A 72,089-nucleotide genomic window follows, 5' to 3' on the forward strand; every position below is an offset into this window, starting at 1 on the left:
ATATCATTTGTGCTCGGATTTATGTCCAGACCAAGATATCTCATGTTGGGGACCTGGGTTAGTCTTTCATTTCAAATCCACCATTGAAATCATTGTCGCCTCATCTTCCCATTTAGTGTCTGGAAAACCAGGACAGCTGATTTGGGAACACTGATCTTGAGCACGTTGGTTTCGATGTAAGTGTATGGTTTGTCTAATTTTCTCTGTAAGCCAATGGGGGTTTGGTCTAAGATGATGAGGTCGTCAGCGTATAACATGCACCCTAACGGTGACCCTTCACATTTCAGTGCAAATGAACCATCAGATGACATTGGATCTTTTATGTCAGAGATGAAAAGATTGAATAATTCTTCTGCGGGAGGGCAACCATGTATTACCCCTCGAAAAGTTGATATTTGTTTTGGCCTGATTCAACCTTATTCAAGTTGAAGTTGTCATTTAAAGAGCTGTTTTTGGTTCTAAGATGTCAAGAGGGCAGCCCAGATCTTCAGTTCTTCCCACAGCAGCTCTCTATTGATGTTGTCAAATGCTTGTGACAGATAGACTGCTGCTACATACAATTTCGTTCCTTCTCCTAGTACTCTTAATTTGAAGATGTTTAAAATTAATACATTTATAGTGCAGCCCACACCTTTGAAAAAATCTGTTTGTCTCTGATCAAAATGGGTCAATTTCCTGACCCATTCTTTTAGCTTCCACAAGATCAGGCTGGCAAGCACATCTAATAAGGCATTTGGCTGATTATTCTTCGGATCCGCCCTGTTGCCTTTTTTGTATTTGTATTTGTATTTTATTATGTTTATATAGCGCTTTCATCCAAAGCACTTTACATTATAACAACAGAATACATAGAACATTGAACATTATAACAGAAGAAACTATTTACAATGAATCAAACCAATAAAAACAGTAAGCAGAGCAATTCATCAGTGAGGGGGAAGGGGAGGGCAGAGAAGGGGAAGGGGTAGGGGGAGGATAAGGGGAAGGGGGAGGGAGGAGAGGATCATAGGGAGGATTCGAGGAGAAGGGCAGAGGATGAGAGGTGGGGAAGGTTTCAAGGCAGGGAATGGAGAAGGAGAGATTTCGAGGAAGTGCGAAAGCAGGAAAAGGTAGGTGTGGTGCGGATCGAGAGAGGTAAGGAGTTCCAGTGGAGGAGGGCTGGGAGCTGAAAGGAGCGGAAACGGGAGGAGGCACATGGGGAAGGGGGAACGGTGAGAAGGAATTGGTCGGCTGAATGGAGGGAGCGGGAGGGATTATAGAAAGAGAGGAGAGAGGAGATATAAGGGGGAGCCAGGTCATGGAGAGATTTAAAGACTAGACAGAGGAAATTAAATTTAAGTTGGGAGTGAAAGGGAAGCCAGCCAAGAGAGGAGAGAGAAGAGGAAATGGAGTCATGTGGGGCAAGGAGACAGAGGGTACGGATAGCTGAGTGGTAGATAGATTTGAAGGGAGCAAGATGAGAGGCAGGTAGTCCAAAGAGTAGGGAGGAGCAGTAGAAGAGGGGAGAGAAGATAAGGGAGGAGATTAGAAGTTTTGTTGTGTGGAAGGTGAGGGAGGAGCGGACCTTATGAATATTGAAGAGGTGGTTGCGACAGGCGCGAGAGGTAAGAGAAATATGGTGGGCAAAGAAGAGGGAAGAGTCAAAGTGAATGCCTAGATTGCGAGCGTGGGCAGAGATAGGAAGATTAGAGGGGGGAAAGTGAATGAAAGGCAGAAGAGAGGGAGGGGGAAGAGTATTGGAGGGAAAGAACAGGACTTCAGTCTTATCAGTATTAAGAGAAAGAAAAAACGATGGGTATGACGATGGCTTGAGCATTGCGTTGGAGAGGCCATCTGGACACTGGGCACGAGAGTTACTGATTTTGCGAATCAGGACTTCAATATCTTCATTCTCAAAATTGAAGGACCAAGGGGGAGTGGAAGTTTGCCTACTTAGTATCGCATTACCTTCTGGGTGTCCATATAATGCACCAAAAAAGTGCACCCAATTGCCCTCTTGGACTTGATTACTTTGGAGAGATGTTTGTTTTTCATCTAGTTCGTTCAACAGAAGCCAGAAGCTTCTTGAATTGTTTGATGCTAAGATCTTCAACATTTGTTCTGCATCTCTCTGAAGCATTATACTTTTGTAGTTGAGTACCCAGTTCTTATACTGTTTCTTTTTTATGGTGCTTCTTGTGTTCTTTCCGTCGACCAGTCTTAAATGCCTCAGTTCCTGGTTTAGGTGACGTTTCATTCGAACTACTTCAACGTCGTACATATGTTTTGATTTAAATCGTGCTTTTCCACTGAAGGGTTTGTATATGTCAAAGTCGCAAAACAGTGGCACATAGTTGGCATCAATGCTTCACTCGACTAGTGCACACTTGTAGTCAGTGTTTATTTGCTGGATATCTTTAGCTAAGAGGTAGAGACTTTTCTGCCTGGTCCTGACATTACCTTGTGTTCCCATGTAGCAGAACGTTTACCAGTTGGTAAGCAGAGGACCACTTCTACCAGGTCATCATCACTCTGAGCTATTTTATTCATGACTAAAGATTTAACAAGCACCAGACCAGCATATTGGATGATACAAAAAAAGTAATCCAGCATTGAGGCTTGATTGCCTCGCTTCCATGTTGGTGCAGCAGGAGTGTTGTCTCTAACCTGGCCATTCAGTAGGTGGAAATTGTGCTCATCCATTTCTATTTTCCACTTTTTGGCCTTGGAGCTCTCCATGTTGTTTTTTTACTCCAGCATGCATTTGCAAGTTGTATAGGGTTTCTCTGATACAGTTTAGGTTGAGGTCTCCACATAGGATTATCATGGGAACATCGTGTTTGATAATACTATCGTCACTAGCTGCCATAACTCTTTCAACGAAGCATTCCTTTTTCCATGCAACTGGATTCCAGTAGAAATTCAAAAGAACTAGGCAGTCAGGCTTCGTATACGTGTCTTTAGCTATCTCCAATGTCATAATCTGCATATGATGGTTAAGGTTCTTCTTAAATGAAACCTGTATGCCTTTTCTGATTTGTATTAATGTCATTAAACCCAAGGTCGGTCTGCCATTCAAGCATTTGCTTTCTGGAATTAGGAACACAGAACAGCTATCCATCACAGGTGGGGTAGATAGCCATATCTCCTGCAGGCAGAGAATGTAAAATATAAATAGCTAAGATTTTTCATCATAGAAAAGATGCTTAAATCCGCTGGTGTTCCAACTGCCGATGGTGGTAAGCTCTTCTAGCAGGTGAGTTGGCTGTTATTGCACTTTATTTGCATTTAAAGGCCCTGCAAGCCAGCCCCAATTTAGCTTCTCTCACGGGATCTGGTGCTTGTACTATGGAATTGTGAATTCCATTTTGGCGTCTTGCTGTCTAGTAATCATAATTTTAACATGACTTTTTCAGCTTGCGAGTCCGACTCAAGCTCTTTAAGGGGATCGATGCACATTTGTAGGTCAGTTATTCTGGAGACTCTGGGTTTTTGATTTATTGCAAGCTCCTTGAGAACACGTAAAACTCTAGGGCTTTCTGTTGCATTGTCTCTGGGTAAGTCTGAGTCTTCAGGCCTAAGTTCTTTTAGGTCAAAACCCATAGGCCAGAAAAGCTCTACTGCTTCTAGAAGTAGTGAGCGAACAATTTTAGAGTTAATGTGGAGAAATACGCTGTCAAATCTATTTGGTACTAGAAAGTCGATAGCTGAGATTCTAGATCTTGTAATTTCATTGTGTGCTGGAATAGTCTAAATACATTGTAGCGGTTCATCATGAGGCCATCATCAACTGACAGTATTCTTTCCAACATTGTTCGCAGCTTACCAGTAGTGCACTTTGTTGAGGGTTTCGTTCCTTGATATACTCGTGGGTACTGGCTTGTGGGTTTGGGGCTTCATCAATCCCTATTTTCTCAGTTTCAGCTGTTATCATTGTGTTGCAAGCATCAACTAGAACAATATTAGAGTCTGGGTCTGTTACGTTCATAGTGTGCAGCCCAGCCTTTATGATAGTAGAGGTCCTCGGGTATGTTAAAGATTATGAGTTCGACACAGATGGTTTTTCACACCCATTTGACATTGCTGCATTATCTGCAGAAACATTATTCTGAACCGACAGAAGGGTTTTTTGTCGTCTTTCTTCGAAGGTAAAAAATTGTTATTTGGCAGGTCAGCTGGGGCCGGGAAATTCAAACTTGGCACCAGCATATAATTCTTTTCCTGTGTAGCCGGAACTGCCATAATTGTGTTTGAAGATGTTAATGGGACTATTACACAGATTATTTCTCCAGCTTCCTCTTCATAAACAGAAATTTCTTCTAAATCACTGAAGATCTGTCTTTCATCACTGGTGGGGGGCCTAAAGTGCTGCTCTGTCATTTCGACTGAGGGGGATCCATTAGATCTAACTAAGCTTGAGCTGAGCTTTCTGCGCTCTTTATTCTTCAACACAGATTTAGGGAGATGAGCCTCTAGATTTCATATGAATCCTCCAGAACCATTTACCTTTGGTGTGTTTTTTGAGGGTATATTTTCTGTCTTTTTAGTATGTTGTTGTTGCTGTTGGTGGGTTAGTTTATAATTTCTTAGAAGTTGCTTTCGTTTTTTCCTTGAATAAAAGATTTCGTTATTATCATTGGAAGTTTCTTCCTGCATAGATACATCTTTGGTCAAATCAGTTGTTGAGTCCTCTGGATGTTCTGTCAAGATTGATGAGCATAGGATTGTGGAGACGGGATTTTCGCCAGTTTGGCTGTTAAAGCATTCAGCCCCAGATGTATCAGGGCTTACGACCTCGCTCATCAAATCCAGTGTCCCCCTTTCAGGATGGCTTTTTGGAACAATCTCCACAGGTTCCTTTACTGCTGGCACTGGCGATTGTATGTCACCATAATGAGCGTTCTCGTTTATATCCATCTCTGAGTTTTTTTATATATCCTCAACTTCGCCTTGATAAATATTTGGATTTGATTGAGTGATTGGCTGAGTTGTGTAGAGACAGGCATCTTTAATGGCTACAATGGGGTTTAGGTGTGTTCTTTTAGCAGCATCTTTCCCCCATTTAAAAATGTCTTCAGCTGCTTCCAATTGTACTTGAGCTCCGATTTCAGTCATGTGGTCTGACAGTAGTTTTTGGAGCAAGCTATGAGAGTTTGAGTCCTGATCCAGTTTCCTTTGGATTGTTGATATAAAGGCTTCTATATGAATGAGTTTAGTATGTCTTATTGCCAGTAATGTGGCTTGGTCCTTGTAGCTCTCGCTAATGGACTCATACAGTTTGAGGAACGGGGCTAAAGAAATTGTTAGCGCTGACATAAGTCTACAGTTGGTTTCATAGCAAGGTGATGTTCTTTGTTGACTGTCATTCCACTTTGCCCTTTTTCTACCATCACTCCTGTGCCTAACCCCCTCAGATGGGGCAATACATGTGTCATCAGGCGAATCACTGCCAGAGTCCAGATTGAAACACTCACATATTCGATTTTGTTGGTATAGAGTGCTGCGGTGACATGTGTTGGTTACTATGTTCTTTCTGATGTTACTTTGACCCATGCAGTTTATTTTCGTGTACTGCATTTTTTTGTGACAAGCAAGACGAAGAGGAACGTGAATTCTCTTGATTTAAGGTGTCTTGCTGCTGCAGGACTTCAGCCGAGGTGGTGCTTTGAAAGCATTTTTCATTCTGTCTCCAGTGTCTCCACCACGTAAGATTGCTCCGAGTCTTGTTGCTGCATGACTTTGGCTGCAGAGGTGTTTCGAGAACACTGTCGCTTTTGACTTCATCACATAAGATTGCTCAGAGTCAGGCGACGAACCCAGGCAAGGGGTAAAGGGGTGCATCTTAGCAAAGTTGTGGTCAAATGACTTTGGTTGTCATGTTCTTCTTCTCTCAGACTGAGTAAATCACTGGGGGTGTCTCTGGGAGCTTGGTTTCATGTGGAGCTACTCTAGACCTACGCATGTGCTCCATTCCAATGGAGCTCACAAACTCAGACACCAAATCTGAGTATCCCTCTGACATTACTGCAGGGGTTTGCAATGTATTCTCAGTGTTCAGGCATGAGTGGGACACTGGAGAAGAGGGATCATTGTGTCCTCGATCATCCCAGGATTTGTTACGGGCCATGCGCCTTTTGCTTTCTTGATTGTTCCTGAATGATCTCTGTGCGCTAGTTGATGCACAGTGCTCTTTAAGGGGCAGGGCCGTCTCTCCAACTTCAATCGCTGCGGTTGATCCGCGATCCAACACAGAATCAACAGGCCTCCTCGCAAAGTTGGAAGGGGGTTGTGGGTGATGTAGTTCTTGAGCCCAATGCAGAAGGAGGGGTTTAACAGGGGGATAGTCATGGCCACACTCGCCAGACTCCCTAGACACATGCGCATCTCTGGGTATTGCTCTATCATGTTCTTCAGTGAGTACATTGGGGGAATCTGGAGGCTGCAACCTGCTAGTGAGAATTCTCAATATGTGATAATTTCTCTTACCTTTTGAGACCCCCCAGCAACTTTGCTGGATTTCTGGGATTTGATGTTTCTACCTGGGAAAAGTGTGAGCCTTTTTCCCCACTCTTCCATGTATTTTGTGTGTGTTTTTTTGTGTTCTTTGGTTATGGAGTTTTTAAACAACTCCAGCGGCATCATCGTTTTCTGTGTGTCACACAGCACCTTCAGTGCAGTGGCACAGGAATGTCTTTTAGACTTCTCAAGGTTTAAATACCTTCTCTGGGACTGACTACCGTCTCCCAGAGCCTGTAATGTTAAATTGACTATACTAGTATTTTTAAATTTACTGACCCAGCACACCCTATCTTCCTATAGAGTGCTGGAGGGATTGCTTTGCTTCCCCTGAGTCAAAACACTCATGTAACAGTCAAATGTTACCCTTTCCCACTATAAATGGCTGGTGGCAGTGGTTTAGATCAAACTACCATGATTTTCCCCGACCGCTAACAACGGTAGCTAAAAATCGGGACAGCCACGTTTTTCAATATGGCGCCCAAGACCTATCTGTAAAAACAGACTCTGGTCATCTTTTTACGCCATTTCTTTTAGGAAAGGTCCTTCTTGTGTTTGTCTCTGCGCGCCAAACCAGGTTTGGCCCCTTTGTTCGTTGGCCTTTGGCGGGCTTCAGTGCTGAAGCCCTCCTCTGGCGCCAGGGTGTCTGGGGTGGACAGGATGTGAGGGAGGTGCCCGAAACTCCCTGTGCTTAGTCTCCTAGGAGACCTGAATGCACTCTGGCGTGATTGGCTAGCTAGCTGTCCGGCAAGGACAGCCACCCTGCTGTGTGAGTGACAGCCAGGCTGGAATTAATGGGGAAAACTGTTTAAAAGCAGGTCTCTGGGACTTGGGAATCAGAGTCGACCACACGAAAGAACTGAAGACAAGCTGAAGGAAGAGGACTGCTGCAACTCCTGGACGACCGGTGCAGCCCTGCTGCAGGTCTGAATTGCCTGAAACTCCATCGACAGGGAAGCCCTTCAAGGTTAACTTCTTCCCTTGAGTTTGGTGGGAACAACCAACTCGCAAGCCACCTGGACACCGTCCCCATCTGCTCGAATTTTCATCAGAGTGCTGTTGAAAACCGGATAGCCAGAGGGAAGGAAACCAGCTTGAGGACTTTAAGGCACTCACACCTTAAAGTGACGTCTTGCTACAGCTTTTGGCCTCATCCCTGGGCAGTGCAGGAACCTCCCGACGTCCTCCTTCTTGTCCCCACGACTGAAGCTCAGGAACAGCGATATCTGCTCGAACTGCCAGGAACTACTGCCTCAGCTACAGCTTTCTTCATTGACAAGGTACTGTGCAAACGCGGTCCGGAAATCTTTTTGGCCATCGAGAAAGTGTGTGAAACTTTCCTCAACTACGAAGGCTCGTCCTTCTCTTAACATTCGTCAAACATTTCGCCTAGTCAAATTCTTCTAATTTCCGTGGCAAAGACTTAACCGTTACTTACCAGAACTGTGCTATCCTATAAAAGAGACTCTGAACCATTGACTTTGGCCCAGGCCTATTGAGAAGAATTGCTGGTTGTATTTAACTGAAACCCTTTGCCCTGCCTATGAATGTATTTAGGCTGTCTATTCTCATAACCGTGTCTTTTTACCCCATTATTAAGTATCTGAAGTGCCATTTTGCTCCCACTTCATTTAGAGCTAAACTTGTTCATTTACTTACTGGTTGGATTTTTGTGGTTTATTATTGTGTGATATTGAGCTGCTTATGCTAGTGTAATGTTTTCTAACTGACTGAGTAAATGTAAGTGTTTTCTTGAATCACTGTATTGGTTGGTCCTTTGTGTAACTTGTTCTACTGCTCACTTAAACTCTTGAGATAGGTCTGGCTGCTCAGCCATCACTACCACTTTACTGTGTAGTACAGGCGTGTTCCAAAGGTGAAATTTTGCTTGCACTTGTAGTCCTAATTGGCTGTCGTGTTCCCAAAGGGTAGTGCAGGTGATTCTGCCTAACACACCCGTGGCTCGTTCACTGCACCAGATACGTTTATCGATGGTAGAGGTATCTTCAAAGGGGCCAAAATCTTGCATGTGGAGTCACTTGACCTTCTTGAGAACTGTTTGTCTCTATTATACGCCACAATGTTAGCGTTTGTGATTGTAGTTAGTGAGGAGCTATTCCGATTTAGGTAGATAATATCGGTGAACGAAAGAGTGACAGAGGAGCCGACTAGAAATGGCTCGTTTGCTGGACCAGACAGCAAACAGTCATTTAAATGTTCTGAGACTGAACATAATCTTACTTGTGATGTAGATGTTGTAGTTGGTTGGACTTCTCTGTGTCTTGAGTATAAGCGGACCTGGCGTCTAGTGCTTTGGAGAGCAGGTGGATTGGAATCCATGCTTGAAGGACGGCCAATAGCTGCTACCTCCACACTCCACGTGCTGCATGGACAGCACAAACAGCCACTCTTCACCACTCCGCGCTGCTCTCAGGGTGGGTGCTGGTTTCGAGGACAAGCTCTGCCTCTTCAGGCAAGCAACAGAGAAAATACTCAGATTGCTACTGTCCCAGCACAGACAGCCACTCTTCGCCACTCCGTGCCTCTCCGCGGGTGGATGCTGGTTTTGAGGAAAAGCTCTGCCTCTGTCTCTTCAGATAAGCAATAGAGAAAATACTCTGTCCCAGCACAGACAGTCGCTCTTTGCCACTCCGCCTCTTAACCTACCTCTCATCTGCCTGAAAACTAAAATGTTTCCCTCACCTCTAACCTGCCTCTGTCTTTCATTTCGTCTGCCTCCATTCTTGTACTTCACTCATCATGATCACGTCCCGAGCACAACTGGCCATACCACCCAACTGCACTTAAAAATGTCCAATGTCGGTTGTCCTTTATCTATGTTGTCCAATTATGTATTCTACCCAGTGACTGTTCCATTTACTCCCCTCCACAACCTGGTCAGAATGTCCCTCAAACTCACCCCATTGTAAAAAGCTTACTGCTTCCCATCAAACCTGATTTCTTATTTATTGTACGCTCTTTTGTGATTAAAAGAGCTTTGTTCTGTTCCTGTAAATAAATAAATTCGATTTCGTGAAAGGAAACAGCAAGAATTCTCCCACCCAAAAAAAAAAAAATGTATTTTCTCCTTGCTATTTGGGTGGCAGTATATGGAGAGGATCCTGCTCAAAATGGAAGAACAAGAGCATTTTGGAGTAATGCAGAGTACTGATAAATAATCAGACCATTTATGACCAGAGCATATTGAAACATATTGAAAGGGTGAGGTCACAGGACACATTAAACTAATCCGAATCCTGCCCAGCAAAAGGCATTGGTGACCACAAATAGCAAAGAAATTTGGATTATCAAAAAATATATCCTTACACCATGAATTCAACATGTGATCTGCAAAAGAACACAAACTACTATGCTACTATATTTCGCAGATCATATTCTGATATAAATTTCGACCAGAATTTGAACACGAAGACAAAATATGCCATTTCGAAAGTATGTAAAATTGTCCAGATTCGGTCATGAGCGCATCGCATCATATAGGCCAATTATAGAATTGCCCCCACGAATTGCCAAAGCTATGGTGAAAAATATGGAAACATGTTGTAATAATGAGATTATCAATAGGCTTTGCAAGCCATTTGCATTCTTCCTGGTAGGTGCATACAACAAGACTTTCCTTTTTAGGGGCCTGTACCATCTGCTTCGAAGGAGCCCTTGCCCTTTTAGTTCATAACACTCACTTATTGTAAAACCTATGAAAAAAGTCACACTTTTGATGTATTGATACTCTTCCACGTATCAACATTTCCATCTGGTATTCGATTTTAAACACGTATCCTCTATACTTATTGAGAATTGGTTTGCACCAGGCTCAGACCGGCCTATAGGGCAAAGGCCATGGGCTGAACCAAAAGCACAACATGCTGGTGTGGGCCATTTTGTTGGTCAAAGTGGGCCCGTTTTTTTGACCAATTTGGGTCAGTTTGATGAGTCAATTCACTCTGTGGCTAATAGTTTTAACCAGTGTTGCTGAACAAATATTCTTTAAAATGCACAATTTGCCTTACACTTTATCAAAAAACTCCTCCTTGGGTACTAATAAAAGAGTGTCACAAAAGGAATGAGTAGCCATTTGCAGCTGTGGGGCACTTTTACATTGGGGCCCGAGACAATTTTATGGCCCAGTCCGACCCTGGTTTCCACAAGCCACCTTTCTGGCTTTGCAAATAATATTCCTGCTTTATGCAAATCTCCAGGAAGATGTCTCCACAAATATGTGCCTTGACAACTGCCAGAGTATTTCTCCTTAGTGACTAGAGAATTCTCGATTTGTGTAACAAAACTATTGTCATTTTGACAGTGCTCTGCAAATGAAATTCACATTTCCCTCATAGACAACTCTTCTGTAATAGACACCTTTAGCAATCACGTTTTAGTTTTGGCTGTTGGGTCTTGTTTGGTCATGTGGCTGCCCTTGGCCATGCTGCTTCGTATGGTCCTTTCGACCCACTACCTGCACCACCACGCCAAATACACTTTGGGGCTCATTCCGAGTTTGGCGGTAGTTCGGCAGAATTACCGCCAAATGGAATTACCGTCACCAACACCTGGTCCCGTGGGGGATTACAAGTGGTGGTAGGCAGTTTAAATCCCCATTTTTATGAGTTCATACGACTCTATAGGGTTTCAGCTGATTTATCGCTGGCAGTAATTTCACCGGCAGTAAATGTGCCGATTTTGGAAATTGTTCTGTGGAAAACCTCCTGGAATTACTGCGACTTTTTTGCTTCACTGCCAAACTTGGAATGAGCCCCCCAAAATCTCTTATCCAAGTTTGCCTTCCCCACTTGATTTATAAGCAGTATGCATGTGCTTGCACTGAAGTCCTGTTAAAACAAGCATTCGCAAAGCCAACCGTTTTGGCGTGTATGTAGGTATTGGATAGACATTTTCCAGGTACTACATTTATAAGCCCTGTACTCACAGCATTTTGCATTTGTTACCATGTTATGCCAAGGTAGTACCATTATGGCAGTGCCTGGAAAATGCATATTGTATACACACACACACAAACCAAAACTGTTGGCTTTGTCAGTGCTTGTTTAGTTTGGTGCTGTCAAAATCCTTTTGCTGTTGCATCCAGAAAATGGGTAGCTAGAGCACACTAATAGTTGATTTCCAGACACAGGCATTGGAGGGCTCGGGGATGCAGTGTCACTCTTCCCAAAGAAATTCTCTGCTTTAGGGCCTGATTCTAAGAAGCGTTTTATAACGGGGAAATCCCATTGGAAAACGCTCGGTGAGTCAGGCCCTTAGTCTCAGACGTTTCTCACGAGTGCAAGGAGAGCCTTGATTTCGAATGTATGGATGTGCTTTGTTGTTGCTTTTCTATCACTGTTCATCTCAGCAGCCAATGAGTCATGGTGTGTATTTATAAACTCCTGCTCTCTGCCATGCTACTCTCTACATTGCCTCAGTTTCACCCTGGCCATGTTGCTGTACTGGCAATGTGTCCATTTTAGGGAATATTCAGCTCTGTTATAGTCCATGTGATATAGCTGTGGCTTCATCTGTGACAATGTTCTAAAGTACACCAGATGAGGCTGCAGCAGCCCTTTTTGGCCAGGAGGCACTGGTAGCATGCTCATGATAGCCATTGCTTTGTATTTGCAACTTTGCAGCCCAAACCCCTCAAAGCTCTGTATGCAGCACTGCGGTTAATGGTCTCGTCTCCGCAGCACAGAGATACAGGGATGCTCCAGGGATGCTTCATCTTAAGAAGCAGCTGTTCTGTCCACCCTCCTGGAATGTTGATACGCTATTCGCGCCCCGGGGAAGGGCGCTCATGTAATCAGGTGGCTGGAACAGCAGGCGCGAAAATATAGGGCCTCATTACACGGTTGGCAGTAAGGGTACCGGTACCGGTAATCCCTTACCGCCTTACTACGAGGTCCCTTTGTGGGTCCCTACCTTAATGGCTGGTTTTACCAGCCGTTAAGTACGGGACCTGCAAAGGGACTCTGAAAGTAATTACGGTAGTGCAATTTGCGGTACCGTAATTACCGCCTTCCCCATTCCCATTGACCCATATGGGGGCAAAAATGGGAATGGGGAAGTGTCATGGTGAATGGGGAATTACTGCCCAAGCAAACCTTGGAATGGGGCGGTAATTCCGCCATTCACCATGGCGGACTCGGTAAAATACCAGCGGCAACCATGGCGCTAATAGTGCCATGGTTACCGCCTTCCGTGTAATGAGGCCCATAGTCTTCACCTGCTGTTTCCAGCCACCCAAGGCCCTTACCCGGGTGGCGGCATCTTTTTTTTTTGACTGCCCAACTCCCCACCCCCCAAAACAAACCAAGCCTCTTCCCCTCCTCCTGCCCCCTCCCACTTACCTGCTGGACTGGAGCTTTGTTCTCCGGTCCGGTGCGCCTCCTGCTCCTGACAGGAGCCATAGATATGGAAAAGGAACTTAGTGCTTTTCCGATGGTGGTGGCCATCTTGTTTTTTTGGTGGGAGATTGGCATCACTCAAAATCTCGAGAGAAAAAAACAAAACTATTTGTACCCCGGGCAAATGCTGGGGTGTGAATAGCAATCACGCCATTGCAGGGGGCTTCACTCGGGCCTGCCTAGGCTTGGGCTGGTGGGCTGTTACCAGCCATGTACTCCCCCCCCTGCTGCGGCGTGACTGCTACATTAAACATCTGGGGCAGATACATAGAAAGAAAAGTATCAGTTTTAGACCAAAAGAGAAAACTGACAACACTGCAACAACAGACCCATGGTAACAAAGGCACTTACTCATCTCACCTCTAAAATACCCACCACTGATTCAGAAAACATAGAACAATACCCTGGCACTTGAAACCTGGTGAAGCAGTAGGGAGGAGGACTGTGATAAAGAAACATTGCTAAGAGTGGCCAAATTGTGAGCCTTAAATCACAAATGACATCACTGAGGTAAATTCAGAGAAAAGCTAACTGCACGTAAACTCCTTAAATCTCAGAACCTCAGCTCACTTGACTGTGGCTACTCCACCCAAAAAATCCCGGGTTGGTCGGGGAGAGCACTAATATTTCCTCATCATGTTTCCAGGGAAGTATGTACAGTCCCTGGTGTAGAGGCAGAGGGTGATGCTCCGGCAGTACAGGGGTTGATGGCATCTCCACTTGAGCTCAACTGGGCTGGCAGCAGTAGTGTGGTTCACTGGTGCATATCTGCCTCTGCATATCCTCTGTTGTGAGTCATCCCTGGCAGAGCTGCTGGACCGTGGAATGCAACTGGCTTGGACTCAGCAAGCAAGGCAGCCAAGGACAGTCTTGGCACTTTATGGAACATCTCTTTGAAGACCAGGACTTGTCAACAAGGCGTGGACTGACAAAAACAAAATGCATTGTGCTGTTGGATGAAAGGCCAGGACTGGCTGATGGATTCAAAGGTGCCCCTTGGCATCTAGGTATGTAAACAGATGTATACAAAGTTGGCCTCCAGTCCTTCTCCATCCTGGCCTCATCACTGGAAGTGCTGTCCATAATTAGGGGATCGTCATTTATGGTATCAGAGGAGGCAGCTTCCTGCTGCTTCTTCTGGCGTCGTGTCAGCAATAGAACCATGTCTGGTACCCAATGTATTCTTCTGCTGAATCTGGGTCTCCTTTCTTATGTCCCATGCACTACCACTTGGGCAGTCCATTATGGAAGCTCTCATGCATGTGTATCCGACCGCTCCATCCCTTCTGATCGCTGCATTGAGCTGCACCTACTAGACTCCTCAAGACCTGCTCATTACAGTAAACAGCTTTATGCATTTACATTCTAAAAAGGCAAACCTATGGGCGTTGCCATTGCTTGTTTCAAGAAACACACTGCGTGGCTACTACTGATCTCAAGCCTTACATTGTATTGTTTGTTGTATTCATTATTTGGAAATCACAAACTGTGCCAGTGGGCATTTGCTTCAAGGCGCACAGTATAAGTATATCTGTCTTTTTGCCCTATTGGACGTGGGATGGTCAGCAGCCATTAGAAATTCAACTTCAAACAATCAAACTGTTGTTTTTTCCCCTCTAATTTACTGTTTAATCCACTTAGCCCTGTTCTCTGATGCCGTTGCTTTTTTTGGGGTAGATTCCACAGGATCAGCAAAAGCCATGGTGAAGCTCACCCTGTTGTCACCCTTACCTGTGGTGACAATGTATGTTATATACATGGATTAAGTGGAGGAGTATTTGGACTAAGGATGGAGAGTCCCCCTATCAGCTAATTATACATTTGATGACTTCATAACCTCAGGTTTGAACCAGGTGGATGAGCTATAACTTATCTTAGTGCATTGTGTTGCTGTGCTTGAGAGCAACATTTAGACAATTCGAAATGTTTTCTTACTGAAAGAGCTCATTTCAGTGACAAATTCCAGTAAGCACAATGCCTCATCACAAGGTTGGAGGTATCCCAGCAGTAATTGTGCTGGGAAACCGCCAACACAAACAGTGATACCGCTACTAGGTCCGGCACTATAAGCGTCGGATCACAAGTAGCAGTAAGGCAGTAATTCCACATTGGGTCCAATGGACCCAATGGGGCTAGGGGTGCTATTAGCGCATATTGCGCCAGCGCTAATAGCACCGAAAATGCCCTCTCCAACAATGCATCAACCAGCTTAGAGCTGGAGGTGAATGCGTTCTGGCAGGGCCAACCTTGTGATTGGGCCAACCCTTAAATGCACCTGTAATAGCGTTATCGCAGCAATTAAGGGCTACAGCCCAACGCGTGATGAGGCCCATATCTTTAAAAAAATTGCAGCCTTTTCTGGGCAATTACCAGCAGATATGCTGTGCCACACATTAAGATGGCAGCCTTCCCAATGCAGAGCACAGAGCAATCAGAAATAAATCGACAACTTACTCCATTTCTGAATCCTAGTTCGGCATTCTTGAGGTTATTCACAAGTGTAAAGAAACATCTTGTGAACGAGAACAAAGTGCACTCACATAAAAAGATGTAATCCAACACCAATTAAACATTATATAAAAATAGTTACAAACGCACACAGAGTTCAGGAATTAATGAATGCATATACAGAATAATTTGACATACAATGTACTAAAAAGTGGATAAATTCCCCATTTCAAAATGCCCACTACTGCCCTGCAATTGTTCTTCTGTTTTGGCACCTCAGGGTGGGAGGCAAACAAGAAAGTGAGCATGTCTTCAGTTATATAAAGCCAATTACATTGCGGAAAACAGCGCATTGTGACACAGCCCAGGTTACACTTGTTGATGACAAGTACTCTATAAATGTGATTCCAGCTCCAATGTGTGCATCTTTATTTCATTGCAACACTGTTCTATAGAGATGAACTAAATTATCAAAGCGATGCTAGTTAACCTACCTCTCTTAAATATAGTCCATCGATTGAATGGTTTGCAATGATCATATCCCCTATTATTTTAATCATTTGAACACAGTAATGTGTTATGCATCAGTTTTATGATTTGCTAATTCAAATAAATTATGCACATATTCAAGGAGCCATAGTAAACTCCAGGACAGATTTACACTTATTTACTCGCTAATGAAAGATTTTCATATGACTAATTCAAATTGATTTGAATGATGAAAAGCTCAATGTCATGATATCAAATGTTTTGTAAGTCCTCTTCTTCCCAAGTGGGCCAATGTAAAATGTCTCTCTACATAAGATGAGTTTGTTGTGACTGTCAGAAACAATTACAATGTTTGGACATTACATTAATTGCAATAGTGAATCTTTTGTAGTCCAGGCCCCCCAAGTCTGGAATAATCTTCTAATAATCCTTAGTTTGGAAACAAACTACACCAGCTATTAAGGGAGCATTAAAAGGACCCTCCTCATATTAATCTTCCCTGACCTATAGTATGACCTTTGAAGCCTTCAATTGGGTTCTGAGCACTTCCCCGGCATTCTAGGTATGTCGACTTGCCTAAACGGTTACACCACCCGGCTACACAAACAGCCTAATGCAGCAGATTGACCTCTCTGATATTTCCTCTACTAGGCTGACTTGTGCACCAGTTTATTGCCTTCATTTTCCAGGCTTGGGCTGTACCCTTTAAATAGGTGTGCAATCTAGGTGTATGGCTTGACTTAGCTTTGCTTATGGGTATCCAAATTAACAAGTTGACAAGTAGTTTTGATTCCAACCCAGGACACTAAAAAGGTATTTGGACTGTTGTTCTACAAGTCCCCCAGATTACTCCAATCACATGAATCTTGCTCTCCCTAAGAAGGATTTAATTAAGCTTCATTACATTAAAAATGCCACTACTAGACGGTTATTTCATCTGAAATGCCAAGGTTATATCTCTTCTGCCCTTCAAGAATTACATTGGCTGGCCCAGTTCAAAACTTTGTGCATGGTACACAAGGTATCCAGTCATTTTACTGAAGTAAAAAATACAGAAAAAAATACTTACTATTTTAAATAAATATATATATGGTAGTGCGGTAAGGGGTATTAATGAGTGGGGATGGGGTAGAAAGGGTAGGAAAAGGGGGATTTGGTGGGGGGGCTGCAATTTCTTTCTTAAACAGTTTTTATTGGCTATTTTCTACCTTTGTAAAACTTACCACTCTGAATTTTGACTTCGGTAAAATCACATATAACCGGTAATAAATACTCTTGCTAATAAAGGACCATCTTGAGTCGTCTTTCTCACTTTATTCTAGGCAGGCACCTCAGATCAGTTTCTGCTGAGTTACTGGTTATACATTAGTGCCACAGGATGGGGCGGTTGTTCCTTTGCCATTTAGGCATCGAAACTGTGGAAGGTGCTCCTCCCCGTCAGTGTTCTTTTGATGGTCATCTTGAATTCAGATGTAATCTGAACAGCTTTTTACTCCCTAGTTAACTGCATCTGTAGCCCTCTCTGTGTTGTATATTATGAAGATACTAGCACCAGGTTGCCTCTTAAGAGGCCCTTTGCTGTTCTTTATAAATATACACCTAACTACCTACACACAGAGGCCCTTCACCCCAACAGTGTCCCAGTCACCCAATACCGGTGCACTTACTATCCTTCACAGTTAATGACTGCTAAGGCTGTCCTAACAGAAAGGTACGACCTGCTGTGCACTTTAGATTGTTGGACTCTGCACTCCCTTGTACTCACCTGTGCTTTGAAACAAGTGACATTGAGATTTGGTGCAGAATGGAGCCTCACTATAATGCATCAAAGCAAATGGTCTTCCTCAAAGCAAGTGTCAAAAACGGTCGGGCAGCCAATTTTGCAGCACAGGCATAACATCACAGGGAGGTAGCCCTGTGATTTTGGTAGATGATTGAACGTATGCTTCTGTACTTGAGAGTGACATTTCATGTTTTATCTCTCAGTGGAACTGACTATCTCAGTCAGCAATTTTAACTATCCCGCGCACACCTTGTGGCCCATCCCGCTATCATTCATTTTCTCTCTTTGCTCCTCTTTATTGGATCACGCACCCGCTTTCTCTTCTCTTCCTATACTCTTTTCTGTTACTTTCACCCTCATTTTGGTCCTTGATGTCAAATTCCTTTACATTTGTACTATGCTGTTAAAATGGTATAATATTTTGACATAAAGCGCTTTATAAATATAAATAAAATACAAATCCAGTGAGAACATTTCCTGAGAAAAATGGCAGCCATGATCAGGCATGGAACTTATATATATATATATGTGTAGTATTCCACATCAAAATAAACACTCGAAAAACATAGAGCAGCTTGCAATTAGAAAAGAAAACATTGGCTTCCTCCATTTTTGAATAACAAGACTGCATTGTTCTATTTAGAGACATTGCTATGGGGGTGGGGGGATTTATAGCCTCAGATCTTTTGGTTGTAGGCCAGGATAAAAGCTCAGGGGCTACAACCATAAGGCTAACTAGCCAGAGTCCTGACAGTCCCGACATTTGCGTTGGCCCGGATCTTTTCTAGACCTAGCAACAACCCTGGCTCTATTCATTCCAATTCATTTCCTTCTGGTTCTGGTGGCTGAGACATGCCTCCTACTGGGTTCCCCCATGTGGGACACTCACACATGAAAAGCCCGTTCTTCTTATTACGAGAAGTGCCACGGGCTCCACCAGAGCCATACGTCTGATGACGTGGCATGCATGCCCCAAGCTTGTGCATGCATGGCTTTGTTTGAGCTCTGCGTGAGCCCTCTTGCCGCGAGATGTGTGCCTGTGTTTTCTTTTGTTTTTGTGTGCTCCCTATCAAGGATGTGGAGAAGAAGGATGTTTCTACCTCTCATGCCGAGCTCATAAATGTGACACAGTGAGTGGTGTGGTGGCCATGGTACAACATGGTAGCTAGACACATGCTACCTCCCATGTCCGTGTCCTTTGAGCAGGTGGGGGATGCGGCTTTTGCGCTCATGCTGTGAAGAGATCCCTACCTACCATATCAGTGCTCATTGTTACATGCCTGGGGAATGCACAATGGTGTTTGTTGGGTCATGGCATACCTCCCTGCCCGGTCCCGAGAACCTTGGCCACACTGGAGCAGGGAACAGCACTTCAGCGTGGGGGAGAGGATCTGTCTGACCCTTCTCTAGCAGGCGGACACCCAAAAGGGTGTCTCCTATGTGAGGTATTCCTGTCAATAAAGACTGATTTACCCGTACCGCAATGATGTCCTAGATGTCCTGTGTCAGAGGCTCATGGAGTGCTTCCGCCCAGAGAGAAATTCTGTGAAAGAGAGCGAGTCCCCATAAGGAACGTGTGACTGCCTCAAACAGGTCAGGTGGAGGAAAACTCCTTGGACAACCCGAATAGTGCATGAACCCGTTGGGCATGGGGCGTGGAGGCGTGTAGTTAAATATAAGCGCAATGAGGCGCAGCTGAAGTGTTTGTCTGCGTCCTGTTCAATGCAGAGAAGAGGGCTGACGGTTGGCGCAGCCTCTGGGTGAGTTGCCTTGAAAAGTCGTGTCCAGGCCGCACCCACGGCGGCTCTTACCATGAAGTTCTAAGATATGCTGCTTTGCAACAGGAGGAAAAGTCAGTGGACATAAGAGTAAATACTGCAGCATTAGCAGTACTGTGCATTTTGGGCGTTTTGGGAAACTTTAGTGTGAATGCAATAATACTATGCTCTTGCCACTTAGCACTGCTTCTACACTTCTTTTAAGGAGTAGAGTGAGGGGGTTTCGCTTTGAGGAGTGGGGGAGACTTACATCTAACCTTGTACCTTCAGTTGCCGTTTTTGAATGTCAAGCATGTGGAAATAACACATTGAAATAATGCATGACCTTTTCCTATAGGGCTCTGGCAGCGATACAAGTAAGCTTTTAACTTCAATGTCATTTTACTTAGTGGCCTTAATAGAAGGAGTGTTATGTATGGCAAGCCGGTGGTATACTTCTGGGATATGCATGCAGAAGCAGTTCCACGCAATCTGTCCTCTTCTGGCAAATGTGACAGCAGCAGATGCTCCTGGCATGTACGAGAAGTGTACTGTTGCTGTGACAGTTGATGGCAGACTTGTGTGCAGAAAACTGTTGAGATGACATCTCCCAAAAACATTTTCATTACAAACGACAGTGCAACATCCAGGGACATCATTTCACGGAAATGCCAGGGGTAGCGGAAGCGACATTACATGACCCTTGAACCCTGATAACATTACAGGAAGTGATGTAATTTGACCGCACCCCAAAGTGACATCACAGGGAACGATATAACATGCCCTTTCACTCCTTGACAAAACAGTAAGCAGCATCACATAGCATTGTTTCTAAGTACACTGTGAACAATATGGTCACGATAGCACTGTAAAGTGACAAACATTTGATACAAGAATGGATCAACATATGTATTGTTAAAATCTGCCCGTATAGGCCCATGTTACTAAATTACTGTGAATGCAAGCAGACGTCTGAGGTTGATAAATGAGTACCAACACAGGTTGGTTGATATTGTAGGACACATATACATACAATATCAACCAACCTGTGTTGGTACTCATTTATCAACCTCAGCAGGATGAAATGCTGAGTTGACCTTGCTGGGAGTCGAACCTGCAGATCACACACACATTGAAGCAGCGAGAGCTCAACCCACTGAGCTATCTGGCCGGTTATAGCTATAGGAAACCAGCCACTCCAGAAACAAAGAGCCACATGCTGCTGGCCACAACCCAAGAGCCCCAATATTAAACAATAAATTAAAAAAAAACGTTTAATTTCTTTTTTAGGGGTGGCAAGGGAGACCTTAGGGGTTGCAGGTGCAACCCTAAATAACATCCATGGCGACATCACATGGTAGTGCTGTGTGTGACTCTAATCACTGTTGGTAGTTAAACGGATGAAATAGGTTGTTGGACAAATTCAGGTTAACAACACACCAATCGCTATATAAAAATGTGAATTCTTTGTATTCTTTTAGACCACTTTTCATGTAGGGGCTAGGTTTTAACAAAGCAAACGAGGTGATGTCTGGAAGGTTTAGAATTAATCTTTCTGGCATTGCTCCGGGCAACTCTCCAGACCACTATTCTTCACCTGCAAAGCCATTACAATAGGGGAAAGACCATATACAAATCAGGCTTGGTCCCGCCCCAAAAGGGGCAGTCAAGCCCACACTGTTTGGTCATATCCCTTCTGCATGGGACCACAAAGATCCCCAAACATGTTTCGGCCTCATTGGGCCACATCAGTGAGGAGCAGCTTGGGTCTTTATGCCCAGCAGGCACAGGACCCACACCAGTCCTGCTCGGGGTGACTACAGCAAAAAAAAAAAGAGGTGATGGCTGGAAGGTTTGGAATTAATCTTAACCTCTGGCATTGCTCTGGGAAACCCACCAGACCATCATTCTTCAGCCTGCCAAGAAATTACAATAGGGGAAAGACCATATGCAAATCAGGCTTGGAGCCACCACAGGTTTTAATTACATCCTTGAGTAGTTTTTAAGATATTTCTAACTATGAATGGCATAACAATGAAAGATTGTTTAGGCCAAGCATTAGTCAAAAATATAGACTATTATCTGATTAAAATAAAATAGTGACTTGCTGATGAAAATAATATAATTATTCCAAATACATGGACTTATATTTGTCATATTGCATATGCTCTGCGTCAACTAAATGGCTGTACTTTTCATTTGGAAAATTCGTATTTTCAGGTTGTTGCTTTACTATGGTAAATTAGTACACAGTCAGTTTGACTCGCATACTTTTTGGAGAGTCATAAAATGAAATGCTGAGTAAGGTTTACGCAGTGGATCATTATGATGTGCGTTGTAGCAAGCAGCATCACTTTGCTATACTTCTTATGAACCGTGTTTCTAGAGATGTATGCAATGTAGAAGCATCACTGTAGATATTCTTGTTCAAAAGGATGGATTTACTGCGATAATGTATATATTAAGATAGAATGTTGCATCGGTCAAGACAGTGCACTCCCTGCTTAATGCAATCGTATGCTATCTTATGCTGTGTTAATGATTCTTTTAGAGTGCCACTCTAAAAGTAGGATGTCAGTGACAGACTATCACTGACATCTACTTTGCTGCTACTTCAACTAACCTATGGACCCCCCCATATGGTCTCTGTCCTCTCCCTTTCTCCTCCTCACCAATTACTGGCGGCACCAGATGGGAAGTGCTATTGGCTCACTTTGCATCTTCCAAATGCACGATTAATGTCTATCACAATGGCACCACCATGGCCCAGGGCTCTCAGCCCAACTTTCTCCTTCTGGACAGGCGTCTTCCTTCCCTTTTCAACTTCCCAACCTCTACTTCCACACCTCCTTCCCTCTTCCCTCCACCTACTCCCCCTCAAGGGTAGCAACGGACCCATGCAGCCCCTGCAAATCTTTCAAAGAGGGGCACCACCTGCACTTAACTACCCTCAATTCTCACCATGCTATTAAACACTCCTCTGACATATGTCTCCTTGAAGACTTTGACCAGGACGCCCTCGCCCTTACTGAGACATGGTTCAAGGCCAGCTCTGTCACTGCTTTTGGATACAAGATCATGTCTAACCCCAGACCCTCCCGATCTGGTGGTGGAGTGGCTCTGATCATCCCTGTGTTGGTTCCTGCTTCCGTCATCCCCACTCAAAGTCTAGTCTGCAGGCTGTCTGTCTCCCCTTCTTTCTCTGTTACTCTCGCTGCCATCTACAAGCCTTCCGGCCCTTCCGCCCTCTTCCTCCCTGAATGGGCCAATCTCTCCTCCTCTCTGCTTGCCACCTCCTCCAAACTATCTTCCGTGGTGACTTCAACATCCATCTCAACTCCCCTCATGCAGCCACAGCTCTCTTCTGTGACCTCTGCAACACTCTCTACCTCGCTATCTTCCCCATTGGCCCACCTACTCTGCAGGGCACACCTTGGAGGCTCTCATCTCAACCGACATCCTTATCTCCAACCCCCTCACTACCTCTCGCTCTTGGTCTGACCACTCTCTCCTCTCTTCCCACCTTGACCTACCGTGTCCCCATTCTCCTCCCTCTGCACTTCCAGTCTCCTTCTCCAACATTCGACCTATGAAGCATGTGCCAGTCGCTGCTTTTGCCTCCTCCTTCATTCATCCCCCGCCCTTTCTTTGGACACTCCTTCTGACTCTGCCCTATCTAACTTCCTTTTCTCTATCACTAAAACCCTGGACATCCTTGCCCCTATCAAGAGGATCTGCATAACGTCTTCCACTAAATTCAACTCTTGGTATGACTCTGACTTAGCTGCTTTGCAACGAAAGTGCAAAGCATCAGAGCGGAAGTGGCAGACATCTAGCTCATCCCCTGACAAACTGGCCTGCCGTCTACTCCAAGGTCAATATCGTCTTTCCATATGCTCGAAGAAAAGAGCTCATATCCAAGCTCGCATCTGTGGAGCCACCAATAACACGGCTGAATTCTTTAAAATATGTAAGGACCTTGCCAATCCTATCATAGTCTCCTCTACTCCTCCTTCCCAAGCCTTATGCTCAGCACTGGCCTCCCACTTGATATCCTGTTCTCTCTGTCATTTGCCCCCGCACACCTCCCACCTTCTCTCACCTCTTTTGGCCACCCCCTGGTCGCCCAATTCTCTACTCCCTCTCTCCCATTGCACCAGATGAGATCTCTAGAGTGGTCCGCTCTATGAAAGTGCCCTCTAAACAGGTGCTACCCTGCTCCTCCAGAATCATCAAGGACGACAGTGACACTCTCGCCCCTGCCTTGGCTGACATCTGCAACCACTCTTCCACCACAGGTTCTTTCCCTCAACCCCTCAAGCACGCTCTCCTGAAGAAAAAAAATCTGCTGACCCCTCTTGCCCGGCTAACTATCGACATATCTCTATCACCCCTTTCTTGGGCAAACACAGCGAAGTATGTCATCCCCAACTGACCCTCCACACTGACCCTGACCCTCTCTGTCCGCACTAGAGAGCCCACATCCAAGCCTGTGTCGCTGCGGCATCTAACAGCTCTGTTGAACTCTTTAAAATCTGCAAGGAGCTGGCCCATCCTGCTGCAGTCTCTACCTCTCATGTCCCCAGCCAAGACCTCTGCAGGGCCCTGGCTTCTCATTTAATCTCTAAAACCCAGGACATCCATTCCACCCTCTCGTCCTCTCCTCCTCCTCCCTCTACTCTTTCCTCTACCTCTGGCCCCCCTCGGGCCACCTCTCCTATCCCTTTATATCCCTTTCCTCTGTTCTCCCCTGACAAGGAATCTAGACAAGTCCGATCTATGAAAGTCTTGTCAAAACAGGTTCTTCCCTGTTCTCCCAAAACCATCAAGGACCACATTGACACCCTCGGTCCTGCCCTGGCTGACTTCTGCAACCACTCCTTTGCCACTGGAGCCTTCTCTTCCCCCCTGAAGTACTCTCTTGTGCACCCTCTTCTCAAGAAACCCTCGGCTAACTATCACCCAATCTCCATTACTCCTTTCCTGGGCAAACTCCTTGAAAAGCTGGCAATCTCCCAGCTTAATCTTGACACTGAATCTGTTGGTTGTCTCCATGGCCATCAGTCTGGCTTCAGAGCAGCCAGAAGCATGTGAACTGCTCTCCTGAACATCCGTGAAGACCTGCTCTCTAGTCTTGATTCTAATCTCCCCTCTGTCCTCATCTTACTGGATCTCTCTTCTTCCTTTGACACGGTCAACCATGCCATCCTGCTCAATCATCTCTGTGATAACCTGGGTACCACCGATCAGACCCTGGGCTGGTGACCTGTTCCTCTCTGATCGACCCTCCCAGGTCCATCTTCGGTACTTCCTTTCCTCTATCTCACTCTCTGCCTGTGTTGTTCCCCAGGGTTCTAGCCTCTCTCCCAGGCTGTACAAGCAATACCTGGCACATCTCACCCACCGCATTGCCGCTCGCTGCTCCAACTTTCAGTGCTAGGCGGATGACACTCATATCATTTTCAGGCCCACTTTTACCACCTCTTCTCCTTCTCTCATCTCTGACTGTCTGTCTGCTATCCAGGAGTGGTGTGCCGCCAACGATCTCTGCCTTAATGCCAGTAAGACAGAGATTCTCCTCATTGGCACACCTGAACCCTCCTTTCCTGTCACTCTTTGGCCAGCCTCCCTTGGCCCTCTTCCTTCTCCCACCTGTGAGGCTAAGAATCTCTTGGTCATCTTTGACTACACACTCTCCTTTTCTATTCACATCTCTGACGTCTCTAAGAAGTCAAACTGCCAACTGCACCTCCTCAGAGGTATTCTTCCTTTCCTCTGTTTCCCCCACAAGCTTGCTGTCTCTAGAGCTCTGCTTCTCTCTAGACTGGACTACTACAACAGCCTCTTTCTAAATCTGCCTGCCTCTACTATCTGCCCTCTGCAACTCATTCAGAACAGGACTGCGAGACTTGTTTTTGGCCTCAAGCCCAGGGATCATATCTCTCCAGCACTGAAATCTCTGCATTGGCTCCCAGTGAGGGGTTGCAAGGATTAAGTTCAAGACCCTCTGCATTGTCCAGAAGGCCTTCTGGGGCCTGGGTGCTCGATACCTCCAATTCTCTCTGCATTAATACCTTCCTACTCAAGCTCTTTGCTCCTCCATCTCCAACTCACTCAGGGTCAGTCACTTCTCCAAGCACAGGTTGGTGGTAGATCTCTTTCTTCGGCTGGGGCCTCTCTCTGGAACAGCCTGCCTGCCTCTAAGAAACTTGAGGGGAACAATCTCTGGTTCCGGAAGCACCTCAAGACCTTCCTCTTTGCTTCTGCCTTCCTCTCCCCTACTAATTTCCTGTCTGATACTGCACTGGTCACCTGGTACCCTTTGATTTCGGCCCAGGTCCCTACCAACACAGTTGCACACCGGCACTGCCTCCCGGCAACCCTTGCACTTGGGTCTGTATCTGTAACCCTGCAGTCCCCCTACCTGCACTTTTGGACACCTGCTCTCTGCACTTACCCTTGCACCTGCCACCTGCTGCCGCTACTTCTTGTTATTGTTTTGATCCCATCTATAGCACTGCCCCCTCCCCTTTCCCCTGGCACTTTTCCCCTCCCCCTCCCTTGCACTTGCACAATCTCAAAGTCACTTGGCCTAGTAAGATGGTTGTCTCTGTCCTTCCTCTGTTCCCCCTTCCTTGTCTCGTTGCGCCATGAAACACTTCTGTATAGGCACGTTACAAATCCCATATCATATCATATCATATTGTATCACATCATACTGAATTGGCTGGCTGCCTCCATGACCACCAGTCTGGTTTCAGGGCCAGAGACACTGCAACTGCTTTGTTGAATACCCAAGAAAACCTACTCTCTAATCTGGACTGTAACACTCCTTCTGTTCTGATTCTCCTCGATCCTTCCTCTGCTTTTGACACTGTCAACCACTCCATCCTCATAAACCGTCTCCGTTATACCCTAGGCATCACAGACAGGGCACTGGCGTGGCTTACCTCTTTCCTCTCTAACACGCCCTTCCAAGTGCAAATGGGTCATTTTCTCTCCTCCACCTCACCTTCTAACTGGTGTCCCGCAGGGCTCTATCCTATCTCCTTGGCTCTTCAAAATCTACCTAGCACCTCTGGCACACCTTATATCCACCTACTCCCTTCAATTCCAGTGTTATGCAGACAACACACAGCTTTCTTTCCGGTTGCTTTCCTCCTTCTCCTATTCCTCCCTCATACCTGACTGCTATTCAGGCATGGTGGTACGCAAATCATCTCTGTCTCAATGCCAGCTAGAGAGATATCTATCTCATTGGGACACCTACTCCTGGTTGCCTCGTCAATCTCTGGCTAGACTCCTTGGGTCCTCTGCCTTCACCCACTTGAAAGGCAAAAAACGTTGGGATCATCTTTGACTCCTCTCTCTCCTTCTCTCCATACATCACGGACCTTGGCAAGAAGTCACATTTTCAGTTCCATCTACTCAGGGGCATTCTACCTTTCCACACCTTCCCCCAAAAGCTCAATGTTTCCAGAGCCCGGGTTCTCTCTAGGTTTGACTACTTCAATAGCCTCTTCCTCAACCTCCCTCTTTTCTCCCATTGCCCCCTCCAACAAATCCTGAATTGGACTGCAAGACTTATCCTTGGCCTTAAGCCCAGGGACTACATCTCTCCAGCCCTAAAATCTCTCCACTGGCTCACAGTGACTGCAAGGATACAATTCAAGACCCTCTGCATCATCCACAAGGTTGTCCCAACGAGAAGGATCTCAATTTTACTGGCGTTAAGGTAGATTTTGTTGGAGGCACACTAATCCTGAATCGTTGATAGACAGTCAGGAATGAGCGAGAGAGAGGAGGAGGCTGAGGGGAGCCTGAAAGAGCGCTGGGTGTCATCTGCGTAACACTGACAGATAGAGGAGAAGTAGAAATCAGATGGGCCAAATGGGCCAAGTAGACATTAAAGAGGCAGGGAGAGAGAATAGAGCCCTGGTGGACACCACATGCAGAGAGGGAGGTGGTGCAGAGAAAGGACCCAAGTTGGATGTAGGAGGGCTGGTCCGAGAGGAAGGAGATCAACCACTCCAAGGCCCGATCCGTCATGCCCAAGTTCTCACAGAGCCGACTGATCAGGATGGCGTGATTGACCTTGTCAAAGGCAGAGAAAATTTGAAGGAGTATGAGGACAGAAGGAAGGCTGGAGTCAAGATTAGAGAGCAGATCTTCATGTGGGTTCAGAAGAGCAGTTTCCACGCCTCTGGCTGCTCTGAAGCCAGACTGATGGTCATGAAGCCAACTAACAGATTCAGTATGGAGATTAAGCTAGGAAATGGCCAGTTTTTCCAGGAGTTTGCCCAGGAAAGGAGTGATAGAGATCGGGCGATAGTTTGACAGAGAGGTAGGATCGGTGGAAGGCTTTTTAAGGAGTGGGTGCTTTTTAAGGGAGTGCTTGAGGAGAGAGGGAAAGATCCAATGGTGAAAGAGTGATTACAGAAATCGGCCAAGGCTGGAGCAAGGGTGTCAATGTAGTCCTTGATGGTTCTATATGAGCATGGGAGCACCTGTTTGGATGACACTTTCATAGATCAAACGTGTCTAGAGACCTTGTCAGATGTTGTAAGGGAGAAAGAGGAGAAAGGAGGAGCAGAAGGAGAGGGGGCCGGAAGGGGTCTGGGAGAGGTAGACAGTGAGGAAGAGGAGAGGGAGGACAGGATGTCCTGAGTTTAAGTTATGAAGTAACCAGCCACAGCCGTACAGAGAGCCTGTGAGGGAACTGGAGAGGGGGAGACTGCAGCGGATTGGCCAGCTCCTTGCAGATTTTAAAGAGTTTGGCCATGTGGTTAGAGTCTGCAGAGACGCAGGCTTGGATGTGGATTCTCTTCTTGGACAGGACAGAGAGTCTGTATTGCCTTGGGAGCAGGCAGCAGGGCAGTTTGTCAGAGGATGTGCTCAACACCCTCCACTTGCTCTCAGCCACCCTGCACTTGTGTTTCAGGGTGGCGAGGTCAGATTCATACCAAGAGTTGCACTTGGAGGAAAGCTTCAGGCTGCAAATATGTGCAGAGTGTTGGAGATAGAAAGATGCAGGTTGGAGAGGGCTCTGTCAGAGTGTAAGTCAGTCGCAGATGTGGGGGGAGCAGAGAAAGTAGCAGCAAAGGCTTCCACTCACTCACGCTTCATGGGCCGACAGACCATGAAGGTAGGTGGCAGTGCTGGGGTGGCCTTTGTCTGAGGAACAGATAGTTTCAGGCGAGAGGAAAGCAGAAAGTGGTCAGTCCAAGAGAAAGGAGTGGTGAGAGGATTAGAGAGGGGGGTGTCTGAGGAGATGAGAACATCAAAGATGTGTCCGGCAGAGTGGGTCGGACCGGAGGTTAGGATGGGGAGATAGAGAGTGTCACAGAGGTTGCAGAAGAGCTCAGAGGAGGGATTTGAAGCATCCAGGTAGATATTGTGGTCTCTGACGAGAAGTTGAGAGGTAGAGGCAGGGAGAGATGAGGAGAGGTTAGCCCACTGTGAGAGTAATAGGGCAACCTGTTCAGGTGGCCTGTAGATGGTGGCCACAGTTAGAGAGAGGCCCTGAGAGATAGAGAGTTTGCAGACCAGTCATTCAAAGGAGGAGAAGGCCTGTGTAGGAATGACAGAGGCAGGGATCCACTAAGGAAAGGTCAAAGCTACTCCACCTCTCGGTCGGTTTGTTCTGGGCTCACAGAGGATCTTGTAGCCATAAGGGAGGAGAGTGTCAAAACTCGTGACACAGCTGGCCATGAACCAAGTCTTGGTGAGTGCAAGGACATCCATGTCAAGTTCTTCGAGGAGGTGGCAGTTGTCAGAGGAGTGTTTGACAGCAGAGCGAGAGTTCAGAGTTGCGATGTGTAGCAGGTTGCCACATTTGAAAGACTTCCGGGGTGGGGTACAGGCATGAGGAACACCCAGCGGAAATGGTAGAGGGACCAGAGAGTAGCAGGAGGTGGCAGATAAGCTGAGGGGAGGAGGAAGGTGCCAGAGAGGTGGCGGAGAAAGGGTGTGGCGGAGGTGCCAGAGAGGTGCTAGTAGGAGTAGCAGGAGAGCAGCGTTTGATGCCTATCGAAATGGAGTAGATTGGGGTGAGGACATAGGACGGAGACGGTGCCATTCACATAGACATTACTGATGGTCTTGGAGGAGTGGAAGGAGGCCAAGAGGACCTCCCACCAGGTGCCACCATTAATGGGAGAGGAAGAGATAGGAAAGAGAGAAGAAACCGTATGAGGGGTCCATAGGTCTGGTGAGGGAACAACAAAGAAGATGTTGGTGAGAGTCTGTCTGGAGACAGCACTGGTGTAGGTATCAGCGATAGGGAGGCATGAGTCAGAGACCAGGATTTCCTTCTTGAACTTCTTCCTTTCATACTTAGTGAGAGGGATAGGATAGGAGATAGCGCTGCAGTTAGAGAAGATAGGAGAAACAGAGAGCACCACAGGGGCTGCGGGTAGGGGATGGGGCGAGAGGGAGAAGGAGAGTGCGTCACGGTGCAGGGAGCATAGGGGGCGGGTTACACAAGGGAGCGCAACAGGAGGAGTGGACAGGTGACAAAGCATACAACAGTACCCCCAGTGGGGTAGGAACCTGGAACATGGGAGAGTATTGGAATACGGAAAAGAAAGTGCAACATTAACCAACCTTTAAAAATGTAATTTTCAAGTTAATGTTTAGTTAATGCTAGTTTCATACTGATTTAAGATTTCTGTATATAATTAATTGAAAAGATGAACAACTTACCTGCCAGATGGATAGTCAAAGGACAAACAAGTGGCAGTTTGCATGATGAATGGCTAAAAAAAAGCTGTGAAGCTTGTTTCAAATAAAAAGCAACATTTAGACCCTTGTGCATTTCGGGCCCCCGTCCACCATGGAATTCCAAGCATGCTACGTCCCCTTACTTCCATTGATGTAATGGCAGCCTAAATGGGTGCCCAATTAATATTACCTTAAAAGACGACATCCATTTTCTTTTTCAGTTCAAACAACACAAACAGTTCTACATATAGTACACTATTCAGAGCCGCAGTTGACACTTTGGCACAGAAAGTCATTAAATCAATGTCTAAAACATGAAAAGATCAAATATTTCATTTTGAAAGTGTTTGGAGTGTGCTACTGTCACAACAGGCAGTACATCATAAGTAGGGTCGCGATGCACGTGAAGTGTTCCTGGCTTGTGTCTGTCAAGGCACTTTTTGACCTCTTCCAAAGAATGCAGGGGCCAATCAATCCCTTCCCACCTGTCCCTCTGGCACTCTCTCTTGTCCCCCAGTTTTCTCCTCCAGGCCAACCGACCTGCACCTCAATTTAGAATGGAGTAATCAGAGGCAGAGAAATTCGACAAGACTCGGCAGCTTGTGCATCATGGGTCTGGCAAGGCTAGTAGGCACGACACATGCAATGTCCCCTTCTGGCCTTGTTGCAGGGGCAGCGATTTTGATCTTAAATGCATCATTGTGTAAAATGCATGATGTAAAACATTCCTATACGTGCTGCATTGGAACGCTACTCTGCTAATTTAGCTCTTTGCCCGATATGCTTAATGACCCTATATGATTTAGATCAATAACCATCCATGGAAATACTTCTATTACCTTTAAATGTGCCTCTACATGCTGCATGATAATGTACCTGTACTATCCAGATCTATAGGAACCTAAAACACCATCCCACAGGAGAATGTTTCCGGCCAGCATATCATGATTATGCATACTGCAGGGAAGTATATACTTGCTAGCCCACAGTGGCAACCAGTTGCCTCACATTAGATTGGGCACATTGGGTCATTTTGTGTCCTCCACCATTTGATGTGTCATCCCTATGTTGGCTGATGGAGTCACAGAACCAGGTTCTATTCTCAATCGCTGTCACCTTTTCATGCCCACTGCAAGGTTATTTATTATCATGGTGACTGGGAAAGTGAGGCAGGTCGGGAGATGAGGAGGTATAGTGCGAGACTGGCCACTGCTGCGGAGGCTGGTCTCAGCAGTGTAGACTGAGGCGGCGGCAGATAGCAAAGAGAGGCTAACAGTGAGCTGGGGCGAGAGAGAGAGAGAGAGTGAGAGAGAGAGAGAGAGAGAGACAGAGAGAGACAGAGAGAGAGAGAGAGAGAGAGAGATTGGTTAATGCTTGATTAGCTTGATGGTGGAGCCTCGTTAGCCTTCGTTTGTGGCCTAGACTATGGATGACTGTCTATCCCCTACACTCATTAATGTCTTGATCCCGTTTTCTCAAATGCCTTGGAAGTGCACATTGACTATCAGCTCCTCATTGTGTTGTCCACTTTAACTGACAGGACACATTGCACTTAACTCACATCCGAGTGTGTACTGGCACTGACATTTATTTTGTCATCCACTTTAATTGCAATGGCATGTTACCACTTACCTGACATCCTATTGCGTACCGGCAGTAACCACTCTCATCTAGTGGCATATCAGGGGGGACCTTTGTTAATTATATTTTGCATGCCCAAAGAGTCAGCATAGAATGATCAGGTCATGGTGTTATTCATAAAGGGGCCAATGTTTATTATTCATGAGAACTAGTGTATATTCTTCATGGGCATTCCTAAAAATGATGAGCAAGTACAGAAATTAGTTGGCCACTGGCTACCTGATGGTCTTGAGGTGTGCTCAGACATTGGGCCTCATCACAAGTTGGGCTGTATCCCGGCTGTTATATTGCCCAACTGTTAGCGCTCACCTGTCCGGCGGTATTATCGCCGGATCACAGGTTGGAAGTTAACGGTTAATCCCCATTCCCCATTGGGTCCATTGGATCCAATGGGGTATTTTCAGCGCTAATAAAACTGGTGGTAATACTGCCAAAAACAGGGTGATAAATGGGATTTTCACCTCCAGAAAAAAGCTGGAGGTAAAACAGCCCATTTACCGCCAAACTCGTGATAGGGGGAGCCCTTAAATGCAGCGGTTATACCGTTACATTTAAGGGCTACAGCCCAACTCATGATGAGGCCCCTTTTAACGTAAAGGCCAGTTTGACCTTTTAGGTGATAGCAGAGAAATTAATCTGAGATTTCCCATTGACTGTCAGAGGTGAGAGTGCACATAGTAGACTGTATGAAAAGGTAAATGAGGAGAAGATATTTAAAGAAGAGAGCCAGTCAGTGGGATGTCACTTCCTTTTTAGGCTGGACAGTGAAGGACATGAGCATGCAAAATAATCACAAACGCTTTCCCTTCATTCCCTTATATCTGTGCAAATCTGTCATGTGAGTTTATCCTACTCTCTCCTTTCAGACCACAGACAGGGGCAGTGTTGGATCACCAGCAGCTTGAAAAGCTGAGCTTCATGCAACACCTACACAATAGATTACTCTCAAACATAACTTGCACAATTGCAAAAATAATTAGAAAATGAAAATGTGCACCTCTGCAAAAGAAATGGCACAATCTATTTGAAGATATAACACCGTTTCAAAACATGAGCAACACGATGATGACTACACAGTAGAGGAGCAGTTACATGCCTCTGCAGGAAATCCTGCCTATCTCCTATATATTGGAAGCCTGAAATCGTGCCATGTTTGACACCAGCAGTTGTGTCAATACTGCAGCGAATATACGAAAGAAGGTACCCACTGAGACAACCCTATCAAATGCATTCCCGAAGAGATGACAATCTGAGGGAGGACTTCCCTGAAGGAATATGAAAAGGAGCAAAAAGAAAAACTAGTGACATCACAAGAGACATGTGTGTCGTCCCAGAAAATACTGACTGAAGAGAATGTATGGATCCTACTGAAACGGATGACGAAATTAAGAATCGAGTACACTTTCGTATGCAAGAAAAAGATTGCACATGTGCAAGGTGCTGCAGAGAATCAACTGTTCAATAATTGTACAGATGCTGAAACGCAAGTAGACTAAGGGCCTCATTACGACCCAGGCGGTAAGTTACCGCCTGGGTCGTACCTTTACCACCATGGCGTAAACTACGTTTACGCCATGGTGGTTGGTGGACTTACCGCCCCATTCCGAGGTTGGCGGGGCGGTAAGTCCCCATTAACCCATTTACCCTTCCCCATTCCCATTTTTGCCCCATAGGGCATAATGGGAGTGGGGAAGGCGTTAATTACGCCACCGTAAATTACGGTGGCGTAATTAACAACAAGGTCCCTTAGCGCCATGGATTTTAACACCTGCTAAAAGCAGGTGTTAAATCCTCCATGGTGCTAAGGGACCTCGGAATCAGGCGGTAAGGGTCGGCGCTGTTTACGCCGCCGTAAACCCCTTACCGCCTGGGTCCTAATGAGGCCCAAAGTCATTATAGAAGCTGGCTACATGTAGTGAATAGACTGCAGGCAAAGCTGCCATTGTATAGGAGCTAGACGTCGGTGTCATGAATTCAGTACGCCAAGACCGAAAGGCGAGAATTGTGTTGCAGTAGGAATTAGCTGAGATCGTGGAGGCGGATGGTGAGGCTGTCTGGTCTGGTATCAAAACTGAAGCAGCCAAGGTGCGTTATCTATTCTTGAAAGCAGTGAACGTGCAAAGGATGAATCATCCCTTGTTAAGGTGCAAAGAAAGAACACCAAGAGGGCCAAGTTTTACTCATTTAAGACATTTAAACTCTGCAAAATGGACCAAATCAATGTCTCCTGTCACATGAGCCATGGATGGAAATAGAGTTCAACTTGGAGTTTTAGATCAACTATAGTGAGTGCCTGCATTTCCATATATTCCGAGAGACAAGGATACTTTGCAAGTCCAAGGACAATCTTCAAGGCAGAAGGCATGGGTGATGAGAGATGTTGGGCTAATTGGGTGGAGAGGTAAAGTCAAGTCCACCTCCTGGCACCTGGGTCTGGGCTTACGTGCTGCTAAGTGAACCGGATGTTCTAGACATGGCATGAGCATGCCAACCAATTGTAGAGGGCTGTATAATAAAGGGCATTATAGTTTGAAGATCAATGATAAACTGTGTACTTAATAGTGTTGAAGATTACATGTTTTAGAGGTAGGCATAAGTTGTCCACCTGACATCGGCAGCCAATCACAATCATAGTCCCTATAGAAAGCATATATAGATGTCTCACCTAATCAATCTTAACCCTTGATAGCTTTCCTATTATTTTCCACATAGTACAACGTCACCTCTGATGTATTTTTTGCATATAAGGATGTTTGAGAAAATCATTGAGAGGTTGAGCGAACGTCCATTGATGTCCGTTGTAACACCTGTTTTAGATAATTGTTAATGAAACAGTATCATTGCCATCTTCCTGAGTTGGTTCGATTAATTGGACTCAGAGTTATTCTGTAACAGCATCCATTGCATGCACGTTGCTTAAGGGTCATAAGTTAAATGCCAAAATCGTCGGATGCAGCAAGTGAGGATGAGCAGTTGCCAGCTCAGGCCAATAAAACAGTTTCGGAGAGGAGAAGAAAATTATTCTAACTGTAAGAAAACTAGCCAAAGGCCTCTGAAAAAGAAGAGTAAAAGGGATACAAAAAATTAAGGTAGCAAACAAGGAAAATGTTATTTGTTATGGAAACATGATCTATGGGAATGAAAAGTGGATCCATATTGTATGCTCTCTGAGACAAAGACACCCATGTTGAGAAGCACTGTCACTAATGATGAGACATTTGTTTTGAGTTTAGGTCTGAAATCTTAACCAATTTTAAGAAGTGACAATGCAGACTTACCTCCTTAATATTAAGAGGACTTCCAGAGATACACCAGGACACTTGTAAAATGTGAACATGTTAAATCTATGCCTGGGTTGTTGTAGCCTATCATGTGGTGGGCATTGTTATTGTTGTTGTTTTGTATTTTAAATTGCAAGAACATATGTAAGGTGTTTCTGCCCCTTGTATATGCATGATGGTCACTGTACCAGACCACCCTAGAATATCATGAGGCAGATAGCAGCGTGCAGGTAAGCAGGAGATAGACATACATCTTACCGTGCATATCAAGTAGTCAGGTGTGTTTGAGTTGTCTTTACCAACTGCTGAAGTTCTTCTATCTGTCTCTGCTGAGCTGTCCTGCACTGAACAGAATATCTCTGTGTGGCGAAATCGCCAGTCTCCTCTTTCAGTGCTCCGATGGACCTCAGCATCTCTTCGTAATAGGGTGGATTATCAAGTTTCTCTCACAGCCTCTTTAACCCCTTAGCACTTGCTTTATTCAGCTGTAGGTCAGTTTTGCAGTTTCCACTCTTCTTCTCTGGTGAGTTAGATGCAGGATTTTCTCAATCCGCACCACATACTCAGACAGCTTCTCTCGCAAGCGCAAAGTAGTGGCATGGAATTTCATCATACGGTCATCTCCTAGTTCAGTGGTACCAAAAGCACCTTCTAATGCTTCCATCACTTTCTGTGAGGTAGGATCTGGATCAAAGGTGTGGAGTGACTGTACCGTCTGCAGGGGTCCCCTCGATCCTTCCACTACTCACCATCTCTTCTTGTGATCTGACAGCATAAGCTTCGTGAGATTAGCCCACAATTCATATGTCTCCACAGCTTTTATAACAGGGCGCTCCACTGAGAAAGGCCATAGTTGAGTGTAGGCCCCATGCTCATGCGGGAAGGATGCTGTGGGCTGTCATTCTAGTGCAACTCGCACAGCTTCCGGCAATGTGGCAGCAATGACAAATGCATCCTTAGTTGATGTGACAGGATCAGTGAGCGGTGGTATACCTGTCCAGGTAGTAGCGGCCAGACGGGACAAACAAGTATGGATTCCCCACACCAGATACCAGAGGGAAAAGCTTTGCTCCCAATAGGATTTCACCTATAACACAGCATATAGCATGTATTGTCCTGCCTGGAAGGCACCCTAAACATTTCACTTTCCTGGTGATGGATTCCAAGGGACCCATTATGGCAAGAATCTCATCAGCAGAGGCATGAAGCAGGACCTCAGGACTAAGGCCCTCTGCTTGCATCCAATGTAGCACATATGCCTGTGCCATACTGTCGGTGTGTGTTTGAGTAGGCTATACTGACTTTTTCATGGGATAGGGACCCCCCTAGGACTTGTGGTATGCCGGGACCTTGGCAGTGCCTCCAAAAGTGTAAGGTGTTTCTGCCTCTTGTTTGCATATGCAGGAAGTACATCTTGTATGTATGCCACCCATTCACTCCTGGTAGAGGCACTTACCATTCAACAGGTGGGAGTAAGCTGTACTTTCTTCCCTAGGTCTCCCCTGAAGCTCAGTCAGAAGTGCATGTGCACAGTAAGGTGTGTGTCCATCTCCTACTCGCCTGCAGGCTGCTATCTATCTCATGATATTCTAGGCTGGACTGGTTCAGTGACCATCCTGCATGTACAAAGAGGCAGAAACACCTTACATATATGTATTTTAAAACAACTGATTTCTGTTTTGTAGAAAGTTATGAAATGCATTGAAAGATAAGCAAAAAGGTAATTATTGTTCCTTTGTGCTGCCAATCCACAGTGTCAATAATGGTATAACCTCAATTTATTTCGAAGTACTCGGGAGTGATCAATTAATCTGAACCATCCATGAGAATGATATTCTGGAAATATGAAATAGTCATTTTACTTCATACACCTCAAGAAGTTTTTTGCCCCTTTTAATCTAATTTGTCAGGACAATGCTATCGCTATTTTTGATTGGTTGGAATGTATGAATTCTGGAAGTATGAAACTGCACCACAACTTCACTTTAACACAATAACCGACATTACAGGTACTGCAGGAGGATCAAAAGTCTTGGGATCAAACCTTCTGATAAGGGAGGTGGTGTGGGGGAGGGTGGAACAGGAGCGGTAGCTCCTAGGACAGCTGAACAATGCAAGTTGCTATACAGAACCAAAAGAGATCCAGCGAAGATAACTAATGAAACACTTAAATTGAAGTTAAATCTTTGTCAGCAGAGAGTTTAAATGAGACAAGAAAAGTTGCCTAATTAATGGTACCATTCTGAAAATTCCCTGCTTTTTAATGTCCCTCCAAAAAATAGAATCTTTGGTAAATCCATAGGAAAGACGTCTGTAGTCATACTCTCATCCCTTTCTGGGCCCACAGGTTCATCAACTACAAACATACATTAGGGATACGGTTCTACATGTTTACACGACTTTTACAAGTTTTCATTTTGGGTGTTCACTTTTTTCGATCAGAATTTGACCTGATTTTTTTTATAATGAGGGGGTCCCACATACCATCCTCCACCTCCTAACCCCCAATCATCTATTTCCCTACCCTTGTATACAAATAATACATATCTACCTGTAAAAGAAATTGGCCCAAATTCTGGTCGTACAACACTGCACTACCAAAAAGAATCTTTGAAAAAAGTCATTCAAAACATGGTAGGTGAGGGATACAGAAGACGTACTTAATCCTCTAAAGGGAATCAGGTGAGGAGGGAACTATACTATTAGTAAGATTTGTGTTCTTGTTGTTCTACGATTGATTGTCCTTGTGAAATGTAAATAAAATATATAAAAACATTTCTAACTCTTTTTGGGGGAGAGAAATGTGAGTGGTCCTTCAGGGGCTCATATCATTGCTGCTACACTTAAAGCAAAATGGATCACCCAATCAGAAATGACCATTTCATGCATTGTGTATCTGCCTGGAAGAAGGGAATCTCTCTGTTTTCTGCAAACTTTGCAGAAAATCCTGTTTGGGAATACAGAATGCACTTCAAAAGACGTAGAAACGCCCCCACCCCACCCTCCTGTTTAGTATAATTTTGCAAAAGGGTCAAAAAGCGGCATCTGAATGAGCGCATCTAGGATGCGCACGGTTCCACGTCATTTCCATGAAGTGAATTACTACGTGGTAATTTACTGTGTGGAAATTACTTTGGTAGTTTTTATAGAAAGAATCTTCCCCTGTCACTATAACACTTACCCAAACCCCTGCACACACACCCTTTTACCCTTTACCCACACAAAATACATTTCTACGTAGTCATTTACTTCATGGAAACAACATGATACCATGCTCACATTCAGAAGCGCTAAATGAATAGGGCACGAGTCATTTAGGCTCATGTGAAGGAGATGCACTAGTTTAACTCATCCCTTGCACCAGTTTATCCCACCATGTCTATATCTCAGAATAATTAGCACACTCTAAGCAGTGCCTTGGAGTGCTGCATATGTCTTCTGGGAGGTGGCACAGGCTGCAAGGCTTCTTGTAACGTTGCATTAAAATGAGCGAGAAGCTGTTTGGGATTTTTTAACAAAATAAGAATATCGTCTGCATAAGCAGCAATCTTGTTTTCATAATTACCACATGAAATCCCGGGGATATTTTTATCAGATCTAATATGTTCCAAAGGGGGTTCTAGGGATAACAAATACAGGATGGGGGACAAGGGACAACCCTGCATGATACCCCTTCGTAAAGGGAAAAAAGATGAGGACTGACCCTTAATAAATATAGAGGATTTAGGATCAGAATACAGAAGTTTGACTAAAGATATACAGCCCTCACCGCACCCGTGCCAACGCAGGGCTTTGAAAATATATTCCCAGTTGAACCGGTCAAAAGCCTTCTCGGCATCCAAGGCAATAGCGCCGTAGCTCAGTTTATCATTTCTGTCCTTTGAGATAATGTGCAGGGCAAGTAATAGAAGCCTTGCATTGGCCCAGATTATCCTACCTTTGACATATCCCACTTCATCCGGTTTGATCAAACTGGGAAGGTGAGACTTGATTCTGTTGGTAAATAATTTAGCAAATATATTGCTCTCTCCATTGATGAGAGAGTTTGGTCTATCATTTTGAGGGAGCTCCAGATCTTTTTCTGCCTTTGGGAATAGAATGAGCAGCGCCTCGGGGAAGGTCCCAGAGGAAGTACCCTTGGAGATAAAAGATGAGTATAGAGTTTTAAGTCTAGAGGTTAAGGAATTAGAAGACTGATAGAAGACTGTATGGATAATCCATCTGGGCCAGGAGCTTTGCCCCTTCACAACCCCTTGATGGCTTGGTTGATTTCCGGCCTAGGGATGTCTCCTTCCAGAAAACTAAGGTCTAATGAAGGATACGAACGTCTGCTGATGTTATCAAAGAAAGTTTTAGACTGGCCTCTGGGACCGATGTTTCCGGGGAATATAAATCACTATAGAATATCTTAAAGACTTCATTAATTCCAGATGGATTGGTAATGATAGAGCCGGAAGGACCTTTAATATGAGAGATGTTTTTTATTTTCTGGCTTTAAGATAAGAAGCGGGGGCTTTGCCCGCTAAATTGGAGGTTTGGTCAATTTTGTATATATATATTAAGATAGCATCTGACGCAGCACTAGCCCTGCATCCCTATTTGAAAATAATTCAGTAGAGGGGTGGTTTGCAGGTAAAGAGTTGGTTTGTGGCTTTGCAGTTACATGGTACTGTGATGAGGAGAAGAGGGAGCACAGAGGAGGAGGTATGGTGGAACAAAAGGGTAGCAAAGGAGATAAGACAGAGGCGAGAGAAAGGAGGGCAAGAGAGGATGATGAGAAAGACCAAGAGAAGGCAGAGAAGGAAAGGAGTCAGAGAAGACAGAGGTGCGAGCTCAGAGTAGAAGAGAGAGGAGAAAGAGAGGCCTGATGAGAAGGAGGAATGCGAAGGTGTGGGAAACAGAGAGGCAGAGGAACACCAGAGGAATAATAGAGGCAAGGAGGTGCAGGCGAGCCCAAAGAAAAGAAAGGGAGAGGAAAGTGTAGAGAAAAGGAGAGGTAGAGGGAAGGAATTATACTGAGAACAGGAGAGAGGTACAGACACCTGCAGAGAGAGTGAGAAAGGGTGCCCATAAAGCAAGGCAACACTTAAGAAAGCCTTCAGAACTTGTGTGACCAGACAATTCCAGACGAAGTAGACGAAGGGCCAAAGTATTTATGTGAAAAAAGTCAAAAAGCATAATCCTAGACTGATTTGAGAGAAAGATGCTTATATCACCAAAGGAAAAAGGATGTTGTGTCAGTCATGCCCCGGGGTTAAAGCAGCAGCACTTTGTTACCCCAATGGAATACTTTAAGCCACCAGGTGAGGAATCTGGTGTGATTTCCAAATTAGAGTGTTTATCAAATCCCTGGAGTTTATGAAATCCCTGACGTTTGCTGGTTGTCCGGCTTCATACTGGCACTACATGAATTGCATATTCTACCTCTGTTGCCAAAAAGTTATAGTCACACCTTTGTAAGGCATGACATATATATAGGGAAAGGCATCAACCAACAATTTAGGCATCGACTCAGATAGATATGCTACTCAGCTAGGCCCAACATACACAAAATGCTTGGTGGAGCATATGTAAGGTAGTAACTATGTTGAGCTAGACGCTATACAATACAAGGCCATTGAATCACATGAACTACCTGGTCATTCATATGTTGCAATGAATATGCAGTTTCTCATCTGCTTTTGTAATTTACAGATACTCCTTTCAGTGTCGTAACAAATCAAGGCATGAATATTGTGATATATATTCGTCTATTCATCTATTTCATCCCTAATATGTGTACCATCGGTGCTTTCTGCCAATCTTCTCTGCTTTGCATCTATGAGTTCATGTTTTTATTGATCCATTTTCATTTGTTTCTATTTATTTGGGAACATAATTTAGACTCTTTTAGGTCTTGGTGTTTGAGGTGGGTTCTTACGGTCCCATCTGTTGATTAGGTGCAACACAACACACATTGATGGATTAATATGCCACTTACTTAAGTAGTTATTAGTTTTAGACATCCCTGAAAAAATTGCTATATGTCCAACTGAGAATCTTTGTCAAACATCATGGCCGCTTGGAGGATTGCTAATTCGGCTTCAGACCCGGCAGAAGCACAAAACTGGCATTCATTGACATACAAGATTTTCTGCCTAAAATAATTGATCGTGGGGTTTCGAGTCTTCGTATGCTGTTGGATTTATCTTAAGAATTTTACACCTTGGACCATAAATATCTTAATCAAACAATTCCAAGATGTAGTGTACGTTTCTGATAAATCAGCGCAGTGGTTACCCTCCTTCATATCTAGTACATCCTCTAAAATCAAAATAGGGAACTATCCATCACAAAAATACATTGTCACCTGGGGTGTCTCAGAGGGATCATGGTTGTCACTCTTTCTTTTTAAGATTTACTTGAAACCCTTACCTGACATCCTAGCAGTGATTTATTTGCTTTCCAAAACTTTGCAGATGATACTCAACTTGTATTTAAACTCTATAGAGATCAACAGTCAAACGTTATTAGAATTCAGGATATCTTTTTGCCAGGATAGAATGATGGGTGGCTGACAACTGAATAGGGTTAAACCCCAAATAAACAGAACTTCTCCTCGTGCCTTCAAAAAACTTTGAAACATACTCCTTATTAAGTACTCAAATGTTTGCCTTTCAGGTTTACCCTACCTACCCAGCCAAATGTCAAGACATTTGGCTTCTTTTTTTCCTCCACCCTTCACAGTTAAATCTCTCCAAAACTTACCGAACACTGTGGCCCACATAGTAACTATATATGCACATTACACTTGCATGGAGGAAACTGCATTGGCTTCCAGCTAGGGCCAGAATCGACTTCAAATTCCTTATCATGGCCAGTAAAGCGCATTATGGAAGTGACCCACTGTACATCAGATATTGTTTGAAATAAAATCCCAGATCAAGCTCCTGTTCTCTTGTCTGAATTCCTTTGTTCAACCACGTGTGTGGTTTGGATCGTGCTTATACATTCTATGCAGCCAATCACAGGATCTCCCTTTCTCTGAAGCATTGATGACCTTCTTTCCTTTCGGAGAACAAGAAAGCTATGTTATTTAAATTTAGTTGTTAATTGTCTTCGCTTGTGGTATTTGGTGGAGCGCTTAGATCCCTATGTGTCGTAGCACCACATACTAGTATCAGGTATCTAGTAATTCATTAGGTACATATTGTTTTCCAGTGCTGTTTTGGTACCCTCACATATTTGTTTGGAAATGTGCATGCAAGACTTCTGTAGGTTGGCGCGGTTCTTTACCAGTACTTTGACCTCCAACAGTTAATTCCCTCCTTTGTGTAATCGTTAGCAGTGCTCGCAAGACAGTGGTGAATCTTTAGTCCGTGTGAAGGTAGGGGCCATAAAACTGTGAACCCACCATCTGAAGAAACTATAGTCAACCGCTTTTTAATGCGATGCATAGTTTCTTTGAGTTGTATGATATTTGTTTTCATGCAGTGTCTGTTTCTAGGATTGGACACATTTTGAGTTAATTTAACGGTTTTGGTGTTATGTGTATTTTTCTGTTTATTTTTTTTGCATGCATATTTTCATGTATTATACTAATCCATTGTTTGTAAATCATTTTACACTGGCGGCCTAATTTAAATTTCTCATTGTGTGTTTCTCCTCGACAAGTTTGCCGGTCCAGAAATAGGGTGCCGGTAAGCTCACCGGCACCGTTGTTTCCAGACCGGCAAACTATGGGTTTGCCTGCCGGAGCCGCTGTGCCCGACAGGTCTGACCTTGCTGGGCACAGCGGTCACGGCAGGCAAAGCCATCATGGAAGCACCGGCACCATTAACAACGGTGTCAGTCCTTCCGTGTCCCCACTCCCATAGAGTCCAATGGGACTCTGTGGGAATGGGGATTAGCAAAATTACCGGCACCTGACTTCCCGGCAGCCGGACTTGGAATAGCCTGGTGGCACCGGGAAATCAGGTGCTGGTAATTGTTTACGGAACCGGGCGGCAACCTGCCGGTAGCACCGGCAGGGTTACCGCTGGACCCAAATGGAGTTAACACACATACCTGTGGGAACTTTCCTTAATAGAGTAAGATGGATATAAAACTGCATTATGTTTCACTGTTTGGCTCTACTTGAGCATTCCCATGTTGTCCCGAGCTGTTTGTTTTGAATCGCAAGCAGAATGTTAGTTCGCAAATTGAGCTCTACTTCTAGGAGCCGTCCTTGAGGATTTTTCTTTAATGAATGAATTATTAGGGTTATGAGCATCTGAAAATAAGTGCTTCGCTGGCTAGGGTACAGGGAGCATCAAACGGCGTCATTGAAGCGGACAGGATATTCAGGAATAAACGGATAAAGTATTCATATAATTCAAGCCCTCCTGAACTAAATTTGAAGTTCAAGCGATTAATCAATAATGGAGTAATAGAATTTTAGATGTATGCTAGGCTGATGTGGATTTGCAGCTATAATGTCATTATGTATAACAGCGAACATCCACCTTATCCTACTTGTTAATGCATTTTATTTTAATGTATGCCAGTAAGGCTTCTTAGTATTGGGATCTTATCCATAGGCGGAAAATGCTAAAAAGCCTGGGATGATTGGTGAGACCCAGTTAATCTCTGCGCCATGATTTACAATCCTGTCCATTCCAGCTGCACACAATGGACCCAGGTTTGCAGCGCAGTTGGATTCGGGGTAATGTTTCACTTAACTTTTTGGTTGCGGTTTAGGATTTGTTGGTGGGAGCTTTTGAGGAATCCCTTTCTTCGCGTTTTTAGAAGGAAGTGGCATTTTCCAGGCATTAGCAGAATGAGGAGGAGAGGAGACCAGTTGGGGCAGATCCGTAGTTTCATTGACAGTGCCTTGAGCATATAAGGGCACTCGCTTCATTTCAGATCAGTTTCTCCTATGTCACCTTCCCTGCCTGGTGGGCCTGATTTGGGAAGACCGTAGTCTGATGGAGAAGCTGGGAGCACCGCCTCTGTGATTGTCACTAATTCTGTGGCAGCTGCACAGTGGTGGAGACCGACATTCACAAGATGGGCTGTGCCAGTTGCGCTTCCTCGTGTACATGATAGGCATACAGGACGCATCCTGGCAGATGACACTGTAGGATTTGCTCGGAAAAGTAGAGATTGTGCTTGAAGTTTGCGAGGAAGTGCACTCGTGTTTTTTCCCTGCCTTGTGCGCCACTGAACAAGCAGACTAGGTGCTGTTTGGGGCCACAGATGGTAGGTAACTAACAGGGCTGGTGTCCTTAAGCAGCAGCAAGGGCAGAATTCCAAAGGGCTTGTACATTTTCTGTTATAGAAAGTAGCCTTGTGACTGCTCAGCCCCGCCTGAAAATATTGACAATTCTCCTCACCTCCCTATATACGAGTGCAGGGGTCTGCAGGCTGTGGCTCTCCAGACGTGTTGGACTATGGCTTCCATGATTCTTCACCATTAACTATCCCGGCTGGGGCAGGAGGGAATTGTAGTCAAAAACATCTGGAGAGACAGAGGGTGCAAATCCATGTCCTAGTGCAAATGGAACTGTCACAGTCTGCAGCCTGCAGGTCTCAAAAGAGTGCACAATCATCACCATCACTACCCCTAGCTTAGAGGGTTTCATGTGTTCATATCGCCACAAAAATATCGCCATACAAGAATGGCACTGATTTTTTGGCGGCAATATTAACCCATGGAACCTGCGGGGGACACCCATGCAACCCCCATATCTTTTTGAAGGGAGCGGGGGACACCGCTGTAACCCCTGCTCCCATTTACCCCATACATTATCCCCACTAATAATATCGCCTATGGCCGTTCCCGACGACCATATATATGGCAATATTACTGGTGGGGATAATATTACCTCATCCCACTTAGAGCTACTACACAGCAGCAGTACCGCCAACGAGAATAACCATCACGTTTGCAATGAGAGTTCACTGTCACATTGCAGAGAGTAGAGTTAGATGTTCGTTCCCCTTGTTTACATGGCCTAGGAGCATCCCGGGGTCATACATAAAATCAGATGGGCTGGCCACCACACAGTTGCAATGACACTGACTGTGTGCACGGTGGTGTGCACTATGCTGCTCCTGAACAGTATCAACCCAACTGCGATACACACATTACCATACACTAAGGAAAATAAAACATAACTGCTTGCAGGTTTATTAGTTGAAAGGCATAAAGTATGGGGGATATCCATACATGCTTTATTTCAAATTAACCTCACCTACAGCTTTTGTGTTGATACAGATTCAATGCAACAGTGACTGAAATAAAGACTACCCTCACTTTTGGGATAGTTACTGGCTTGGCCCTGGACTCGCCGTTGATTCACAAGAAAATACAGTACTGAGCAAAATGTATCTTAGCTTCATGAAAATCACTTTTCAAAGAACATCTGAAGAATTACAATGTAAAATGCCAATATGTTTAGAATCAGGCAGGAATGAATTACCATGTTGGAGATAACACCCAGTTAGATAGTCCGCAAAGGGGAACCGATCCAAGTACTGAATGTAATGTAATGGAAATTGGTATTGTATTGCAGATGTTTGCCATTCTTTGGTGACCTGGTGGTACTTGGTTCTGCAAAAAAAGCTGACAGCAGTTAGTGGGATAGAGGGAGATTCAGGTGCAAAGCAGTGGCATAACACAAATTGTGGTGATCCAGCTAGGAGCCATGCCAAGGCCTCCCCACCCGCCAAGCTCGGCATCAAATGACAGGCTGTGCCACACACCAGTCCGGCCTGGACCACGACGCATGAGCAATGCATAGGGTGATCATGCTGCTGCAGGGCTACGCTGCGCACTGCACTAGCTGAAAGATGTATGTGTGCATTTTAAACAAACCTTAAATCTTTCACCAAGCGTAGAAACAAGGTGGCTGATATTGGCTCCTGAGTCCTGAGAACTAAATATACCAGCCAACTTGTGGGCAGTAATATTACACACAGTAATGATACCATAAGAAAACTTGTTCATGCAGGTGCTGCCATTATATGCCAGTATCCCCATGAATGGACATTCCCTTGTTGGCATTGCCCTTACTGTCAGTAAAATTCTCCTGCCACAAGAAGAAAACGCTTTATTTTTGCTGTGTAAATGCTTGCCCAAACCCTGCACCAACATATAAGTGCACTCTTCATGTTGACCGTGCCCTCAGTGCCAGTAAAACATGCAATGCTACAGGATGGAACTATTTCCTTGTTTGGCTGCACAAATGCTTCCACCCACAATGCAAGAAGAATCATCATGCTGGCTTTGCTCTTAATATAAGTAAAACGTGCAAAACCACAGTCAGAGCATTTTCTTTGCTGACCGCACCTGTTCCTCGACCCTCCACATGTAAGAACACAGATTATATGCATGCACACATTGATACCCATTCACCCACCAGCCACTAACACAGTGGCCACTGGTGAATTTATAATGTGGAGTGGGTGTAAACATTTCCCAACAAGTATGCCAGAGTAACCGAGCATAGCGAGGGAGCAGAAAAAAACCGAACTGGGTTCTGGTGGGTTCCTCCCACAAGAGACTATTTTCAATAATGGTTTAAAATGGTGCATTATACAGCACAGTTTCTGTGAAATATTGGGTAAGTAACCAGACAGTTTGCAAATTGTGTAATATAATTCCAATCCAAAATTCCAATATATTCAATTCACCACCAGTGCACAGGAGCATTTTCCAACACATTTTCCTGATGCCTTTGCCCACCATATATGCCAGTATAAAGAAATGTTCATGCTGGCTCTGGCCAGACATTTCCATGCTGGCTGCATCAATATATGCCAGTATTTCCATATAATAACATACTCATGTTTGCTTTGCTCACAATTGCAGTAAACTTACTACTGCACTACCACTGTTTGTTGCCTTTATTATTTATTTATTGTTATTTATCTGTTTCTCCTCTGCTTCGCACTTTCCACTTCTCCTAATTTCCATGCACTCCCCCCCACCTCTCCGATGCACGTGTGCGTTCTCAATGTCACTGGGCCTAGAAAGATCGCTTTTTTGTTTTCCCCTGTTCCCCTCCCTTGCCTTGTCGTGCTCTGAAACACTTGTGTACGAGTGCGATAGAAATAAAATATCAATATCAATATCAATAAGAAAACATGTCCAGGCTGTCTCTGCCAATATATGTCAGTATCCCAATATAAGGACAAACACCTGTTGGCTTTGTCGTTAAAATGCCATGACACAGCAAGAAAACATGTCCAAACTGGTTGCAGATTGTAGCACTTATCATGTTTGCTTTAGCCTTGATGCCCAGTACAAAATGCCATGCCACAGTAAGAAATAGCTAGACTGGCTACATCAAAATTCCAATCTAATCATTTAATAACACATATCATGCTTACTGTATCATAAATGTCCAGTAACAAATGTTATGCCACTGTAGGGAATGGCTAGACAGCTGCAAGTAAATGGCAGTCTAGCCTGGTAATAACCCTTATCATGCTTGACTTATTATAGAGACACAGTAAAAAAATGTCATGCCACTCTTAAGAAATGGCTAGGCTGGCTGCCCTAAAATGGCAGTCTAGACAAGTTATACCACATATCATTTTTGCTTTATCATGGATGGATGCCCATTAAGAATGCTATGCCACACTAAGACATGACTAGACTGGCTGCACCAAAAGGCCAGTCTAGCCACGTAATATCACTTACATATATCACTTACATATTTGCTTTATTATAAATGGCCAGCAAAAAATGTCATGCAATAGTGAGAAATAGCTAGATTGGCTGCACCAAAAACCCAGTCTAGCCATGTAATAACAAATATCATGCTTGCTTTATCATGGCTAGATGCTCATTAAAAATGCTGTAGTACTAGCCCACCCGCCCTCACCCCCCAAAATCAGCTCATTGGCAGCCAACCCTGCAGAAACACACACACATCCATTCCCCCAGACATCATACACTCACTCATGCACACACACACACTAGATAATCCACAGCATACCTAGATGCACACATACATACTTACAAACATACATCATAAACATGCAAGAGCCCCCCAAACACATGCCTCCTACACACACACACATATTTACAAAGAAGATGTATTTCCTAACTTGCTGTTTCCAGAATCTGTCATCTCCAAGAGACTTTTCTCTAGGAAGGCCCTGGCTCCCGCATTACACCGCGACAGGAATTAGGAGGAAAGGAGAGCTTCCTGGATTCTGACATGAGCAGCAAGCTGGGGCACTTACATAACACAAGGCAACCAGAACATTTCTTTCTGCTATCGGAGGGCATGCACTCCGACTTCAGAAATACATTATTTGTTTTGGTGGGCCACCACCAAGACATGGTGCATCGGGCCCCCTGTACCACGGGGACTGTGGGTGCTCCAATACCCAGTGGTAAAAAGCTAGTGTTATTACTTAGTGCATGCATGTAGTATCTAAGCGCTGAGTGCAGGTATGCCTCTGTGTTGTTTGTGGAGGTGACACTTGGTTTTATAGTTTTAAAGTGGGCAAGATCCAAGATCTGCCAGATGACAGTGCTGGATCACTGGGAGAGCCACTAGTCTGAGGGGTGCCAGGAGTTGTGTGATACAGGTAAACATGTAGCAGGCAAAGTTGTAAGCTCTGAGTGGCTTTGCTGAGTTTCATCTGTGGGTGTAGTGCAAGCAGATATAAAGCTTCTGTCTCGGGTTTGGGGGGGTCAGTGTGTTTAGTGCAATGGTACCGGTAGGTGATACATTTTGTATGTCGAGGGAGAGGGATTGAGTCCTGTTATCAGAGTAGTTTTCTATCAGGATATGGCGTTCTTTCTGTTTCAGGTTCCATTTTATAATAATTGTGGGAATTATGACATGTTCTTGAGTGTGATGGGACAGAATGTAGTGGGGACTGAATCGTCATGGTCAGATATCCTAGGGGTCCTTGGTTTCAAGTGCTGTGTGCAGATGTGCTGCATGTGTTATTGAGACTGACATGAATGGGTACCATCTCTATATGCTTGTGGTTTATAAGTTTGATGCACTGGTCGGTCTTTGGTTGGGTTCAGTTTCAGTTGATTTGTTATAATCTATGGGTCAATATGTGAGAGTCAGATGCCAGGGACTGGTTGACCACTCTTAGGCTGTGGGATTAACAAAATAAAGGGACTAGGTGACACTCTCCCAGAGCATGTCAACTTTCTCCCAGGCTGTTCCAACCTCCATGCATAGTATCCTTATCAATAGCCAATAACGCAAAAACCCCAAGGCCCAAGAACATTCAATAAAGCTTACACAGTACAATACTTCAGATCCTCATCCTCTGATGTTTCACACTGGAAAATATTTATCTGCTGCCTCATGAGTGGATGGAAGTTAAATAAGGAAATTAGTAAGACATTAGTAAGACAATCCACAGATTACTATATGATTCATTGAATAGAATTTTTCCAAACAAGAGAATGGCTCCAGAAAAAGTGAGTTGAGATGACATATGCTCTCTATGAACCCCCTACATAATATAACAGAATAAAATGAATGAAAATACAGATAAATGTCATTGACCTTGTAATCTGTGACCTTCATTTACCGTGCCACAGAATGAGTTTCTCTGCAGTCATTGAACATATCAAAAGACTCTGAGGCTCCTTCTGAGTTATGAGCTCGAACAAACAGAATTACAGTTACCGCCACTTGGTCCCATGGTATTACAAGTTGTGGTAGGCGGTGTAAATCCCCATTTTTAAGAGTCCATATGGCTATGGTCTCGGGAGGATAGCTCAGGGGAAATGTGCTTGCCTTGGAAGCAAGACGACACGAAGCAACGCAGGTTTGATCCCCAGATCCGCACTTAGAAATCTCTGGGTATTAAGCGCGTTATAACTGACCTATCATATATGGTGATTTCAGCTGAATTACACTGGACAGTGATTCTGCCGATTTTGCTGTTTTTTCAGCGGACAAGTAGAGGATTTACCTCCAGAAATTTGCTGCCCGCAAATCCCCCACTTCATTGCCAAACTCAAAGTTTAGCAGAGCGGAAAAATTGGCAGAAACAGAATAACCATCACTTTTTTACTACTCCGCCACACTCACAATGAGGCCCTCCGTGTTTTATTGTATTTTTCAATGCTCCTTCCAATGCATGAGATGAACTTATGGAATGTCATACTTCATGCTATTTTGCCCCTCTAGACATTTTCTAATTCCTCTCCGAAGCATCTCTTTTGAAGGGGAGGTATACCGAGCCAAGAGCAAGATTGTATATCTAGCTGAAGCATAGTTGCTCTTTCTAAGAAACCTAACCTTTACGGAATACTGTCTTTGCATATAAAATCAAAGATTTTTTGAGGTATAGATATTTACAATGTATATTTCTATGGATGTTCTCTGGGTTTGTGGTATGAGCTAGCAAGAACAGTGGGGTCTGTGGCCTATAAGCAGAGCCCCAGCACACTGGAGAGTATGAAGACCTGTCCGTGATGGGATAGTGCTGAGCCTGCAGCAATAAGTCAGTTGGAACAAAAGCTGTGTGTGTGTGTGTGCCAAGCTGTTGGAGACCTGCACACTAAGTTGATATCTTTTCCCCAAGGGTTGCAACCCAACTCTGGGATCTTGATCACCATGAGAATCTCAGGGCTGTCTATACACCCTCACTTTGGCATGCCTGAATTCAAAAAAAAACTAGGAAGCCTGGATTAGTGGTCCTGGAGTAGTTCCAAAACAGGAGTCAATAGTTGATGCAGTGCGACACAGAACTGAAGCCTCTACCTTGTTCTGTCAGAGAAGCCTCAGGTCCTGATGAATGGACTGCGACGCATTGGACTTGCCCATGGATATGAGGTGGGGAGGTGGGGTCTGTGCTTGCTATGGGGGCCATATTGACCCAGGTAAGATGTCAACCTGTGGTTGGAGCCAATTATACAGGCTTTCATTGGAGACTTTGCCAAACACAACAGCCAAACATTTCACATAAAGACACTTGCAGGCTGCGATACCTGTTTACCAGTATAGCCTACCTGCAGTTTTATTCCCTACACTATTGGCAAGGCAATTCTTTGAGTCACTTTCAACTTGTTATTAAATTGCAAATAGAAAAAGGGTAATTTGCAAGATGCAGACGACATTACATTTTGATGGTGGGATCAAGAACTGTTAGTCTAGAAAATACCCTACCATAGCATAGACGGTATATTATGTTGGCCGAAACCAACCGCTTCATATGACTAGCATCGTCAGTACAGAATCGTCAGCATAACCATAGAGCGTCCATTTTGTAACAATAGAATTCGCCATTTTGCAACTTTGGTTTTTCTTGCTTTTCTGTTCTAATGCTTTGCTAAAAGTGAATTCTATTTTGTTCTGCTCATGCACAGAGCAAGGCCACAAGTTACATGCCGAGAGACTAGCCCAGACAGCCTAGACAGCAACACACCGTTTCCCCTCCCTCACAAGTCCTTGGAAGTCAGCAGAAAGGCATTTAATCACCAAGCACGTGCCAGCTAGTCTCGCTGAAACAGCAGAAACTGTAGAAATAGACAGTAAATGTCTTGAATTATGCTCTCCTTTACGGCCCCCCTTTCCTGGGCCCTTGTAGATCGAGCTGACCTCTAGCTCACAAATAGAAACCCAGAGATGATAGGGCTTGGAATGTGTCTCTACTACGAACACAGCTTACTTGCAGAACAAGAGAACTATGTTCCTTATAACAAAGAATAGTGTCTGCACCTTTGCAGATTGCAACTGTTGCTGAATAAATGTCTTAAGGGTGACATATTCGTCAAAATTGTCAACCACTGAACCCTTGCTAAAGAAGATACATTATGGGCAGTTTTTGATGTGTCACTACTGATAATATGATGGTCTTTTTGTATATATATATAACTGATGTAAAATGTTCGCTCTCTTGCGTCCCACAAGGTCTGGGTAACACGCGTTGCGGGACGTGAGATCCGGTCGGCCGACTGAGACTATCTTCTTTGCAATAAACCCTAGATTTGGGATTTGAACCTTGTGTCTGGCGTATCAGTTTGTGTGTGGTGATTGTGCTGTGTTTCCATGCACGAGGGTCCCCAAGGGGCACGTCAAAAAATGGCGCCCAAACAGGGACCCTCCCCCATTTGCTCCATCATGTACGTTGAAATTTGAAGAAGGCAGAAAAAACGAATCGAGGATGAGGCCGTCAAGCCAGGATCGAGAGGTGTTCGGGGCGCCCCTGTGAAAGTGACAAGAGACTCCTTTGCAGATCTGTGCACAACCGGTCCCTGATCGACGGGTCCGGCCAGAGAGCAAGAAGGCGAGGATCCCGAAATGAGGCAGATTGAGCCAGATATGCAGACACGACGATCCTTGGTTGCATCAGTATATGGACGAATTGCCTCTTCTTGAGAGACAAACTGATTGATCAGGTGAGTCGTGCCCCGTCTACTAGTCCTGATATTGGTTGAAAGTTGCTCTTGCAAGATCAAATGCCCAAGGTAAGGTACGAATAAGATCAAACATGCCTGGGAAATTGTCTTCCTTTCTAGTGGGATTTTTCCACTGCGGTAGACAATCTTTGGAAACTGGCCAGGCTGCACCACCTGTAGGGTCACCAGCGTTTGAGATGTATGTGAAGTATGAAATAGGGGCAATAATGTTTTGTCAAATTTGGCATAGGCAGTCCAGACACGTAGAAGATTTGCAATGGCCTAAAAGTGGGAGTTATGAGATGGCGCGAATAGATCATTTGGAATCAGTATTGCTGCGCAAGAAAGCATGCCCTGCGACATTTGACGTCATTAGAGACTGGAGAAAGGAAGCTAACCTCCGCTTGAGAAGCAGAGAGAAACATGCGCATGGGCACAAATCTAATGCAGATAGAGCGCTAGAACAGGAAGAAAAAGAATGGGATGAGCAAATTAGAAAGGCAGACCGAAGTCTCCAAATGGGAATAGATAAAATATATCCTCAACAAGAATTGCATGCATCAGATGAACTAATCAATAAGATTTTAAATGAGAAAAGACAAGAACGTCCCAAAAGTAAGACTGACATAATTGCACCAGTGCCCATTGTTCAGTTTCAGCCCCAGCCCATCCCCGCTACTCAGCCTCCATTACAGCCTCAGCTACCACTCCCCCTTCCAGTTGTTCCATCTGCACCAGCCCCTCCTCTACACGTGATCCCACTTCCCCCTCCTCCTACCAAGCTTGAATCCAAAACTATCAGCGAAGATAGTATGGGAGGAGTGGGGCCTGCACAAAGCGCATATGCTAGAATAACCCGTAGTGCGGTCAGCAAGGAGAGGAGGAAGGAGTTGAAAGAACAGGCAGAAATATATATATCGAAGGAAATGATGAGGCCTCGACGCTGGGGTCGATATACGATTATAAGAAGCTGAGTGAAAAACAGGTATTGTTGGAATGCGTGGGAGAATATCTTATGGAAAGATGGAAGCAATTAATTGGTATCGTGCCGCCGCAGAAGTTGCGGGATTTGAATGCCTTTTCGCGTATAAGAGAAAGTGATTCAGAGATGAAGGAGCATGTGGACAGGTTTTTTGAGTTTAAAAATGAACTTGATGAATTGTATTCAGAGATGTTTTCCGTGCTTGGGTGCTGGTACAAAGAGGTAAGAAGAGGGAGACAAGAGGTGGTACCATATGTGCAACGCCGATTTTTTCTGCCGTCAAAACAGGTTAATGAAGAAATGAAAATATGCTCACGGAAGGCGCTTAGATGGATTACAGATGCTAGCATCCCTACAATGAAGGTGCACGAAACATTTGATCAATATACATTAGGAATGCAAAGGAAGGCATTACAGGTAATGGTTGAATATTTACAAGACAACTATGTAGATAATAAGCAGAGTTGTCCACCTGAAATAATGGCAGTGTATAAGATAGCATTTTTATGAGATACAGAGAGGCTGCCTTATCCCTTGATTTAGCTATAGTGCTTCATAAGAGAGAGGGAGAAGGAAGAGCGAGTGCAATATTTCCCATGAGGGAGGTTCCACCCACCTTTGCGCCGAAAGTAGAAATTCCTGCCGCAAATGGGCAATCGGCGCAGGTGACAGAAGCACATTATACAGCACAATATGTACATGTCCCTTTCTCCAGACAAGAGGTGAATAATATAAAACAAACAATCCCTGATTTGAGGAGAAATCTGGCGGGATTCTATAAAGAAAGTGAGTCCTATTTGAAATCGTCAATTTTTACGATGAGCGACATTGACCTATTATTCCCTGTGATTCTCCCAGCAGATATATGGAAACAAATTAGGAATGTAGATGATCTGGATAGTTTGGGTGATACATGGGAGAATTTAATAAAAGAGGATGCGGACAGAAAAGCAGGCGAAAAGCCAATGTCAAATATGTCAGCGTTACCGACACGAATAATACAGAAATTGAAGATTATAGTTCCCGAAAAGAGAATTGTATGGGACAAACTAACTGCATGCATGCAAGGCAAATATGAGTTGGCTACAGACTATTTTTGTGAGGTATTACACATGGCCCAGTATTATGAAAACAGAGTAAATACAGAAAAAGAAAAAGAAGTAAAAGACAGAGTGAATCTAGAAACAAGAGTGTTACTACAACTGGTAGCGAGTCATAATAGAGGTAGAGGAAATGCACAAGGGAGAGAAAATTATTCGAACATGCATGGAGGTCCACTTGGACTAAACAAATGTGCATACTGTAAGGAAGAGGGTCATTGGTGAGCACAGTGTCCACATTTGCAAAATAGGAATGGGAATGGCCAGAGAAGACAGAACAGAGGCCGCCCGGGAGCACCGGGACAGAATAGAAATAATAGTACACAGCAAAATCAGAATGATCAAGGAAATGCCAACCAGAATTAGAACCAAAATCAGAATCAGCACAATGGAGGTGGGGACGGGAATGTTTTCGATACTCAATCAAATACATACTATTCCGGTGACTATACATCAGATGATGAATTGTTCTGCTAGGAAAGCCCAAAACAAGGGTCGGAACCAGTGTCTATTCCCGTTGATCAGAAAAGCCCCTATGTAGAAATTAAAGTTGGGAATAAGGAGCATGTTTTTCTCGTGGACACAGGTGCACAGAAGTCCTCAATAGACCACCACTTGGTTCCAGAAATACCACTGTCAGGGCAAACCAACATTTCAGTAGGGCTTGCAGGGACCCCAGTAGTTAGTCCCGTGTCCCAGTCAGTACCAATAACACTAGGACCATTCACTGAGTCTTGCCCGTACTTGTTGACGCAGAATTGTGGTGAGAATCTATTAGGTTTAAACTTGTTAAAGAAACTAAGTGCGGTTATTCATTGATCTCCTAATGGAGTGTTTTTGACAATATCACCACAAAATATACTAGTGTCCCAGTTCCTGTCCAAACCCCTGCCAACAAGGTGCTGACTTGCATATGGGCAATGAATGATAATGATGTTGGTTGTTTGAAAATATAGCCGGTGAGAATTGTTCTGATAGAGGGAGTAACATTACCACATATTCCCCAATATAAAATTTCAGTTGAGGGTGAAAAAGCATTAAAATGTATTATCTCAGATTTGGTTAAAAAAATGTAATTGAAGAGATTACTGGTAGTACTTGTAACAGTCCCATCCTTCCAGTTTATAAAAAAGGAGGAAATGAATACAATTCCGTTTTATAATTGATCTACGCGCATTGAATAAAGTAGTGGATCCCCAATTTCCATTGGTCCCAGACGGCACTACCATTTTGACAATGATTCCAGCTTCAGCTACTTATTTTAGTGTAGTCGATCGTAAGAATGCATTTTATAGCATTCCAGTACACCAAGATAGCAGATACCTATTTGCTTTCACACTAGGAGGGCGGCGTTCATTCACATTCACACAAATTCCACAAGGTTACACTGAGAGGATAGGTATTTATAGCAGAGCATTAAAAGAACAACTAGACATGCTAGAACTACCAGCGGGTTGCGTACTATTGCAGTACATAGATGACTTGTTAATTGCTGCTGAAACAGAAGAAATCTGTAAAGAGGGGACTGTTTTGTTGTTGTCACATTTAGCAGAACATGGACATAAAGCTTCTTTAAGAAAATTCCAGTATTGTCGAAAGGAGGTGGCCTATTTGGGCTACCTACTTTCGAAAGAGGGAAGTAGACTGACACTAGAAAGGATAGAGAGTATCTCTGGTATGCCTATTCCAAAGACACAGAAAGGAGTCAGAGCCATAATAGGGATGGCTTCATATTGCCACCAATGTATAGCAAATTTTGCGATGATTGTAAAGCCAATGGTGGCATTGACAAAGAAGGATGTTGCTTTGCCTTTTCCATGAAGTGAGGAATGTCAGAATGCATTTGATCTGCTCAAAGTTGCTTTGTGCTCAGCTCCAGTTTTGGGCACACCAAATTATGAAAAAGTTTTCAAATTATTTGTGCATGAAAATGAAGGCTGCTCGCTGGCTGTTTTGACACAGGAACAAGGAGGAAGAAATAGACCATGCAGTTATTTTTCTTCCACGCTGGACCCTGTAGCATGCGCTTTGATGTGTTGTTGGCAAGCTGTTGCTGCAGCTGCCGCGTCAGTGACACAAACCAAAGGGATGGTGTTGGGGCACACCTTAATTTTGATGGTGCCACACGCAATAGACATTCTCTTAAACACAACGCAGACGCAACACCTCACACCAGCTAGATTCACTAGATATGAAATTGACCTGTTTGCACCACATATTCAAATTCAGAGGTGTTGCACTTTGAATCCTGCAGAATTAATGCCCCTTCCCAGTGAAGAAGTAGGTGAGAATGAATCACCTCCCCATGATTGTTTAATGGTTACTGAAGAAGAAACAAAAGGAAGAATTGACTGAACAGACACCCCACAGAAAGAGCCAGATGGAGAACTGTTTTGTGACGGTTCCTGTTTTAAATTACCTGATGGCACGTCAACTGCTGCCTATGCCATCACGACACTAAAGAATATTGTAGAGAGCAAAAGGATTCCATACAATTCAGCGCAGGCAGCAGAGATAATAGCATTGATAAGAGCATGTGAAATTTCTGAAAATCTAAATGTAAATATATATACTGACAGTCAGTATGCATTTGGGGTGGTGCACAATTTTGGCCGACTCTGGGCTGAGAGGCGTTTCCTAACATCACATGGAACCAGAATCCAACATGTCCCTTTGATAGCGCGATTGCTGTCTGCACTTACGTGTCCGAAGCGACTGACAATAATAAAATGCGAAGCGCATAAGAAAATAAAATGTAAGGTGGGAGAAGGAAACGCATTTGCAGACAAAATTGCAAAGCAAACTGCCACTGATTTAAGCACAAAAATGTTGGTAGTGCAGTCAGAAGAAGTGCCCTGCAGGATAGAGAATGGGATTGCCTCAGTCAAAGAAATGCAGGCGGATGCAACCGCTGATGAAATAAACGGGTGGGCTAAGGGCTCTGCAGAATTAGACTTGGAAGGTTGCAGGGTGGACAAAGAGAGTAGAAAGTGGATGCTGCCCAACTCCTACGTAACTGCAATGGTGACCATGGCCCACAGTCCCATGCACATCTGTGCGAAAAAAATGGTTCACACTTTGGCTACAGTATGACAGAACACTCACATAAGAAAAAATGTGGAAAGACTAGTTCAGAATTGTATGACATGTCTGCAACACAATATTGGAAAAGGAACAGCTACTCCAACAGGTAGTTTTGGCCCCCCCTCTATGCCCTTTGAGGTGATCCATTTTGATTTCATAGAAATGTAAAGATGTCAGAACCTAAAATACATCCTGGTGGTAGTGTGTGCGTTCAGTAAATGGGTGGAAGCACTTCCGCTGAAGGACTGCACAGCCATGAGCACCGCTAAAGTTATGTTAAAAGAATACTTTTCCCGATTCGGCCTGCCACGGGTCAAATGATCAGATAACGGCCCGCATTTTGTTGCCGCCGTGATATTACAGATTTGTGCAGGCATTCAGATTGATAAACGATTTCATTGCGCCAGACACCCGATGAGTGCTGGGCTTGTTGAGCGCCAGAACGGCATACTAAAAAATAAGATTAGCAAAATCTGTCAGGGAGCAAGCTGAAATGGACAGATTGATTACCTCTATCTTTGTTGTGCATGCGCACATCTGTGCAAGCAAGGACTGGACTCTGCCCATACGAGAACGTAATGGGGAGACCTGCTAATGTTTGGTGTGTGCCGCAACCCAGGCATTTAAGTGAATTTGAATATCCTGTGCTTAGTACATAGTGTAACATTTTAATACAGACACTTCGTGTGATTCATCAGCAGGTGCAGGAGGCTCTTCCTGTCAGATATACTGGACCGGGGCATTGTCTGCATCCGGGAAACTGGATCCTCATTAAAAACTTTGAAAGGAAATCATCGCTTGCAGCAAGATGGCGTGGGCCCTCTCAGGTTCTCCTGGAAACACAAACCGCAGTCCGTGTGGATGGTCGTAAGGCATGGATACATGCCACTCACACTAAGAGAATTCCATCACCATTGAAAGAACTGCCTGATCCAGATGGCAAGGAAGAAACAGCTGCATCCGACTCGAAGGACACCATTGCCAGTTCTCTGCTGCAAATTCTGCCTGAGCCTGAGACAAAGCCTGAGAAGATTGCTAAAAAGGAGAAAGGGCTAAGTGTGCCCCAACTTTGCCCAGCTGAACCTGCATCGCCACAGGTTGACACGAAACCTGCATCATCACTTTGGCGTCCACCGTCAGTTGCTGCACCACAGGCTGACTCTGAGCCTGAATCTGGAAGTGCACCTGCTCTGTTCATTGATCACACAGTACCTGGAGCGATACGGTAAAACCTACGTTCTCTAAATCGAAAGTGATCAGATCTTCGTGTTTCATTTTGTTGCCTCTATTTCCCATCATGGATGAAGTGGGAATTGGAGGCTTAGGGGAGTGGAGCGTGGGGGTTGTACCAATCTGACAGCTCTGGAACGCGGCTTCCCGGTGCTATCTTTGAAAATAAAAATCCATTTGTTGATCACCCTGTGCGAATGAGCGGGGCGCAAATGGTACAAAGGCAATGGATGTTTGCTCTGGAGTCTTTTGAGCAATGTGCAGGAGCACGATAATCTTGCCTTACGTTTAGCAATCCAGGCTGCCGAGAACTGGCCTAAACACTATGTTAAGATTTTTGAACTTGCTGGTATTTTAATGAGTGCAGCGGTGAGAAGTATTCACGACAAACATTGTTGGAGGAGAAGAATTCCTATACCTGCTTCTGCCCCCTCCTGCACCAATGCTGATGATGTAGTAAATATAGAGACTATAAAATTGCCTAGAAAGAGTTGCCGTAAAAGATGTATTTTAATTATCACAATATTCATGTGCATTATGAGTATACTTGCACCAATATCAGTAGTCCTGGCATTATGGTATTTAGAGGAAATACATCCATTAGGTGTATTTTTGCCTATTAGTAATGCTTCTGTCACTGAAAGCCCAGTCCATGTAACCTCTTATACTTTGTCCCCAATGGAAGAAAGACACAGGGAAGGTTATGGAATTAACACGTTACTTTTGATAATGAACATGACACACTCGATCCTGAACAAAAACAATTGTTGGGTGTACACGCATATACCACAACATGGTGGAAAGGGAATACATTGGTATGTGCAGCCATTGCCACTAAATACAGCATTAAGTGCACTATATTATGGGAAAGTGGAATAAGAGTGAAACGGGTCAATTAGATAGGACAAACATGGATGAATTTGAAAAAGTGGTAATGGAACCTGTAGGTTGCTCCATATTCAACAGAGCAAGGGTAATAAAGCCAGTAGTAATGCCACAAGATACACTGTATGTGCCCTATAAATCATCTGTAATCATGTTTCACATGAACCCACTAGGGAATAAAGATGCAGTGCCCCCCTCGTATACAATAAATTACAGTCCTCATACTGTTCCATTTTGCTTGCGAAAGAAAGAGTCCTATTCAGTAGGGACATTCAATAGGTGCATGAATTTTGCAATCCTCGAGAGAGAGGAAGAACCAGTATATGTAGGTGATCCTGTCTATTTCATATGTGGGGAAAAAGCTTATCCCTGGTTGCCTAGAAATTGGGGAGGTACTTGATACTTAGGGATTCTTTTCCCAGGGGATATTCCTTTCAAAAATGTCAGACATAGCAAAATTATCCAGGTCAAGGCCACGATGAGATGAGGAGGCAGGATTTATTGCAGAAGATATAGCAAAATCTTTTATACCATTTTGGGGTCAAGCAATACATTCATATAATATAAGACAATTGTCCAGAATTTTAGAAAAAACAATAAATGGAACAACGGATATATTGTATAATATGACTTTGGAAGAAAAGGCAATCAGATTAATGACACTTCAAAATAGAATGGTTCCTGATACAGTTTTGGCTGACAGTGGAGGAGTTTGTGGGGTCATCGTGCTGTGTGCTTGTAAGTGACTCCTCTCCTACGATTTTTGAAGCAATAAAGAAGTTACACGTCCTGAGCTCTGACCTCCATCCCCCAGCAGGTAGTTGGGAACTGAACATAAGCTCCTGGTTTTGGGAATTATTACGCTCATGGGGATCGAAATTAGTTGCAATTTTAGCAGCAGTTTTTGGTATCTTCCTAACATGTTGTTGTTGCATACACTGTCTACCAATAATTTGCACTGAAGTGATGAATGCATACACATGGTGACACAAAAAAGAACTCCCAAAGTGAATACAATGATGAACCACGAAATGCAAACTGTGAAAGAATTCATGTCTATTAACATTGATGATGATTACAGCAGTATGCAGAGTTCAGAATCAGATACATTGTCAGAGGAAGACGCGATGTATAGTTGATGCGTTTGGCTTACGGCCAAGAGGAGGGTTTGTTAGTCTAGAAAATACCCTACCATAGCATAGACGGTATATTATGTTGGCCGAAAACCAACCACATCATATGACTAGAATCGTCAGTACAGAATCATCAGCATAAACATAGAGCGTCCATTTTGTAACAATAGAATTCGCCATTTTGCAACTTTTGCTTTTTCTTGCTTTTCTGTTCTAATGCTTTGCTAAAAGTGAATTCTATTTCGTTCTGCTCATGCACAGAGCAAGGCCACAAGTTACATGCCGAGAGACTAGCCCAGACAGCCTCGACAGCAACACACTGTTGTCCCTCCCTTACAAGTACTTGGAAGTAAGCAGAAAGGCATTTAATCACCAAGCAGGTGCCAGATAGTCTCGCTGAAACAGCAGAAACTGTAGAAATAGATAGTTAATGGCTTGAATTATGCTCTCCTTTATGGCCCCCCTTTCCTGGGCCCCTGTAGATCGAGCTGACCTCTAGCTCACAAATAGAAACCCAGAGATAAAAGGGCTTGGAATGTGTCTCTCCTACGAACACAGCTTGCTTGCAGAACAAGAGCACTATGTTCCTTATAACAAAGAATAGTGTCTGCACCTTTGCAGAGTGCAACTGTTGCTGAATAAATGTCTTAAGGATGTCATATTCATCATAATTGTCAATCTCTGAATCCTTGCTAAAGAAGATACATTATGGGCGGTTTTTGATGTGTCACTACTGATAATATGATGGTATTTTTGTATATATGTAACTGATGTAAAATGTTCGCTCTCTTGCGTCCCACGAGGTCTGGGTAACACACGTTGCGGGACGTGAGATCCGGTCGGCCGACTGAGACTATCTGCTTTGACTATCTGCTTTGTTTCAGCAAACATGATGTAATAAGGGATGTCACCAGGGATGCCATCACTGGTGTTATCAGTGATGTAATCTCTGATGCCATCATTGTGGTCATAGGCTGTGCAACCAAGGGTGAGTAGTTAAGGTGGCTTTGCTTAAATTTACTGCCGAATTTCAAGGGTTTTGTTGTTTTGAATTGTCACCTTAAAGCCTTTTTGACTGAGATTCTTGTTCACTGAATCTGAAAGATTTTGTTGCTATTTATTTTTTGCGTTAAATCTGATCACCTTAGCTCTCTCTCAACTAATGTCTTCTTTTTCACTGAATTTTAAGGGTTTTGTTATACTATAGTTTCTTTGGATGCCACTAGCCATGGCCACTCTAAATGTTGCACCAATAGGTTTTCTTGAGGCCTGCTAGCCATTGCCTTCGGCCTTGGCCACTGTCCATACTGCACCTTAGCGATGACTGTCGGTCATGAAGTGGCAACAGCGTACGTGGCCACTGTATATGTTACACCAATATATTTCTTTGGGCCTTTAGGCCTTTGCCACTGTTCATATTGCACCAATAGACTTCTTTGGGGCCCACTAGCCATGGCCACTAAAATCACACATGACATCACTGATGGCCTCACTAATGACATAAAGAGAATAACAACAAAGATCTCCTACCAGAAAACACAGATCCACTTATTATTTAGGTTATCGGGAGAGGTACCCTGCAAGGGTATCTGATATGAAATGAAATGTTGCCATGGGGAACACTGGGACACCGATACTGCAGTGACCTGTATACTTATGGGCTGATGTGGGTGCATTTAATGAAGAAAAAGCACTAAATAAATATTTGACTAACCCATAATGTTATAGATGTAATAATATAATCTGTGTTATCATACCTGACATTTTTTGATTTGGCTCATGCATGCAAGCAGATCCAGACAAATAACCTAAATAATAAGTGGATCTGTGCTTTCTGGTAGGACCCTTTAATTGTTTTTCTCTTACTGTCTGCATATCCTACCATTGTAAGGGCACCCCACCCTTTTTGTATACTCACTAATGGCATTATTTGTATTTGTATTTGTTTTATTTGTATAACGCAAACCAGGCCCGGAGGCTACTGGGCGCATATCTTAGCAACAGTGGTTACATCATATTACGACATTTCAGGTTACATTTAAATTGACATAGTAATCAAACACATTGGTAGTTTGTACAGAGATACATATGTAATCAAGTATTCAGAGTGCAGCTTGGTCAACAGATGTGACTAGCCAATGTTTGGCTTTGTGTTTGAACAGATTCAGAGAAGGAAGGTTTCTGATGGTAGGGGGGACAGAGTTCCACAATTTGGCTGCCAAAACTGGGAAGCTGGATCCACCGGCTGTTTGGAGCTTGTATCTAGGGATCATTAGGCTCTGGTTGAGGGTAGATCTTAGAGATCGAGATGGGGTATACTGCGGGAACCGTGAGGAGAGGTAGATGGGGGCCAGGTTATTCATGCATTTGTAGGTCAGGGCAACCGATTTTAGAGAGATCCTTTGGGTGACTGACAGCCAGTGAAGGTTCTTCCTGGTTTCCGAGATGTGGGCTGATCTCGGGATATTGAGGGCTGCTCTGATGGCGTTGTTTTGTATGACCTGGAGTTTGTCTAAGTTGCCTTGATTAGTGCCTTGGTACAGTGCATTACAGTAGTCCAGTTTGGACATGACCAAAGTCCTGGCAAGGATAGTACAGTTATGAGTGGAAAGAAAAGGGCGGCATGCTGTGATCAGCTTGCAGGTGTAAGCAGCGGCGGCCGCAACTGCATTTGTTTGTCTGTGGAGGGAGAGAGTGGAATCGATATAGATTCCGAGCGTTTTGGTGTCTTTGGAAACTTTTATGGAGTTTCCGTCGATATTAAAGGAGTTGAACAATGGGTTCAGCTTGTTAAGTCTTTGCTGTGTGCCTAGGATGAGGAGCTCTGTCTTGTCGTCATTGAGACAGAGCTCATGTTGCGCCATCGAGGTTTGGATGACGAAGTATATGTCATTTAAGGATTTCGAGTCTACCGTGTAATCGCCTGTGATGGGGATGAGTATCTGGGTGTCATCGGCATAGTTGGTGTAAGTGACACCCAGATAGTCAAGCACATCAAACAGGGGTTTAGTGAAGACATTGTAGAGGGTAGGGGATTCGCACGATCTTTGGGGGACCCCACAAGGGACTGGCGCAGGGTCAGCAGAGGCGGTAGGGGAGAATACCCTCATTTGCATGTTATCCAGGAAGTATTGAATCCAGTTAGTGGCCTTGTCAGAGAAGTGGGCGGCCGTTTTCAAGTGGTGACAGAGGATTTGGTGGTTGACCAAGTCGAAGGCTGCAGATAGGTCTAATAGTAATAGCAAGGCTAGTTTGCCTTTGTCTTTAAAGTCCTCAATTTGGGTTTTGAGATCTAGGAGGGCTGTCTCCGTACCGTGCTTAGGTCTGAAGCTGGATTTTCTCGTGCCTAGTAGATTGTTCGTTTCCAGGTAGTTCTGTATCTGAAGATACGCTGCTCTATATAAGATTTTTAGCAGAAAAGGGACCATCGTGATGGGCCTGTAATTGGTTGGGACCTCCCGATCTAAGGTAGGCTTTTTTAGGAGGGGGATGACCCATGCATCCTTCAAGTTGTTAGGGACCACTCCCGATTGAAAGGAGGCATTGATAAACGTGGTAATAAAAGGTGCGGGGTCATGAGCCGATTCCTTGATGATCTGGGCTGGACATGCGTCCCCTTGGCAATTGGATGGTTTTAAGTTGCAGATGATTTTTTCAACCTCCAGAGCGGTGAGCGGAGTAAAGCTGAATGGCACCAGGTAGTCTGGGATGGTTATTTTAGGTGGCAGGGTATTGCTGGAAATAGGAGTGTGGAGGGAATTTTGTTTGGCGTTGATTTTGGCTTGCAACGTGGTTATTTTGTTGAGAAGTGCGTTTTGTATATTATTGTACCACGTGCTGTCTTTGGTGTTAACGTCAGGGGCAGGTGAGGGGGATTCTAATTCTTTGAGAATTTTAAATAATTCTCTTGTGTTAGATTCTGCTTGAGATATGCGTGAATTATATGTCTCTTTTTTGGCTTGAAGGATGGCTTCCTTATAGTTGAGAGAGGTGATCAGTAAGGAGGCTTTATTAGCTGAGCTGGGATGACTTTTCCAGAGGGCTTCGGCCTTGCGCTTTTCTTTGCGCAAAGCGTTAAGCTGTGGATTGAACTAGGAGTTTAGGTGGGACTGTTGTTTGGCTTTGCAAATTTTTAGTGGGGCTATGTTCGCAATGCCTTTGATCATCAGGCTGTTCAAGGCGTCTACTAAAACAGTGGGGTCCTTATCCCTATGCTGCAAAGCAAAAGTGTTCAAGCAAGGGAGGATGAGAGGAAGCAGTTTCTCCCTGGTGATATCCTTTTTATTTCTGGTGGGTATAGCGGGGGCTATGGTAGGTGTGGGCTGGGGGTTGGTGGCTGGCAGGAGGAAGGTAATAACATGATGGTCAGACCAAGCACAAGCAGCGTTGGAGATGACATTGGTATTACAATTTAGGTCAGCTAACCAGTCGAGCGTTCTGCCTTTGTTGTGTGTAGGATCACGAATGCGCTGCTAGAAGCCTAGGTTTGAAAGGGTAGTGTCAACTTCAGAGGCCATGTGGTCCTTGGGATCGGAGAGGCCGAGGTTGAAGTCGCCTAATGGCAATATCTGGGAATTAGGCTTGGTATTAGCCGACATGGTGGAGGCAACATCATCAATAAACGATCCCAGTGGACCTGGGGGTCTGTATACAAGATGGAGTGTTGCTGTGTTGGTGGGAGAGAGGGAAAGTTTCACTGATAGTGATTCTGCAGAGCTGAATTGTGTGTTGTCTGCAGCTCTCATAGTGATCTTGTCCCTATGTATGAAAGCGACTCCTCCTCCTTTAGAGAGGTTGGAGTGAAGGTCATTTCTAATAATGGTATAGCCCTTGGGTAGGGATAAGGCGAGGAGTGGGCCGGAGGCATCATGTAGCCAAGTTTTGGTAATGGCTAAGAAGTCAAGGTTATGGGCAGTGATGAGGTCTGCGATATCAAGGGCATGGGCCGTGAGGGATCTTGCATTAATAAGGGCTCCCTTTAGCGCTGAGGTAGGTGGGGTGGACGGGGGGGGCTGGGTGCCGCGGGTAAGTTGGGTTGTGTAGGAGCGGTGTGATTGCGCTGAATACAGGGTGGTCTGGGCAGTCTAGATCTAAGTCTGATATTCCTGTGTTGTAGTGTACATGGGAGGTTTGGTGTAGGTTTGGTTGCAAAGTGCTTGAGCCACAGGGCTGGGTCGTTTAGGTAGGGATTCGATGGAGGGTCCGAGCAGTGGAGCATGGTGGGGGGACGAGTGAGTTGGCGGTCGTGGTGTGTCTTGGGGATGCTGGCAGGGTAGCTGCTTGCAGTGAAGGATAGAGATCCTAAGATGACTATGTGGGTGAGGTAGAGGCTGGTAGAGGACATCGACTGCATGTTGTGACTAGTTGGTTCTCAAGTATCTTGAGGTGTGGTGGCAGGTGAGGAGTTGCAATTAATGTAGCAATCTCTCGGTACTTATCAGGCTACAGCAAAAAAGGCATATGCTAGATTCAAATTTGCTAATAAAGTGCAGAAATGGGCACTTACAATCAGGCTACAGCAAAACAGACATAGGCTAGATTCGAATTTGCTAATAAAGTGCAGAAATTGGCACTTACAATCAGGCTACAGCAAAACAGGTAAAAAACATGTTGCTAATATGAGGCAAGAGTGGGCTGGATACTTATGCTGGCGCAGTGCGAGAACCTGAGGCAATGGATATTGATAAGGGTTGCGCAGGAGTAGTGGTAGGTAGGTGGTTAAGTAGATACAGGTTAAGCATTATGTGGCAGATCGTGTGCACAGCGGTGCAAGGGGCACCTCGGACATGGCAATGTTAGGGGGTGCATGTGCACCAGGTCCGTGATGGCTCGGGAGCAGTTCAAGTCACTGGCTACCGGATTAGGAAGAGTTGTGAAGGAGGGCAGTATGCTTACCCTGTAGGATGGAAGGCATGGGTCGTGGCCCTAGGCTCGACGGCGTAGACAGGCTGGAGACAGGCACAGTGCCTTTGTGTGTGCCTTGGTGGTGGGCCGGCTCCAAGCCTGCCGGCTTGTGGTTGGCTCACAAGTAGGGGAGAGGAGCCAATCACGATGCTTGCAGTTCTGTGGGGCCGTGTGGAGGCTTCATGAGGTGAAGGTAGGCCATCTTGGAATGGTGCAGACCTCGTGGGTCCTAATGGTGGATGGATGCACTCCAGGTGCAAAGAGGGGGCAAATCCTGGGTGAAATAGGGCCACTGGGCAAAGTAGGTGCGGCGCGGATATTAATAAATAATCCGCCGCAAGTTGCCGAGAAAAGAACACTCGCGCTGCTTTTTTCCTAAATGCAGCTGAGTGAAGCTTGTGGCATACCTGGGGTCAGGCAGGGCTCAAGGGCGTCAATGCTGGACTGGCTACTGCTCCAGCAGTAGATGGAAGGAGCTCCTGCTCCTCCAGGCTCTGCAGACGATCATTATACATGGCATCACTGATATCACTGGTTGGATTAAGTATATATATTTTTAAAATGTGACAAATCTGTTTAGTTTAGTTTAGTTTATTCATTTGTATTGCGCACCAGACCCAAGGGTATGAGAGCGCAGGAGCAACAAGGTCATTCACAGCTTGGTTACATGTTACAATGCAGTACAGTAATTACAATGGTTTTATGGATACAATGCAGTAAACACAGTGGATAATAGATGATTGAAGCAGTCATGAAAAAGGCAAAGGTTTACGGATTTACAAATATACATATTTACAGGTAGGTAACGGTGAGGTGGGATGAATGGAATTAGCGGTCATTGGGCCTCATTACGACCCAGGCGCTAATGGGTTAACGGCGCCGTAAAAGGCTGAGGCGCCGTTAACCTATTAGCGCCTAATTACGAGGTCCCTTTGCGGGACCCAACCTTAACGGCTGGTTTTACCAGCCGTTAAAGTAGGGACCCGCAAAGGGACCTTGGTGCTAAGTACGGTGCCGCAATTTGCGGCACCGTACTTAGCGCCTTCCCATTTCCCATTGAGCCCTATGGGGCAAAAATGGGAATGGGGAAGGGCCATGGCGGCATGGGGAATTAACGCCCCGCCAACCTCGGAATGGGGTGGTAATTCCCTATTCCGCCATGGCGGAGTCGGTAAGTTACCGGCATGGACCATGGTGCTATTAGCCCCATGGTCCAGCGCCTGGGTCGTAATGAGGCCCATTGTTCTTTATCCAGTGTATGTAGTTACGTCTAAAGTGTGTGTAGGTTTGGGTGGTCTTAGAGAAGGTGGTAGGGAGTTCCAGTGTTGTGCTGCCACCCATTTTGGTGCGTTTGAATCTGGGAACTGTGAGAAGATTAGCATTGGAGGTTCTAGTAGGTCTGTTGGAGGTGTGTTTACTTATTCTATCGACTAAGTAGCGGGGGGCAGCGTTGTTGAGGCATTTGTGTGTTAGTGAGGCTACTTTGAGTAGGATTTTATCTGTTGTGTTGAGCCAGTTACGGGCTCTCCTAATGTTGGAGATGTGTTCTCTCTTGAGGATGCTGAGCGCTGCTCTGAGAGCATTGTTTTGTAGCTTCTGTATTTTGTTATTAACTTGTTTGTTCGCTCCTTCACAGAGATTGCATTGCAATAGTCCAGTTTTGATAATACACGGGCTCTGGCTAGAGTAATGCAGCTCTGGGTGGATAAGAAGGGTTTGGCTGCTCTTATATGCTTACATGTGTAAGCTGTGGAGGATGCCATAGAGCTAACCTGTTTATGGAAGGAGAGAGAGGAGTCAATGTATATTCCTAAGGTTTTCACTTCCTTAGCTACTTTGATCGTGTTCCCGTCTATAATCAAGCTGGTGTAGTTGTGGTCCAATTTGGTTAGGTTTGCGGTGGATCCAACTATAATGAGTTCAGTCTTGTCATCATTCAGGCATAGACTGTGAGATGCCATCCATGCCTGGATGATGAGGTACACCCTGTTCACCAAGGCCAAATCATGGTTGTAATCTCCCGTCAGCGGGATGAGGATCTGGGTATCATCGGCATAATTAGTGTAGGTGATACGCAGACCATCTAGATCATCAAACAGGGGCTTCGTGAACACGTTGTTCAGTGTAGGGGAGACGCATGAGCCCTGGGGGACTCCGCATGTGATGGGGATGGGGTCGGCGGCAGCTGTGGTGGAGAAGACACGCATGGGTCTGTTGCTGAGGAATGACTCGATCCAGCCGATGGCTTCTTGGGCTGGTTGGTGAGCATAACATATATGTACATATTTAATACTTGCACAGTACGTGGTATTCTGCCCTTGTTTCTTTAAATGTAGTGTACATTTCACAGTTGTAAGTGCATCCAGACATTTTTACAATGACGAGTAGTACATAAGCATTACCTAGGTAATATGCTATAACAGAATACAAATTTCATAATTTATGTTCAAGAGAAATTAGTTAACATATTAGTAATATAATTGGTATATCTATAATTAAATATGTACTTTCTTATCTTCATTGCTCTTCTATAAATGTAATTATGTAGTATAATGTATTAACCACATTTTGAATTCTTAGATTCTATGCCATCACAATGTGCACGTGCACATACTTTCTATTACATGTGATTCTTTTTTATAAACCTTGACATTTCGAAAAATGACATTTAGAAAATAATGTGTTCCTGTAATGTTAGTACAGTAAGGATAATTGTACATTTAAATGTGTACATTTACTATTTTGATAACACTTACAATTAAACATGTTTAATCTATTCGTATTTCTATTTTACTACTACATATACTTATTATATTAAGTTTGAAATACCTGCAATAGATTTACCTTAGTCAGGTACTTTCCCTGCAGTGAGGTAGTGTAATTGCTTACTAACACATGAAATTTAAACCATTTGAATAATGTTACATATTTTTATTTTAAATGTTATAATTTAATAAATACTACAAATCAATGTTTCACATGTAATCATATGATACTTCTGTATTAGTGTATTGTTCTATGTTATGTTGTTATTTCTGTCAAGTGTAATAAAATAAAATATGTACCAAAAGAGGAGAACAAAGATATTCTAACTTATATAATCAATAATGTCATATGTGATATATATGATATATGATGTAATAATTGATCTCATCAGAGATGCCATGTATAATGTCATTCGTGACACTGTCAGTGATGTCATCAGTGATGTAATGTGTGATGGAATTAGTGATGTCACTAGTGATGCCATCTGTGATGTCATTGTTGTGGTCATGTGCTGCACAAAAGGGGGCGCATAGGTGAGGTGAACCTGCTTGAAATGTGACTGCTGAATTTCAGGGGTTTCGTATCATTAAATCTGATCACCTTAACACTCTCTTAACTAATGTTTTTTTACTGCATTTCAAGGGATTTGTTACACCATATTTTCCTCAGGGCCGACAAGCCATGTCCTTCGGTCATGGCCAGTGTACATGTTTCACCAATAGTTTTCTTTTGGGTCCACTAGCTATGGCCTTCAGCCATGGCCAGTGGCCACGGCTGAACATGCTGCATATTATATGATATGATGTGGTATTTATAATGTGCCTGTAAACAAGTGTTTCTAGGCGTGACAAGACAAGGAGGGGGAAACAAAGGGAGGACTAAATAATGATCTTACTAGGCCTTGTGTCATTCAGATCGTGCAAGTGAGGGGAAGAGGGAAGGAGAGAAGTGCCAGGTGGAGGGGAAAGGGGAAGTGCTATTAACTCACAAGTGCAGCCAGTGGGTGACTGATAAGTGCAGAGAGAAGGGACTGTAGGGTTGCAGATACAGACCCTTGAGTGCTGGGGAGCCCAAAGGCAGTGCAAGGGCAAACGGACATGCAGGAGTCTGGGCCCGAGTTCAGAGGGTGACCAGGTGACCAGTGCACAGAGCAGTCAGGCGCATCAGCAAGGGAGAGGAAGAGAGAAAGCGGAAGCAAAAAGAAAGGTCTTGAGTTGCTTCCAGAACTGGAGGTGGTTCTGCTCAAGTGTGAGAGAGGCAGGGAGGTTGTTGCAGAGGGAAGCCCAGGAGATAGATCTGCTCCCAACTCTCTACTTGGAGAAGCGTCTGACCCTCAAAGAGTTGGAGGTAGATGAGCGGAGAGCTCATGAAGGAAGTTGTTTTGTAAGGGAAAGTTGGAGGTACCAGGTCCAAGAAAGCCTTGTGGATGTTGCAGAGGGTCTTGAAGTTGATCCGTGAAGCCACAGGGAGCCAGTGAAGATATTTCAGAGCTGGAGAGCTACGATCCCTGGGCTTGAGGCCAAGGACAAGGACAAGTCTTGCAGTCCTGTTCTGGATAATTTGTAAAGGTCGAAGAGTAGAGGCAGGAAGATTTAGAAAGAGGCTGTTGCAATAGTCCAGCCTAGAGAGGACCAGAGCTCTGGAGACCATGAGCTTCTTGGGGAAAGGGAGAAAAGGAAGAGTACCTCTGAGGAGGTGCAGCTGATTGGTTGTCTTCTTAGAGATGTCAGACATGTGAGTAGAGAAGTCGAACATGACACCAAGGTTCTTAGCTTCACAGGAAGGAGCAGGAAGAGGAAGAATTAAGTCAACTCTTTGTGCTCAAATTCTTTCTTATTTGGTCCAAATCTGCCCAGTGGTTTTTCATGCTACCGCTGTTAAAAAATGCACTTATTCTCTACGGGACAAAGAATTGTAGTAGGCTCAAAATTGCATTTCAATGTTTTCTTAATATATTTTTCATTTTTCAACAAATTGTTCCAACATTTCCAGGTTGTGGGGGTCCATAACAATTGTGAACTACTGAATTAATTCATTCCAAACCAGACAAGGTAATTAAGTCAATGCTTTGTGCCCAAGTTGTTTCTTATTTCGTCCAAATCTGAAAAGTGGTTTTCACACTATAGGTGTTCAACAACTGTACTATTTTTTTATGGGCAAATAAATGGTAATAGGCTGGAAAAATGCATTTTTATGTTTTCTTAATAGCTTTTTAAATGTGTAATGTATTGCTGCAAGAATTTCCAGTTTGACAAACTTGGTGTTCGGTACATTTTATCCAAATCCATCTAGCAATAGAATTTTGGGTAAAAGTGGCAGTTTCTCAATTCTGAGAAGCCTCTCAGCTTCTCTATTGCAATGCATCAGATGCCATCAGTTGTATATATGATGCAATTTGTGATGTCACCAGATGAGTTCTCGTCAGTGATGTAATCAGCAATGCCATCGCTTGATTGTTTCAAGGGCCTTAAGGCTAGTAACACTAAGTTTCCCAGGGTCATCCAGACGTGGACCCCTTGCTCACTGTGCTCAGAGAGGCACAGCTTCACCTCACCGATGAGGCCCAGCAAGGCTGAATCACGTGTATGGGGTTGCTGTTGGTACTTTTGTTCAGAAG

Source organism: Ambystoma mexicanum, chromosome 5p (genome assembly GCF_040938575.1).
Source record: "Ambystoma mexicanum isolate Mex_15411 chromosome 5p, UKY_AmexF1_1, whole genome shotgun sequence".
Taxonomy (NCBI): domain Eukaryota; kingdom Metazoa; phylum Chordata; class Amphibia; order Caudata; family Ambystomatidae; genus Ambystoma; species Ambystoma mexicanum.